Source organism: Pelophylax lessonae (genome assembly GCF_965119305.1).
Source record: "Pelophylax lessonae genome assembly, chromosome: 8".
Classification (NCBI taxonomy): domain Eukaryota; kingdom Metazoa; phylum Chordata; class Amphibia; order Anura; family Ranidae; genus Pelophylax; species Pelophylax lessonae.
Genome location: NC_138775.1, coordinates 240,612,193 through 240,684,281, shown reverse-complemented (window position 1 = coordinate 240,684,281; position 72,089 = coordinate 240,612,193). Strand labels below are relative to the sequence as shown.

At 43.7% G+C, this 72,089-nt stretch overlaps 1 protein-coding gene across 1 annotated transcript; it reads right to left on the bottom strand.

Annotated features, from left to right (window-relative positions):
• Positions 1-30,589: 30,589 nt before the first annotated feature.
• TXNDC12 (thioredoxin domain containing 12) lies at positions 30,590-56,527 on the bottom strand. The gene is made up of 7 exons (XM_082264895.1): positions 56,362-56,527; positions 55,345-55,405; positions 53,541-53,593; positions 43,890-43,963; positions 39,097-39,166; positions 32,222-32,305; positions 30,590-30,863 (listed from the first exon to the last, which is right to left on the bottom strand). The coding sequence occupies exons 1-7, from the start codon at positions 56,459-56,461 to the stop codon at positions 30,787-30,789; spliced, it is 519 nt and encodes a 172-aa protein (XP_082121021.1). The 5' UTR covers positions 56,462-56,527; the 3' UTR covers positions 30,590-30,786.
• Between the last annotated feature and the right edge of the window lie 15,562 nt (positions 56,528-72,089).

Below are 72,089 nucleotides of genomic sequence, written 5' to 3'. Positions count from 1 at the left end.
CCCAGACTTGAACCCGATTGAACATCTCTGGAGAGATCTGAAAATGGCTGTGCACTGACGCTCCCCATCCAACCTAATGAGATTGAGAGGTCCTGCAAAGAAGAATGAGAGAAACCGCCCAAAAATAGGTGTGCCAAGCTTGTAGCATTATACTCAAGAAGACTTGAGGTTGTAATCGCTGCCAAAGGTGCTTTAACAAAGTATTGAGCAAAGGCTGTGAATAGTTATGTACATGGGATATTTTTCATTTTTTATTTTTAATACATTTGCAAAGATTTCAAACTTCTATTACATTATCAATATGGGGTATTGTTTGTAGAATTTTGAGGAAAATAATGAATTTAATCAATTTTGGAATAAGGCTGTAACATAACAAAATGTGGAAAAAGTGAAGGGCTGTAAATACTTTCTGGATGCACTGTGTATATATATATATATATATATATATATATAATGTATATACACTGTATATATTATTGTTGCACCAATACTGGTCTTTTACCGGCGAGTATAAGTACCGACACTTTTGCGCTGCGATTTGAGCCTATACAAAATAAATGGGCTCGAATAGCATTGCAAAGAATTGCATTCAATTTGAAATATATATATTGTATTATATAGTTTATAACTCCCCAACTGCCCAGGTCAACTTAAATGGTTACACCACCACCCAATGTTCAGCAACAAGCAGCAATAGAATATATATGTAAAAGGGTGTATACTAAAAGTGTTAAAGCATATAGCTCCCACTATGGCGACACACTAGCAGCGCTAAAAAAGTCCACAGCTTATATGAACTGCAAATTAATTTTAATTTTAATTAAAAATTGAAAGTAAATGAACAAAAGAGAAATCCAAATCAAATCGCATCAGCATCAGTTCTTCTAGGTACACTTGCACACAATTTTTGAAGGAATTCGGCAGGTAGGTTGTTCAAAACATCTTAGATAACTAAGCACAGATCTTCTGTGGATGTAGGTTGACTCAAATCCTTCTGTATCTTCATATAATCCCAGACATACTTGATGATGTTGAGATTAGGGCTCTGTGGCGGTCAAACCATCACTTTCAGGACTTTTAGGACTGTTCTTCATCACGCTGAGGATAGTTTTATAATGACATTGGATGTGAGTTTAGGGTCGTTATTCTGTTGCAGAATAAATTTGGGGCCAGTCGCACGCCTCCCTATTAGTTTGGCATGATGGATACATTTTTGCCTGTATTTCTCAGCATTGAAAACACCTTTCATCCTGACCATTTGCAGAAATGCAGCGCCAAGTGTTCAAGGAACTTCCACCAACTTCCATCACTGTTGCCTGCAGACACTCATTATTGTACAGCTCTCTAACCTTTCGGGAAAAAAACTTCCTCCTGCTACAGCCAAATAATTATAATTTTGACTCCTCATTCCAGAGCACCAGCTGCCATATTTCTGGACCTATGTTTTTGTGCAGTTTTATTAGCCTTGTTTGCACGTCAGAGGTATGGCTTTTTGGCCACAATTCTTCCATGAAGACCACTTCTGGCCAGACTTCTCCAGAAAGTTGATGGTTGTACCTGGGTCCAGGGCCAGGACAAGGGTTGAGCAGAAGGGAAAAGTGCCCTGGTTGCAGTATTATGTGACGAGGAAGGGGTGCACTGCAGGGGTAACCAGCGTGTGGAACCTTAGGGTGAATCACTCAGCCAAACAGGTTTCACTCTCCACTCCTTCTGGGGTTATTCCTAATTCCACTTTCCCATAGGTATGGTTACAATTGCTATTTCATCATATAGGCAATCCCTCCATAGGTGGTATATATATATAGATATATAGATGTCCGATGATATAAGAAAAAAACTCTATATAGTGATGTACCGTTTACCAATCGAGTTTATTTGACATAGATAAAAAGCTTCTCCTGATGACGTCAGTGTTGATGACGAAACGCGTAGAGCGTAGGTACGTCAGTTCCGCCCGAGTGAACCTGTGAGACGCATATCCGGCCGCTGAGGCGCACGGCATCCTGGAAACACTGCTAAACGAGGGGTTTGCGGTCCCTACTCACCTACGGTCACTGTGCATCTATTTTAAATGTACTTTTTATCTATGTCAAATAAACTCTATTGGTAAACGGTACATCACTATATAGAGTTTTTTTCTTATATCATCGGACATCTGTATATACCACCTATGGAGGGATTGCCTATATGATGAAATATCGTTTGTAACCATACCTATGGGAAAGTGGAATTAGGAATAACCCCAGAAGGAGTGGAGAGTGAAACCTGTTTGGCTGAGTGATTCACCCTAAGGTTCTACACGCTGGTTACCCCTGTATGGGTGCCGCCCTCTGGTGAGTGCTGGAATTAAAGAAAGGGGAGCACTGATTTCCTCACCCAGCACCCACGTTTTGGAACCACTTCTGGGACCTATTCCTTTTCTTTAAAAAGGAAATTGTTCACCTATATATTTTATTCTATTTTTATAAGAACATCACTTATGGACTTTGCTGGAAACTAATTGTTTTATATGGATTTCTTTACCGGATCACTTATATCAATTTAATTATACACATATTTATTTTTCGATTCACTAATAATCACCTAATTTATTGATATTTAATATCTGTTTTTAGATCACTTTGCTACAACGTTTAAAAGTCACCTTATACACCTCTATTAATTGTATATATATTTTCTTCATTCACTAAGACTTTTATAGTTTTATCAATTATTTATAGGGTAGCACTATTTTCACCTGCATTTTTATTCCATTTTTTATGTAATAGCACCAGTCACTTTGAGCTGCACAATATCACTTATATTTTATATTATTGCCATTTATATTATTGTGTGTTTCTATATTTATTACTTATTTATTGGTCTAGTGCAATTGCCCATATTTATTTGGTTTTAACAGCAACACACCATACCTACTGATTGATTTATGATTTCTTGGCAGCGCCAATTTACCCTACTTCCCTATAATAGTTTTTGCAGTAACATATACTGTATATATTGATATGCTATCAGCTGCATGTTGTTGTCAACTTTTCCTGAACTTTGTTTACCAACCAAGTTTGATTTGATGTAGAAATTAGGAGCCCTTTATCTGCTTACATGTTGCTTCAAAAATCAGTAAGGACCTATTTACACCTTCACATTCTCATCTATTGCATTAACATGCGTTACATTAAGGCAGCCAATTCAAATAAATAGGTTGTTAACATTCTACAACGCCCAAAAAGACAGGCATGCAAAAAGTAAAAGAAAATCTCAAATTTTGCGTAGTCACTAGAATAGGAATAAAGAGAAATCTTCCAATATGGACAATAGTACTGGTGACCAGGAGGGATTTCCTCTTAGTTCTGGCTTTGGCTATGGGACTCAAAGTGAAGGGAAATCTGCCCTAATGGGACACAAATGGTAAAGAACCCAACAAGGGTTGAAATCCTCCCTTATTTTATCCAAAATTAGAAGAAAAATTTCTACTTTAAGTCCTATACACATGTCCCCAAAGGCTGCTGTTGGCACGCACTTCTGAGCAGTGCCAGGTGCATCCTAGAGCTTGGCATAGGACATTTCTTTTGAGGTAAACAATAAACTCGAGCTGTAATGTTTGTCCCCCAGGGTTTCTGAAGGTCTCACTTTCATCATAAGGGAATACAGATAGACACAGGCAATTCTTTCCTACATTTTGTGAAAATTTATGAAAAATTAGCTTGACTAAAAATAGCATTTTGCTGCATAAGCAGCATGTGGCAGAGACAGTCCCGGTTTCAGAGGCTGTCAACATATTTTTTTTTTTTCATCAAAGTGATTCTTGCATTCACTTCCACTCATCGTTGGATATTGACGTGAAAGGCAGTACTGCTAAAATGGGTCTGAGATAGTGACTGTCAAAACAGATTTGTCAAAGCACGTAGGAGCAGGTTGTGTGAGACAAAACAATACACGCACTTGCTGTTCCCTCTACATCATGTGGTGCTCACTGGTCTCTTTTTGTTTTTATTAATTTGTAGTTCCTCTGCTCAGGGATGGGCTTACCATTAAACAGTTGGGCATCTTCTAGGTTTAAAGAGGGCTGCACCACGCCTGAAAATGTACAACTTGTACAACTCTCTTTTTTTCTTTGTTTCTTCTCCTCTTGCCTTTTTGTGGATAAATTTAGCAAGATAAGCGAAAAGGGTACACAGGAGTCTTTAAGAGGAGTCGGAAAGTTCTGTACAGTTCAAGATAAATAAATCATTGTTTTTCTTGTTTGGGCATCTATACAACTGATCTCTACATGTTGATGTGAAATCATCTAGCACTGTTATTTTTTTATTTACTTACCTTTCTTATGTCCACTTCCTGGTTTCCATGAAGACTTGGAAACGTAGAAAGGAAGGGACGCCCAGTGTCCAAAGGAATGCAAACTTGAAGGTAGGTTAAAAGGTGTTTATTGAAAGTATTGATAAAAACATCAATGCAATGCGTTTCAGGGGAAAGGACTCCCCCCTTCTTTAGGGCTATCAAGCAAACATAAAAAGATGCACAGAAAACAATTATATATAAAATTGGGGTATAAGAGCAAAAATGAAAATAAGATATATCAGAGATGTGTATGTATTGCAATACTTTAGAAAGACCCTAAAAAATAAAAAAAATAATGGTCACGTGTATATTATAATGCTATAGAAAGACCCTAAGAATCATATGTCAAGAAATGACGATCACTAGAAGGATAGTAATAATATGAATAATATTGATTGTGACAGTAATAATATTAATAATAGCAATATTAATTTGTAGAACTCAAACAAAAAAAATAAATAAATGAAAGTAAAGTCAAAATAAAAAATTTAATAGGGAATATGCATACAAAGAGGATGAATTATATTGAATAAAGTTCTGCATGAATTTTAAGGAGGTAAAATATATAGACTCCCCTTTTGCTGCATACTATTGAATGGGGAAAGATGCATATTTACAATGTATTTGTGGGAGGACAGAACATCGATAGCAGAACGTGAGTAAAAATGATTTGATAGCTTTTTTTTATCTGATGGGAGGTATGGGGAGGTGTGTGTGGGGGCATTGGGGGGGACAACGGGTCATTTGGAAACTATGTGTAGTTGCTGCTGACAGGATGGAAACCTAGATGGAAAATGAAGGATAGGCTGGGGTGGCGCGTTGTTAATGTTGGTGAAGGGAAGAGTACATCTATGTACCAGAGCAAGGGGAGGGGGAGAGAAAAAAAAGAACTGCATGTGCGGTATGAGAGGAAGGGAGAGAGGAGCTGCCAGTTATGTGCAGCGGGAGTAGTGTGGGTAGGGATGTGTGGCAGGACCAGATAAATTAACAAGGTGGAGGGAAAGGAGGTGGCTCCTGGTATGAAAATATGAGGGACTGTTGGGGGAACACTGGAGGGGGATACTGACTAGTGGACTGACTGACAGAGTGAATGCTGTGATTGCAGGTGCAGCAAAGAAAAGGATGTTTGGCACCAAGGATTTAAAAGTGACAGGGGTGCGGCTATGAGATTGACTGATATGGAGATGGGCTGAACTCAGAATTGGTTGTGTTGGTATAGGAAGTGGTGTAGGAGAACATTGGAATGGAAAGCAGAATGGATAGACAATAAAATGAGGTGATATGGAAAAAAAAATAAAACACACAAAAAAAAAAATAAATACAAAAAATAAAAATGAAGGGCAAAAAACACAAAAATACAAAAGAAAAAATAAATAATAATAAAAAAAAATTAACCGAACGTCAGGGAGCAAAACAGAAACAGAAAATTGCAAGAAATAGGGTCTCTAACGTGATTCTATAACTTAATTTAGTCCATATGGAGTAAGGGTGCTGAGCTGGTAAATCCAGTAGGATTATCTTTGGCATAGTCTGGTGTATCTGCTGTAGTTGATGGATTCAGGAATCTGCTCAATGATTGTGGCAGATATTAGATCTGGATTTCTGTCGTGCTGGGTAGAGAAATGGCCGGAGACGCTGGGTTCCAGGGCTGCATTTTTTATGTTGAACTTGTGTTTGTTGAATCTGATGGAATGTATGAATTATCCTTCCGACGTATGGCATATTGCAGACGCAAATTAATAGGTATATGATAAACTGAGAAGAGCAACTGAGGTGGGAAGCAATGAGCCGGGACTTGGAAAGGGCAGCAGAGTGAAATGCTTTGTTCCCATTGGTTATTATAGTACAGGATTGGCATCCGAGGTGGTTATATCTAAAGCATTCTGCATCTGCTGCTAACTTGAAGTGTGGCAGAATGGGGGGTAGCCTGCTGGGGGCTAAATGATTTTTACTCTTCGGAAGATGAGTCTAGGTTAAGGGGGGGGTACTGTAAGTTGAAGGAGTGGGTCCGATTGCAAAATGTGCCAATCTCTACAAAGGGAGTGGTCCATATTGTACCTTCTGATAAAGTTGCACTATGTAAGGGAGGTTGGTAAGCCCATTGAGGTGGATGGTTTGAGGCAATCTTCATGTGAAGTAATGTGAGCTCTTCTGGATCCCTCCACATGGAGACTTCTTAATAGAAAAATCAGGCCCATGTATTGCTGCAAGACTGGCAGGTGTCCATGCCCCGCCTTGGTGGGCTATAGATGTGGCTCCTTGTAGTCCTGTGCATTTTCTCTGCCGCCTTGGGTGGAAGAACCTATATCTCCATGCTCCAAGATTTCTGGTCCCTGTTTTGACATCGCCAATCAGACATCACAACGCGTCAGTGTCCCTGCATCTCAATGTGATGATATCTTGTGCGATTGTTACTTTTGTAACATATGTCATCTTTTTGTAACCAGAGCTCATAACCTACTTTTCTTTCCCCTCTGGGGATGTTTTATCATGTGTGTTTTTTTACCTTTTCTATTGATAATAAAGGAATTTTTAGATAATATTACAGTCTCATACATTCTATCCTTAGAAGTTATTGCTGCTTAAAAACCCATGGGGGCTTTTACTTCTGTGCTTCCTTCTTCTAGTATATATTTGGGGTGTGCAGCCTCTCCAGTACCTGTGTTGTTCTCCCTTTGATAAAGAATGGGATATTTGGATTTTCAATGGCAAGGAACTCCTTTTCACTTTACGTCAAAAGATCCTTAGCATGCGTTCCTTTGGTTGAAATCAGCTGTGACTAGAGTCTGAAAAGTGGAAATAAAATGTACCTTGTATTGTACAGGGTAGGTTGTGGCTCTGAAGTCTGTGGTTATACACCTTGCGAGGATGCCATCTATGGGTGGAGGACTGTTGAGGAGTATTTGGGTGGTTTTATCCATAGTGTCCTGTTGTTTGAGCTTTTTAGATGCATGGTACCTTTTGAAGAGTAAGTTTCTTTATATAGCTGTCTAGGTTCACGAATAGCTCGAATGTGTTGGACTTGGCTGCTGGGCAAAAATTAAGACCTTTTTTCATGAGTGTTTCCTCTGTCAGGGAGAGTATGTGTGTAGATAAGTTAAAGATTTTTACTGTTTCTTGTTGTAGCTCCCTGTTTTTGTTGCCCCACCTGGCTCTTCCTCTGCGTCCTCTTTTCCGAGGTCTATGTGTTGACGCTTTGACCTTAGGGGTGTGAAGAATTATGCAACCTTCTGAGGTTTTGGACTTTGTATTGAAAGATGTATTCTGAGTTGGTTTCCATGAAGGCACGGATGATGTAGCCTTCACTGCACAGGTGCCCCCTGGGAAGGAAATGTCATCAGTGCCTTCAGGGAGATCTCGTACCTAATCTGCGAGATCTTGCGATATCATTGTACAGCGCATGCGTGAGATGAAATGCATGGTGTCATGCGCCTCATCCTGCAAATGCACCATTTTGTTGCTAAAAAAACAAAATGTTCTCTGTGAGATTTGGTAAAATCTCGGGAGTAGGCTTTTTTTTTTTTTTAAACAAATGAATATACTGTTGTACAGTGCATTCAATCGACGGGGCACATGATGCATGCATCTCACACATGTGCAGTACAATAATGTTGTGAGCCAGAGAATCACGTGATTTTTTAAAATGCCAGTGCTAGAGTCACTGGCAGCACAGAGGCAGCCTGAGAAGGAGTGAAGGGAAAGGAATAGCAGCATGGATATACAGCATACTGTATATATATTAACCCCTTCACACCGATTGAAGGCAAATATGCAGTCTCTGCTTCCGTTGGTTGTACCAAAGTTATGCCTGCAGCTGCAGGCATTACCCTGGTACCATTGTTTAGAGCCGACAATCGGCTTTCTTGTAATAACATCCGCTGCACCTCCCCCCCTCCTACCGCCTTCCTTGGCTCGCCCGGGTCTCTTGTCCCACCGGGAGACATGAGCGACAAGTTGGCACGTCCACCGGCTGGCCGAAGACCCGAACAAAGCCAGATTCGGCTTTGATCAGGTCCCTGATGTGAAAATCCGGAAGCAATGCCATGACATCACTTCCAGTACTGGAACCTTAAAGACGTCAGATTTTCTAAAAAAATTACTGTTGTCAAAACAGCCAAACTTGGCGTTTTGAATGCTTGTAAGTGCCAAGGAGGGATTGGAGTCTTTTATACCCCAGATCCCTCCATAAAAGCACCTGTCACTGCCTATTACTGTCACAAGGGATGTTTACATTCGTAGATTCCTACATTACATTTAATCTCCAGGTGTCATCTCGTAGGTATCACCTACGTTCCTTACCTGCAACTCCTATCTGGAGGATCGGTTAATATGTTTAGTCACGTGATAGATGTATTTTATATAAGCTAACACTTCTTTCTATAAGTGCCTAAACTCTTTTCTTTGTCACACACAACTAGGAGGAACTGTTATGTCCAGTTGGCAACCATTAGGGATTTCAACAGCTAAATCTTTGAGGGACGCATATGGCATTGCTTTCCCTGTCCTGCACAGGGCTTGTTGCAAATGTCAACCTATTATAGATCCCACGGTATATAGCACAGTTGCGCCCATTTCTTTGTTATCTCTGCAACTGTTTCCTCCAGAGTAGCTCATTCCACTGTTCTTTCAGCTACTTCCTAACAGCTACGGATAATGTGCCCCATTCTGGCCTTATTCCTGCTTTGCAGCATTGCCAAGCCTGGCTGTCAACGATACCCGCTTACATAACCAACTGACATGCAGGGCAAGTTTGTCATTCATGGCTCTGCCTACGAAGGAGGCTTTCTTGACACCACTCCTTTCAGCCCCAACATGATGGGTGCACAACCCCTGGCAAAAAGTATGGATCACTCTCAAAACAGGTAAATATACACATCTTCCTTTCTTTTAAGCTTAGTTAGGAATAGGCTGGATGTCCACTTTAAGGAGAATCTGGAACGATGCCTATAAAATGACAGTCTTTTTTTAGCCCCTGACTCACTTATACTAAATTTCCTAAAGTTTCAAGGTATTGGGAGTATTTGATGACCTTAAGATCACACTTAAATTGGATGCTGCTCACAGCAGGGGTCCGGTGCGTCCCTGTTCTCCAGAGACAAACCGGGCCTGAATTTTTGCCTGAACTTGGACCTAAAAAGGAGCCAAAGATGCACAGGACCCCTGTGCAATCCACTCCACAGCCGCCATGGAAATGCTTTCACTGGCTCCATTGAGAGCCGGGCACACTCCCCTGTCATGCAAATTTGATGCGGAGAAACCTGCATCCAATTCACACTAGTGTGAACCCAGCCTGATGGATGCAGTGCTGGGGCCTGAGAGGCCAATCATTAGGCCCATGATGATCAGGATGATGTCATCAACCCTGTATGAACTCTAACACCATGAGACACAGAGGTTACACTGGTCTAAGCTCTGAAGAAGAAACTAAAGGGTAGGGGAGTGTCAAAAAGGTAAGTATATTGGGTCAAGGGTGGGTTTCTAAGGCCATGTCACTCAGCCCATTAAGGGCAAGGTGACAGTGTCTCCTTAAGATTCAACATTTTTTTCACAATTTTATATAAACAATTTTTAAAAGAGGAAATTACCCTGAAGAAATAATGTTATGACTGTTCTGGTGTCTAATATAGGAAATTTGCTTATCTATTAAATTAAAGAATCATTTGTTGACTCTTCCCATGCAATGGGAGTAAGTGGAAAATGTGCTATACCTGTGCCTCTCTCAAGCATTGGTAAATATGATACTCTAGGGAGGTGGTGAGGTTTCTATTTTTTCTTTTTGAGTCATATATGTATATTACTATTAGAAGCAAAGAGCCGCTACAAACAGTATAGAGCCTGTTTATTGTGGAGAAAATGAACATGATGCTCCCTGTTGGACATGACAGTGTTTACTCCACAGTGTTGCTTTATCACCAGGGCCCTGAATGTTTTTTTTCCTCAAAAATGGGTTATGTTTAGCTTTGTGTTAAGCTTGGATACAAAGAGTGCTTAAAGGAGGTCTTCTAAAAGTGCTAACTTGTATTGTTAGAGGCCTTGCAACATGTAATAGCTCATATAGGCTGTAAAACAAATGCTGACACACCTGCCATGATGGCCAATCCCCATATTGTCAATTTGGGTCTGCCTATATTGTGATGAGTGGGTCTAAGTGTTATAAAAATTATATCTGGTCCTTTAGAATGCTCCTCCTTCCCCTGAGGCATCCCACAACCCCACTTTTGCCAAGTTACCTTTCCCATATACTTATCAAATTAGCATCAAAACTCCATCAAATCCCCTGACCTGTCACTCAAGTGTCTCTGTGGTCTTAATAGTCGAAAAAAGGAAATGTAAATAGATATACATGGATTTTGAGGGTGAGGATAGTCACATGAATTCTCCAAACATGTTGGAGCAAGGGGTAACGTAGCAGCTCCACTGCCCCAACTGGGAATGCTTGTTGTGATCCCTGCAACAACTCCTCTGCCCATGTACTACAAAATTCAGAAGCTAATGTGAAGTGATAGAGCAAATGTAGCTCCCATAAATGTGTTAAAATTATTTGACAAATCTAAACTGCAGAAAAAGTTGCCAATGACGCATTTGGTGGTAATGATTTCAGATGGGAGCCTCTGACAGTCCAGAAACTCAATGTGTTTTGAAAACACAAATCTATATATGGAGCGAAGGAAGATAAGTATGTGCAGTTCATTAAGGTTGCTATGCACTTTTCCATGTTTATGATTACTTGATGCTACAAATAAACTGGGGAAATAGGCATATTAAAGGGGTCTCCATATTTAAACTAAATACTAACAGCTGCTTAACCTATTGGTGGGTTCTGAGCTTCTACCATTCTGAAACATATAAAAAACAAAAATCAGTGGGGCACATGTAAATAATGAACAATACATTATTACTATTAATAATAATAAACATCCAAATTATCTGCCTATATAAAGGCCACATTTAGCGAATTTATTTTTTCCTGCCCAGCCTCACATCAGCACACCTGGGTTAACCCCTCCCTCCAGTCTCTCAGGACCACCTTCTAGCTAATAAAAGTGAGCCTCCTCCCCCCATTCTTTTTTGGTCGGACTCCAGGCCACCTTGCTCAATGTAGGATAGACTTCAACCCCCTACCAAACCTCCCCTCCTGGGTTCAACCTCTCCTCGGATGGAAGGTCCAGAATGCTAGGTAAACCCTCTTAAAAACTGGACGCCCCAGGTGCCGGGGCCGCGGGCAGAATGTGCTTAGACAGCACACTATTTCTGGGCTGTGGTGTTGCTGGAGGCTTTGTGTGTGTGTGTCCTACCTTCCTTTCATCTGTCTCTAGGGGGCACGCCGGTGTTCTATCAGAAAACCCTACCTCATCAGAAATCCATACCCTCGTCATTTCCGGTTCAGATCAGCTGTGGATTTGTCATGCATCAACTGTAGCTGTGTCAGTTGTAAAAAACAAAAAAAGAAAACAACTCTCTAATTCGTACCTTTGTTACCTTAGCCATGGGATCACCACAGCCGCAAAGAGCACAAAGATTGTCGGAAAGGTAGGAGGGGGCTACATGGGCCACAGGGAAAAGAGTGATGTACACCAGACTAACAGGGTATCCTGTCATTTAAGGAGCAGAAACCCTAAAAAAAAAAAAAAAAAAAAAAAAAAAAAAAAAAGACATCCGCAGAAGGAAAAGTCCCACCACCGTTCGATTTCTCTGCATGCATCCGAGTCACGCTGAGGGCATAGACCCCAAGTAGCTGTCAGTCCAGACAGTCAGAACAGAGAGACCGACAAAAGGCTGCCCTATAGAGGGCCTTCGTTGTGCCTGTTCAGCGCCATCCGCTCCTGCAAAACTCCTGTCCGTAGAATGCATTAGAGATGTGGCCACAGATAAGAAGACAGAGGCACTCAGGATAAAAGATTATATCCACGAGGCAGTGGCGGAGAGTATGCATGTGGTCTCTACCACAAATTCTTCCAAGGCCAAACTCAGGGTCAAATGCATGTCTTAGCAAAAGCAGGATGCACCGCCGGTGCTTTAAATTTCCTCAGAGGCTTCATCAGAGTCGGAGGAACCAGCCAAATATCCATTTGACTTCCAGCTGATAGACACTTACATTACGGCAGTTAAGGAGGACATAGATTGGGAGCAAGACTCCCAGCCACCAAAGAAAAATTAGAGATATTTCCCAAACCTGAAAAAACAGGAGGCCACATTTCTGGTCATGACAGAAATCTGCAAATTGTTCGAGGAGGAATGGGAAAGGTCAGAAAAGAAGGCAAACATACAAAATCGCTTTTCAAAACTATACCCATTCAAGACCTCGGACGCTGCCTTTTGGGAGACGGCTCCCGGAGTAGACGCAGCGTTGCAACACCTAGCAAGGCACATGTCTCTGCCATTGGAAGATTCTACTACCTTTAGAGACCCAATGGACAGGCCTGCAGATGCAGATCTTAAAAAGATCTATTTAACTGCAGGTGCGGCCTGACGCCCGGTCATAGCTTTAACCTCGATTTCCAGGGCTCTAAAGCTGTGGGTCACAAACTTGGAGACAGCCTGGAAACGGCCATAATGATAATGGCACTAGAGGAACTCAACCTGTCGGCTGCCTGTCTGGTAGAATTTTTCATAGACCTGGTCAAGTTGCTGGCAAGGCTCATGACTCATTCGGTAACAGCCAAAAGGGCCTTAATGACTGCGGCATTGGGTGGCAGATACCGCCTCAAAGCAGGCACTCTGTAACATCCAGTATAATGGCAGAATGCTATTTGGGGCGACCTTGGAAGAGGCCATCAAGAGAATCACTGGAGAAAAGTCGGGCCTGCTTCCACAGAGGACCAGAAGAAGACAGCAAGCCGGTCGTTCAGGACAATCAGATTTCAGAAGAGGTCGAGAGGCCAGGTCATATAGGCCAGGATGAGAATATGCTAGATCTCAATGGAGGGGGACTCAAAGCTCTTTTCTACAGGATGTAAAATCCAGAGCTGCTAAGACTGCAAAGAAAGTGGAGAAGTCCTTTTAAAGGGTTGTCTGCCCAGCCTCTCCTGGTAGGCGCCAGATTGGCCACCTTTTGGCGGGTATGGGTGGAGAAGGTATCAGACCAATGGGTCCAGAACACTATAAAACAAGGTTACAGAGTCATTTTTCGAGAAAAGCCACCAAAGATCTTTGTCCAAACAGAATGGCCAAAGGACCAGAGAAAACAGAGGTTCTTGTGAGAATATGTGACTAAGTTACTTCAAAAGGATGCAATCTCTCCAGTTCCTCTAGGACAGCAATAAAGAGGAGTTTACATTCCAATTTTTTTGGTGCCCAAAGCATCAGGAGACCTCTGACTAGTCCTAGACCTAAGGTCTTTGAACCACTTCATCAAACCCAGTAAATTCAAGATGGAATCAATATTTACAATTATATTGATTCTGCAACCAGGGGATTGGCTGATATCGGTTGATTTGGCAGATGCTTATCTGAACATCCCCATCAACAGACATCACCAAAAATATCTCAGGTTCATTGTGGGAGAACATAATTTTCAGTTCAGGTGTCTGCCCTTCGGCATTAACATGGCACCTGAGTCTTTTCCAAGATTCTACTAGCTATCATCGCAGTAATACGTGTGATGAAGGTAAAAATCATTACTAAAGCCCCGTACACACGTGCAGATTGTCGGCCGAACGATCGGCCGTCTTTTGTCCCCGGGCTGTCGTGTCCGCTGAAAAGTGCAAAAGACTGCACACGAATTTTGTCCGCCAACAACAGCCGACTGCAGAAGTGATGTCATGTGATGGTTAACTTTCCCTGTGTTTTTTCTTTTCTGAGCATGCCCAGTCTTGCAAATCTGCTGTCTGTCGGCCGAAATCTGTACTGACTGGCGAACAATCGGCCGTTCTGGTGTCGGCATACAAAAATTTTAATGCTTGCACGACAGATTCTGTTCGGCCGAAAGTGCGCTGTCGGAAGCATCATACTAACAAGCCGAAAATCGGCCGATCGGTCGTCGGCCGAATCTTTTCGGCCGACAATCTGCACGTGTGTACGGGCCTTTAGACGACATCTTGGCTGTGGCCGGCTCAAGCGAAGAGCTGGCAACACAACGCGACGTGGTGGTGTTAAAGACGCTATCCAAATTTGGCTAGATTATCAACAGACAGAAAAGCCATCTGATCCCATCCCAGGAAATGGAATACCTAGGTCTTATATTCGACACAAGGAAGGGGCAGATTTCGCTACCATACCGCAAAGTAGCTGAATTAGTCCCTTGCGTCAACAGCGTGAGGGAATCCTCGTCCCTTTTGGCAAGAGACTGTAAGACGCTCCTGGGGATGTTCACGGCAGCGACCCCGGCTGTTCCCTGGGCAAGATTTCATGTGAGAGCATTCCAGATGTCCCTTTCTAGACCAATGGGATGGCCTATCATTGAACCAGAGGATCTTCTTGCCAGGACAGATCCGCCAGGGCTTGGCGTGGTGGACAGCGCCTGGGACCTTGTCGCAGGGTATGCCTCTCAGTCTGGGAAAATGGATCCTGATAACTTTGGATGTCAGTCTCCGGGGGTTGGGGTGCCCACTGCCTCGTAGGCAGGTTTAGGGCAGATGGAAAACGATGGAGACCCGGTATTCCAATCTTCTGGAATTACAGGTAGCATACCTAGCCTTACTGGCATTCAAGGATCTAATTCAGAGAGCCCGAGTCAAGATTATGTTGGACAACCAGGCGGCGATCACCTACTTAGCCAAGCAAGGAAGAACAAAAGCTTGCCTTTGCTATAGCTGTCAACCCAGATATTCTTCTGGGCCGAGGCACATGAAGACCACTCGATATGGTAAACCTGTTCTCAATGTACTTGCATCGCTCTCGTCAGATGCGCAAGACTGATAATTTATTCATGCTTCCATCAGGGCCTAAGAGAGGGGAAGCAGCGTCAGCAAGCGTCATAGCTACCTGGATCACCAGAGTGCTAAGCCTTACATATGAGAAACAGGGTCTAACGCCTCCACAAGCTATACAAGCTCATTCAACAAGAGGGGTGGCAGCCTCTTGGGCAGCATCGGCTAAGGTGTCGGTTGAAGATATATGCAAACAGGCTAGTTGGAGCTCCTGCAAAACCTTTGCAAAACATTACAAGCTGGATGTAATCTCTGCTAGTACTTTGGAAGTGCAGTGGTGTGAGCACCCTTCCAAGCAAAATAAAAAATACTCACTAAGCAGCATTACGGGTCATTTTGAATTTTTGTTATCCCGCCCTATATTAGCTAAATGAAATCCCAGGTGTGCTGATGTGAGGTTGGCCAGGAAAATGGAAAATTGTTTACAATACCTATCAATTTTCTTTCTGGCCTGTTCTTACATCAGCACAACTTTCTTCCCTCCCTAAAAGCCTGTCATTGCTAAACACAGAACAGGGGGTTGAGTTTTATTAGCTAAGAGAAGGTGGTCCTGAGAGACTGGAGGGAGGGGTTAACCCAGGTGTGCTGACGTGAGGACAAGCCAGGAAAGGAAAACTACAGTAGGTATTGTAACAATTTTCCGTTATTTGGAGGGAAATGTCAGATAGCTATTGGGAAGATTCCCTTTACTACCAATATTAGGAATAGGAAGTGATTGAAAATGTTTCTAATAGGGACAGAAACCAAATCAGAATGGAGAAGGGTTAGAACCTCCATCTGCTTTTTGCTAAATGTTTATATTTTTTTTCATATAGAATAAAGAAACACTAAAAACAAGTATGAGCACTTAGTACACTGCTCAGTTCACACAGTTTGCTGTAATCTGTGTAATCTAAGGAATCAAACCTGGAGACCATCTCACATGGTCACGGTGTCTATTTTCTATGATTCCTGCATCACCAAATGCATTCAAACTTCCAAGGCAGGTTTGAATTTGATTGGCAGCTGTGAGAAACTTCTTACCTCTTATTTTTTTACATTAGGCTTTCTGCATGTGAAAGTCAGAAAGGAGTTTGCATAATTTAACCCACTTTCTCTGAGCAAAGACTGCACACACCTAATCGAACCCGTTTTGCAGGTCATTGTCGGCTTTGTAAGAGGGCACAGAAGTTATGTCATTTATTCTAATACACATTGCAAAAATATACCCTTTTCCAGGCACAGCATCCTTCCTTAGGCTGGGTTCACACTTATGCAAATTGGATGCAGGTTTCCCCACATCCAATTTGCATGGCAGGAGATTGTGACCGGCTCTCAAAAAAGTCAGTGCACATATGTTCAGGGCGGCCACGGAGCCCATTGCACAGGGGTCCTGTGTGTCTTTGGCTCGGTTTCAATTTCTGGCCTGATTCGTCCCTGAAACAGAGAATAGGGATGCACCAGACCACTGCTGTGAGCCGCATCGTTATTGGGTGTGAAACCAGCCTTAATAGAGCATTGAGCTGTAAGAGCTACACATCTTCCATATGCCATACGTTTCTTTAGGTTAAATCATTTAACTACGCTAAATGACTGCCTGCATAGTAGATCTTAAGGGTCAGACTCTTTTTGTTACATGCAGAGGTCATACCAAATTTCATAGTATACAGACTTTCTTGCTGTTTTATGCTTCATGAACAGGAAGAGGCAATTGTAAGGGGGGGGGGGGGGGGGTCTTGTGCTTGTGACCCTGAATGAAAGGGTCTAGCTCCAGTCATAGCATCTACAAGTTTATACCAACCCTCTTTGTAAGGTGCTCAAACTATGATACAATTTGCCCTACTTCAGTATCCCCATGTTCTCTATGTTAAACCTGATTAGTACTGCTGTTGACAGCATTTTTTTTCACACCTGAGCATAAATAGCCACCAAAGAGAGTGGCCGCACCATACAAGAGTCTGGTTGACCTGCACTGGTAACAGATCAGAAGCTATCACTGAGAAGTCACACATTAGATGACCAAAAGAGAGTTATCTGTCCCATCTGTTATCAACAGGGGCAGCTTTTGTAAAGATTATCCATGTCAATAATGGGGGGGTTGTGAGAAATGTTTGTATGGTGTCAGCCATACTGCCATGGTAGGGAAAGCACAGGTCAGCTCTTTCAATAACTAAGAGTTTATATTTACTAACCTATCATTCATGATTTAGAGCTATGTAACTGTCCTGTTCAGCCATTCATTGGCTGTCATTCTTGAAAATAATGAAAAACAAAAAATATAGAACTCTAGCACAACCCTTTAAATATGTATAATATACAAAGAAAACTACTAAAAAAAACAAATGTGTTATGTTCTACTGCTAGAATCGAATACATGCTTCACAAAATTACACCTCAATTTATACATAAAACAGCTTAAATTGATTAAGCAATGCACCATTATAATTCAAAAAACCAACACATGGTACATAAATGTTTAAGAGTCCACATGTCCCACAGTGAATCCCAATGTTAGTATATTACCACAATAATATAGGATTTCATTAATCTTCCAAAAATATGTTTTTCATGAAATACACTTTACTAAGTGAGAATAAACACCGCCACCACAAGCAGCTCACCTTACTAATATGACCTACTCAATATTCGGTCAAAATGCACCTGTGCCTTTTAAAGGGAATACTTTGCTGTATTATGCATTTGGAATTGACATTGAATCTCCCATAGATATCCAAAATTTTCAGAGGATGAGGCTCAAAAGTAACTTAAAGAATAATTTCACGGAAAACACTGATTGTTTAAACATTTGTTTTGGGCATCATCCTCTGGAATTTTGGATGTCTATAGGAGATCGGATGTCTTTATGAGAGAATTCCAACTGCATAATACAGCAAAGTATGCCCCTAAAGATACAGGTGCACAACAACTGAATATTGAGTAGGCCATAATAGTAAGGTGAGCGGTTCGTGGTGGAGGTGTGTATTCCCATGTGATGAAGTGTATTTCACAAAAGACATCTTTTTATAAAGTTTATATACTATATATTATTGTGGTACTATAGGAACACTGGGATATACTGTGGAACACATGGACTTTTTAACATTCATGTACCACATATGTTGATTTTGTTTCTTTTTTAATTATAGTAATGCAGCACTGAATCAATTTAAGTTTTTCTTGAAAATAATGTTTTTTATGCCAAATAGCAATTGTTAGAGCTTAGTGAATTAGGCCTCGTGTATGTCAGGGTGTAATAGGTGTTACACCGATGACGCCCAGTGAGAGAGGCGAAACGCGTCTAACGTCATATCCGCCGGGTGGAACGCATGCCATTCCAGGCTAAACCACCAGACTGAATAGAGGAACAGCCTGTACTTTTTATGTAAGTGGATACTGATTTTTGGAAATAAACATTTAAACGTTTTTAAACTATTGAGAGTCTGTTTCATGGAGCATGATGGAGGAGAGTTCTTAGAGGCATACATCTTGGGCCGTATACTTCAGTGGATGATTTACTTATCAGTGCGGGGGATCCATCAATTATAATCTGCATTATCTATCATTGCTCCGGTGAGTGGGGGCACATAGGGGGAGCACGGTTTGATCACTGGTTGCACATGAATTGTTTCATCACTGAAGCCAAGCAGCAGCACCTGAAGGAGTGTTATTTGGAGCTTTTATGGAGTGATATATGAACTTTCATTAGCACATATTTTGTCACTTTATTGCACATAGCACTTTGGCACAATTGATTTATATTTCATACACATTTTTTGTTTATTTATAGCTAATTTTTGCACAGTTGATGTTGGTTTAATATTGGAGCAGCGCTGACATTTATTTCCATATACAATAGGTGTTACTGCTCCTTTAGTTTGGTGTCACTTCCTCAGGTGTAGAACAGTATGTCTGTTTAGGAAGGTCCAGCCCCAGGGATATTTGGTGGAAAAGAGGGGCTTTGCAAGGAGTGCCTGCCAGAGAGCATAGGCATGGAGTAGTCGGGACTCCAGAATGGGAGTTTCGCAGAGGGCATAGCGTGGACTTGGGCCAGTTGGTAATGGGAGACTGAGTTGGAGCATTTAGGATTACACAGAACCTTTCCCAAAATGTTTAGAGCTACTCCCACCATGTGTAAGGGATTGTTTATGTTATCAGACATTTTTTTAATTCAACTTGAACGTTGCAAGCCATGTTGGAGTTGGCATTGACTGATGCCCCAGCAACTCAGATGCGTTCAGCTCAATACACCCTTCTAGATTCAAAAAGTTGGGGGACGCAAGGCTGGTAAGTAAAAACGCATTCCAAGTGGTGCCTTTAGCTATACGTGTATACTTAGTCATAACAATAGATCCATGTTTAAAAAAAATATCCTCTTTTTTTTTCTTCTTGTTTTTAGCTGTGGATTTGGAAAAGTAAACTGCACATCTCCCTGTAATGAACACAAGAAGAAAATTTTGATGTATTCTGCTTTACATTCACGCGTGGAAATAGCAGCTGATCACACAGGTGTCTTCTGCATTGTGACCCCCCCATAAGGTGACGCTATAGCACACTGACTCCAACTGACAAACAAGATTATAAATAGATCTTCCAGGAAAAGCTTCTTACCTGTGACCTTTTGTACACAAGCTGTGCAGGATTTAGTGCAGGTTTCGAGGCAACTGAATTACTTCCTTATTTTAATAAAAATTCATTACTAGGTTAGGTGGTAAATCAAAATAATTCTTGGGAATGAATAAGATAATGAAATTTATGAATTAAATTTTCTGATTTTGTGAAGGAAATATATAATTTTTTATAAATTTTCTTTATTTTCAGTGGTAAAAAAAGCTGTAATAAATTTAAATTCCTTTTCATTGGATAAATATGAACATTTTACACAAATATTTCTTGTTTGCCCTAATTACCACTTACAGGCATAGGTTTTGTTAATTTTTTTTTTTTTACTGCTGTGCAATGTAATTTACAGAAATGGAAGGAAGATCAGATTTTACAAACTGCAGAGTAAGTTATGCAATTATGAGTAATTTTAGACTGCAGAGTAAATTATGCACAGGCTGCCAACAAGCATGGTGGGAGTGTGGAACATGAAAAAAAAATAGAAAAAAAAAAAAAAAAAAAAAAGCTTTGTACTTTTTGCAAATGGAGTGTTATTTGTATTGGAGTGCATACTGTATTGCTTTGCTGTAACGCGATTGGCTAGCATAGGTCTTTCGACGACCATGACGCAAGTATGTGATTGGCCAAAACTGATCCAGGAAGAGTTGCTATTGTTTCCACAGCAACACAGGAGATGCTAGGTCTTGGTTGGACGGGGATACGTTCTAAAGAGCCGTACACAAAGGCCAAATATTCATCTTAAAATGCTGTCCTGTGTTAAGCGATTTCCCTTTACTACCTGCTCCGTTGGGCACTGGGAATGGACTCAGGCGTGTTTCGTATCGTACCCGCCAGGAAGCAGTCACTGCACACCTTCAATTACAGAAAGTGAGGCATTGCCCGTCCTGCAGCTGCACTTACACACGCTGCCTATGATTGGCCCATCATTATTGGACACCAGTCCCAGCGACAGAAAAGGCATCTCTACAATAATGATCAATAATGATCACAAAGATGCCGTCTCTTCCCCAATGCATTTATAAGTAGGTATGAGTACAAATAAATAAAAAATTCCCATTTAGTGTTTTTTTTTTTTTACAAAAGGAGGATATGCTTAAAGGTAGTACTCTGAAGTTGTGGTTACTTCCATTTTTTCACTCAACCAATCCATTACTAAGGACAAGAGGTTTAGCTATTGTTGAGTTTTAGTGAAAGAGGTGATGCTTTGTGATTTTGGCTAGCACCCAGAAATTGTGGAAGCAGGACAGATGGTTGTAGGCTTGATTCACTTGTAAGATTCAGTAGGTTGTGTAAACTGCAAATGTTGTCTTAAGCCTATGAAGATGATGTTGCCCTAAAGGGAAACTAAACTGAAAAAATAAGTAAAAATATTCTGTTATAGGGAACATTTAGAATTGATGAGTGTTCCTTCTGAAAAGTAGCACTTCTGGTATGCAAGTGTGCCTAGGCACTCCAAGACTCCACCCAAATATCTGCAGTGTAAGATGTAAGGAACTGCTGCATCTGACTGCTAGTCTCAGGAGAGTTGAGAACAGATTTATTGATGCCATTACTATGCTCTTCTCCTTGCTGGAGGCTCTAAGATGAGGCATCAAAACTACACTAAGAGAGGGGACATGGTCTGACTATGTAGGAGCGAGGACGTACCGTTCTCAAGCTACGTCCGGTCCACAGCTAAATAACCATCTACAGGGGTGATTTTGGCACAGGCTATGCCACAGCGTCGACAGGCATCCTCACAGCCATTCTCACTGGAATCCTTTTTCCCACAAAGTTGTCGGCAGCAGAGTGGGAGATCCAAGATGGCACCGGAGCGTGCGGCCCCGCAGCAACATGAGGTTTAGCCTGCACTGTCTCCCATTCCTTATCCTAGGGTGGTAAGTGACTATCCCCCCTGCTCTACCCACTCCATCGCATCACAAGATCAAGGATCTGAAATTACTGAATTATTTGGAGGCAGCGATATCAGACACCACTTATGGTCTCTCCCCACTAAAGAGGACTTGGAACGTTTTACTAGCAGGAGAGAGCGGCCATTAAAAAAAGACATTGAGCAACTTAAAACAGACACTACAGAGATGAGTTACAGGATTGAGACTCTGGAGCAAAAATATCAGATGATGCTTTGCTTAAAGATCAGTTTTTTACGCTCCGGATCAGAGAATCTAGGCTCTCCTCAGCCAGCTGGATGATTTTGAAAATTGCAGCAGGCGGGCGAATATTCGTATTTGAGGCTTACCTGAGGCCACAGCTCCTAAGGATATAATTCTCACACTGCGGGGGGGGTGTTTCGTGAAATTCTGGATCAGCCAGCCTCAGCCCCTATCGAAATAGACAGGGCCCACAGGATGCTTAGATCTCGGTCTGATGACCCTGCTAACCCTAGATTACCTGCAAACTTCAAAATATACACACACAAAGAGCGCATCATGCAAAAAAAAAAAAAAAAAACACGGAATCGGCCGTTCTTTGATTTTGATGGAGCTCATCTTTTCATTTACCAGGACCTCTCCAGATGCACCCTTATGCAGCATAGGGCCCACTGTCCCCTGCTGGCTGTGAATAATAAAAATGAATATTACATTTTGGTATATTATGATATCCCATATACCATCAGTGGTGGGTTGATATAGCGCTTATATGTGGTTAACCCTTGTGTGACTGATACTTTTGAACATCCCTCCTGGTGTGTTTTTTCCCCCACACAGCTGCTACTTGACCCCCAGGTGTTATGCCAGTTATCATGGAGAGGGCACTGGTCCTGTCCTACTAGCACTGGATTTGTGTTTAGTGCTCCCTAATTAGGCCGAGGCCATGTCGGAGCAAGGAATGTAAAGCTGGCGAGGGCGGGTAGTGGGTGTTTACAATAGTGTATTCATAAGGAACAGGGGCGTTGAAAGAGCCAGAGATTCCAGGGGTCCCGAGCAGCGCTCGGAGATTCACAGGAGCCACAACAATAGATTGTTTCCAAATTATGTATGGGGCCAGAATTTGGACATGCCTGACCTACTTGAATTGTGCTGCTATTATCTGAACCCAGTTTTAGCAGCCCTGTTCAAGATTTTTCATTATTTTCCAGCGGTTCAGATTAATGTGGGCGGTTGTATATTATTTGTTGTTATGCGTTTATGTCCCTGTTCTCTTTATGCTAGATCTACTACACTGGATTACATACCCGACCTAGGGTTCTGCTATATTAGCGGGGTCTCCGCCCTTTGTGGGCCTGGGGTGGGTCCTGGCGGTTTTCCATCTGGATGGAGGCTTTATAGCCCCCCTCCTCCAGTGGTGAGACCGGTGGGGTCGCCTCAGGGCCATTTCATAGAGAGCCCTGGAGTGTTAAACTTGGACTTCAACATAGGCAGATATTCCAGCTGTACAAAACACGGGACCTATGGAAACTCCTGTGTCGAACCAGGGAAGATCCAATCAGTTACAATGCTTCACCTTTTCCCTTCACCCTATTTTTTTCCCTTCTATGCCCCATGTGTTTGTAGCTCTTTGTGCCGATGCATTTACCTCTGTTACAGTTTTCACAAACTCTCATAAGAAGGGCATTGTTGGCTAACTTGTTTTCTGTTTTACAAATAAAGATTACATTAAAAAAAAAAAAAAAAAAAACAAAACACCACACCAAGATGGCCACCTCGAAACAGTGACACAATGCAGACAAAGACATAGTAGGAGTACTCAGAATCTGGTGCAACTGTGCATGGTAGCCAATCAGCTTCTAACTTCAACTTGTTCAAGCTTTACCAAATAAAACCTGGAAACTGATAGGTTTCTATGCAGAGATGCACCAGATTTTGCAAGCTCCAGTTTAAAGACATCCATAAGCCACTTCTGTTATACACAGTTTGAAAAAAAAGAGACATGTACATTTCTTTAACAAAATTGTATATATTTTTTTGTTACAAAACTCAAAGCAAGTTTTTCATTGGAAACAAAAAGGCAAGGCAATAACAGGGACAAACATGCAGGATCACGCATAAACAGGAACACATTTTAATGCCCAGTTAACCCGTTTTCATATTTGTCAAAGGCCATTATAATTCCACACATGTGGTTTAACTTCTCTTTTGTATTTGAAGAAGTCGAGGCAATTATGAAGTAAGGATTCATTATTTACAATATATCTCAGTGTATAACCTAAACAGAATAGACAGGCTCACCTGTGCAAATTTCCCCATGAGTGAGAAGATATCTCCAATTTAATTAAAACCAAAGCATGCAGTTGTATGGAGGAGACCCCTTTTCCTACAGGATCCTAACAAAAGGCAGAAGTACAGCTCTGCTGTTACATGAAGAGCTCAGTGGGCAGAAGTCCAAAGCTACATTTAAAATTGGTAAACTAGGTTTTACGGTACTTTAGACCCGTATGAAAATGTATGTTCAAGCTATCTTGACTGCATTGTACTGTGAAAAGCTTTCAATTCTCTAATAAAAACAGGATCTAGAACCTCATCACATGAACCATGGGGTTAGCATTGATCAAATTTTTTCTATTTTTGGGACTTTGAGGACTGATGTTCAGGAAAAGCTGACCAATCAGCAGCTCTGCATGAGCAGTGATCCGCCACACCAACAACAACCCTATGATTATTAAACTGAGTCCAGAATAATGAATTCTTACATGGGATGCAAATGGTGGTGTATGTGAATGTAGTGATTAATGGAGCAGTACCATCACTGATAAAGCTCAAACACATGACATGCAATAAAAATACCAAAATTATATATGAAAAGATTAAAGATCACTTACAACATACATACCACAGGTTTAGTGCAGCAGTAAGATACATGACTATTACAGATGATGGAAAATAAATAAATGAAAGCAACCTGAGCATTTAGGAATACAGAAAGATTTAATCCAGCTGGAATTAATGTATATCTGTCAGTTGCAAACAATGGTTTAGCCATTTTGTATGCCTCCTAAAGCACAAAGGCAGCAATGCATTGCCAATGTTCACAATGTAGCCACGTAGATGATAGACATGCATTAAACATCCAGGACTACAATACCCTCCATGCAATGAATTACCAGGGTTATTCAATAAGGCCATACAAAAGCAGTTTGATGATGTGCAAAGTGCAGTTACCCACTGTAGAATTGAGATATCAGCTTCCATTACTTTACAGCAGTCCAAACAATGAAAGTCTATTTTCTGATGTCGTGCTTCGGGGAGTAAAGCTTTCTATTTTATTGACAAGATTCTTCATTTTTTGTAATCCTTGGCATTTTTTTTTTTTTTTAATAGTACAAGAAAAATATAGAGCATTTTATAAAGGTAAAAAATACTTATTGGAATATGAAGGCATTCAAAGTTTACACTTGAACCAAGTATATTGATCGTAACGGCACAGCGCTATTTGCTCACCTTAAATGGCAGCAATTGGTTGATTTAGAATTAAATACTGTAGTAATAAATTTGTGTCTGTACATAAAAATAGGTCAATATGCAATTGAGAATTATTGCTCAAGTAACTTTTGGACCAGTTCGTTCCCACCACTGCTATATCCAGAAAGAGAATGGAGCAGCCACGGTTTGAAATTTTAAAAAGTAATATGAGGAAGAGTCAAAAATGGATTAACAAGTAGTAAAAATTTTTTTTTTAGTATGCTGCACCTAATATGTCCTTTCATTTTTAAGCTGCCAACACCTGCATTAGTTCCCAGCAATGCAAAAAGCATATTGGTGCCACCTATAGGGGATAGGAAGAAATTGTTTCAGACAACTCTGAAAGTGTGTAAAAAGAAATTCGTAGTTAGACATATATGTTAGTTGCCACTGGAGACCTCCCCTGAAAACCCTACTTCCCTGACTGTCATGAGGATGTTTGGGCATCAATAATATGACCCAGTGACCTGAAAAAAAAAAAAAAAGTGTTTTCTAGGTCTGTAATTGAAATTTATTGAAGCCATGCAACCTGCATTGTAAGAAGCGGCAACCAACATACTTCTATTACGCAAGACGCACAAGGAGTTTGCAGTGTATGGCACCACCAGTGAGCACCCAAAAACTGAACCATGTTTGAGCTTCAACATGAAAAAAGAAAAAAAAATGGATTTTTGGCTTGCCCTTCATCACTTGTGTGTTGCAGAAAATATTTCTAATTGGTGGTTGTTGGCACATACCACTGCTCTTTAAATTACTTTTAAAAATGCACACCCACCTAAATTATCAGTACTGTGCTTGTAAGAACTTACTGTAAAAGGCTTTTCTCTGATGTTCGACAGACGCAGCTCTCCTTAATCATAGATAGACTCATAGGTTTATGCTCCTAGGGATAGTCACTAGGCAGAAGAAAAAAAAAAAAAAAACTTGCCCACGCCTATGGGGGCTGTCCAGAAGTTGTGCTGCAAGCAGTGTCAGAAAAAAAAAAAACATAACTCAAAAGTAGGAGGGGCAGGTGTTGCATCTGTCAAACTTCAGAGAGAAGGATTTTACGGTAAGTTCTTACAAAAATCCAGTTTTCTCTATCGTTCATTGACAGACGCAGCTCTCAGCAGTTAAAACATGAGGGGCAGGAACAAGACAGGAACAAAAACCTGAATCCCCCAATGGCCAAACATAGCCAACCAGGTAAAACAGAGCTCAACCAGAACAACTGGAGCTACCCCGGAAAAAAAAAGGAACCCTCAAAATGAGAAAAAAAAAAAAAAGAAGGGAGCAAAAAAGGAGGAACCTGACCCTTCAGTGAATAGGACTGTACCACCGTCTGTCTGATCCATTTTGGAAATAGTCGGAGCAGGACGCAGCCAGTCCCTTACAAGGTCCTTCCATGAGGACCAAAACAGCGTCTGATTTTCATAAAGACTCAGTGGTTTCTAAATAAACCCCAAACCACATTCAAAGAGTGTAAGGCATATTCTCCTTAGGTTTAGGATAAAAAGGGAAGGCAGTACAAGGTTTTCATTTAAATGAAAATCAGAAACCACCTTAGGAAGGAACGACTGATAAGGTCGAAGTACCACCAGATAGGTGAGCGGCAAGAGAACGCCGCCAATTCAGATACTCTACGGGCAGAAGTGATCGCCACCAACCAAGAAGGCAACCTTCTGAGACAAAGAAAGCAGCGAAATCTCCCAAATTTTCTCAAAAAAGGAGGCTTTAAAGAACAGACAGCACCAGATTGAGATCCCGAGGCGGTAGCGGGGGATCGCCGCGGAGGCACCAAATGACGCACACCCTGGATGCTTGGCTAATGGGCATTGAAAATATATAGCCAAAGCCAAAACTTGGCCTTTGATAGTGCCCAAAGCCAACCACTGTTCCAACTCCTTTCTGCAGAAAGGCCAAAACCCTGGCAATAGAAAACAGGCGAGGGTGTACCTTCAGCAATTCACACCATGAAATGTACGATTTCCACGTGCAATGATAGATTTTTCTGGAAGTCGACTTCCTGGCCTTCAAGAGAGTTAAAATTACAGAGTCAGTCAGGTGTTGAGCGATAGGGGGTCTCTCTTTCAAACGGCCATGCCGTTAAAGCCAGCTACTATAAAGCAGTATGCAAGATCGGACCTTGAGACAACAGATCTTCCCTGAGAGGAAGTCTCCAAGGGGTATCGGCGACCAGCCTTATCGGGTCTGCATACCAAGACCAGCGAGGCCAGTCTGGAGCCACCAGAATGACCGGAATGTTTTCCGCCTCTATCCTGCACAGAAGGCGCGGCAGAAGTTTCAAACCGGAGAAGGGCATAAATCAGCCGATACTGATCCAAAAGGAGCCACCAGTGCGTCTGTTGCGTTGGCCAGAGGATCTCGAGACCTGGCTACGAATCTCTGCACCTTCTTGTTGAGGCGAGAGGCGAACAGATCGACCTCGGGGGTCCCCCACTGAACACACAGTAAGTGCCTCTGGGTGTAGGGACCACTTCCCTTGGTCCAACACCTGACGACTCAGGTAATCCGCCTGCCAGTTCTCCACACCTGGAATGTGTACTGCCCAAGTCAGAATCTCAGCCACCTCCTTGGCCGCCAGAACACTCCTGGTGATTGATGTAGGCCACAGCCGTGGCGTTGTCTGATTGAAACCAAAACAGACAGACAATCGCGTAGACGAGTCATCCAATGATTTAGACAAAATCAGATCACTCCAAGTTCCAAAACATTGATCGGAAGTTTTGATTCTTCCACCGTCCAGGTACCCTGGGCACAGAGCTTCCCCAGCACCCCACCCCAGCCCGACAGGCTGGCGTCCGTGGTTACCACCGTTCAAAACAACGGTAGGAAGGACTTGCCCTGGCACAGTGCTGAAAACTGAATCCACCACAATAGAGCAGATTTTGTGTTGTGGCTCTACCGAATCACAGAATCCAAGGACTCTGGATCCTTGTTCCACTTTACCAGAATCTCCCGCTGCAAGGGTCTTTTATGGAACTGAGCAAATGGAACCGCCTCGAAGATTGACACCATCAGGCTCAAAGCTTGCATGCAAACTCTGAGGGAAGACAGCTTGTTGTCCAATAACTACTGAATCGCCCACTGCAACTTGTGCAGCTTGTCCGGGGGGGGAAGAAAAACTCTCTCCAAGGCTGAATCCAGAATCAAGCCTAGGTACTCTAGTCTCAGGACAGGCGTTAATGCAGACTTTTTGAAATTGATGTTCCAACCGATTTCCTGTAGAGTTCTGACAGTGACCTCCAGGTTCCCCAACAGGACCGAATGAAAGTCCACTCAACAGGAGATCGTCCAGGTACCCCAGTACTGCAATCCCCCCTCCGGCGCAGCAGTGCAAGCACCGGAGCCAGAACCTTGGTAAACACCTCGGGAGCGGAGGCGAGACCAAAGAGTATTGCCACAAATTGATAATGCTGCTCCGCTACCACAAAACGGAGGAACCGCTGGTGTCCAGCGTAGATAGGGATGTGTGTGTGTGTGTGTATATATATATATATATATATATATATATATATATATATATATATATATATATATATATATATATATATATATATATATATATACACATACATATACACACACATCCTTGAGATCTATGGAAGCCAAGAAATCTCCCTGATGCAGAGTGGCCACTACCGTGCGGATGGACTCCGTCCGAAACCTCTGCACCCTCACAAAATGGTTCAGGGCCTTGAGATCTAGGATGGGGTGCACCTTGCCTTCTTTTCTGGGAACAGTAAACAGATTGGAATAAAATCCTTGAAAACTTTCCGGGGCTGGAACTGGCACAATCACCCCTTGCGATATCAAGTAATGTACCGCCCCACGCAGGTCCCTTAACCTGGCCGGGGACAAGTAAAGATTGGACAGGAAGAACCTGTCCCGAGGACAAGACCGGAATACGATTTTGTATCCGGAACAGATCAATTTTTGAACCCATTTGTCCTGAATCAAGGAAGTCCAGGGTTCCAGAAAGAATCAAAGACGTCCCCCCCAACTCCAGATTCGGGTGAGGGCGCCCCCTTCATGCAGACGAGGACTTGTCTACGGGTCCAGATTTGTCGCCTTTGCACTTACCCAGACCATGGTGTCTTGGGCCCTCCAGAAGATCTACACGGTTTACCTTTTTCTTGAGACCTGGAGGTACGAAAAAGACGTTGATGAACAGTAAAGGAAGGTCCCTCGCTTGGGGTGCGGCACCTTGCCTTTAGAAGATTGGAGCATATTAGTGCTCTTACCGCCCCCCCCCCCCCATGATACCCTTGATCAACTTGTCCAGAGAGACTCCAAATAGCTTCTCCCCTGTAAAAAGGGAGATCAGCGACAGCTTTCTTAGAAGCCTAGTCAGCCGACCAGCATTTCAGCCATATCATGCGCCTAACAGCAACCCCCACTGCTGACAACCTGGCCACCAATAGGGCCAAGTACAGGGACGTATCACACATGAGCACCAGGGCCTGGACCAACTGGTCCAACAGCTCCAAAACCGCAGGGGGAAGCTGTGTAATTTCCAAGTTACTCTTCAGTAACTTCACCAATTCAGCAGCAGTCTGAGCTACGAGAACATTGGTCTGCGTCTGCGGCGACCATATCCGTGTCAGAATCCAAAGATCCTGCAGATGGAGGTGAGGGCGGGGGACGTTTGCGGCTAGCAGCCCCAGAACAAACAGACTCCACTTTCGACATCAGGCTTCGCAGAAAAACTGCAAACCAGAGGGTCCCGCAGCCATTTCCAGGGGGTCTGCAGGAGAGATTTTATCCTGGGATTCCATTTGCAAAGAAAAGCATTTTTTTGGCAATGTCCCTTTAAGACCGCAAAAAATGTGGTCCCCTTGATATTGCTGCGGACTCCCAAACCCTGATCAATATAGCAGAGCAGCAGCCAACAGGGGACCCCCAGAATGTTACCAGAGCCCAGAGAAAAACGTGCAGTCTCGATCAGTGTCAAAACGAAAGCAAAGCAACACAAAGTTCAGGAAGAGGAAGAAGCACCGACTCATTCACAGAAAAAAAACGTCCTGCATGCCAGTCCCTCCCCCGGACCACAGGAAAATGGCCGCTATACAGTTTTCAATGGGGAATCCTAGAAAATGGCTGCCCATACAACCTAATGGGAACACAGAGGTCACGAACCATGACAAAATGGTAGCCCCCATGGCACGCCAAAAGGGGTCACAGAACAAAAGGAAACTAAGGGTCTGGATTCATGGACCCACCCAGGACGATCTATCCCCTTCAAATAAGCGCCAAACGCCAAGTGAGAAAGCCCCCATAGGTTTGGAAAAGTTTTTTTACCCTAGGAGGAGGAGCATAGCCCTATGAGTCTATGATTAAGGAGAGCTGCATGTGTCGATAAACGATAGAGAAAGTACATTTTGTTCTGCAAATACTGAGTAAAGTAACATTGGTGAGCGGTAAAGGGGCTGTCCGCAACAGGTGGCCCAATCCCTTCTCAGTGATTGGACAGAAGGGGGCACCAGTACTGCAGGTCCAACAATGTGAATAAAGGTTGCAGCCCCTGTGACATACAAAAAGTTTGGGGTAATCAGGGGTACAGTTCTATGTATGAAATGCAGAGGTTATAACTCATCTTCAACATGTTTTTTGGTAAATTTTCCTGTGAGTTTTTCCTGAGCTTCCTTCATTGCTTCAACCACTGTGGGGAGAACAAAAAAAGGTTTGTCATTTGCGCCTACAAAATAGCTCCAGTTACATTCATCTACATATTTTTATGCACAGTTCTTTCTTGAGTGGTAAGTACTATTTGTTTTAAGAAAAGGTCTACTAAGCTTCACATTGGTTCAGTGGATACCTTTTTGGATTCCTCTGGCACCATAACCTGTTTTGTTGTACTCTCTAATACCCAATCATTGGAAACCATTGTTTTCATGGACTGTACTGGTGATGTCCAACAAGCCTGAAACAGATGTATGCCATTTGGAATAAATGGCACTAACTTTAGGCCAAGAAAGAGGATCTAATGTATTTCACGCTGGCTCAGTGGAGGGCTTTTTGTTACATTCCATCCATCTCACCATACCCTGATTATTCTTCATGACATTTTTATAGCAAAAAGTTTTTATTGGGTTTTACAATGTTAAAAGGAGAAGTATAGCCAAAGCTTGTTTGGCTGTACTTCTATGTATCACAGGAGTGCAATTAGTTTTGCACTCCTGTGACCCGCTCTCTGCTGACGTCACAGAAGTCAGTCCCAGCATCGCGACAATAGAAATCTGGATCCGCCAGGTGCCTGGACTACACCCAGCTCAGCCTCTCAGCAAGCCGCTGGGAGCCTGAGCCAGCCGCTCCCCGCCACTCCACAGTCCAGCTCTCCAGTGAGTGAGGAGGGGGCAGAGCGGAGAGCTGCTGACTGACAGTCAGCAGCTCTCTGCTCAGGGAGCTGTCAGAACTGAGCGATCAACGGTGTTTGATAGCTCAGTTCTCACAATGTAGAAGCACCAGGGGACCGATGCTGCATCCACCTAAGTAAGAATGTATTGGGAAAAAAAAACAAAGCAATACTTCTCTTTTAAGCAAAATACACTTCAAAGTCTGGTTGCAAATAACTGACCTAAAAACCAGTCTATGTCTTGTGTACCAAGCAAAGTGACAGTCATCTTAGCATGCGAGCTGATAACGCCTAGGAACCTGAAAATAGGTAATGAAAAAGCAGTGCGCCAAAATATAGACATCAATGTCTAGGGGTAAAAAAGTAGTAAAGACTGCAACAAGGGTGTATTAGGGTATGGGGGGGGGGGGGGGGGGCTTTCTAGTATTTTTCATAGAATACAAAGCTCAAGTATTCCAAAAACTTACCTGTTTAACAATAGTCAGAACCAGCGGCTATCACAAGTGATTTTCGATTTACTGATTTCAAATTTAGTAAATTTTAAAACTGAATTGCAATGATTTTGGCCATAAAACACTACACTGTCCCAGTATAGCAGAACTTCTGATAGAAGCTGTACAAGCTAGGCCAAAAACAAATGCATCACAGGAAGATCATTTTCATACCTTGCTCCGCAGTGCTGTAGAAGTACTTATAACTTGGGTTCCCATTTGAGTTTATTATCTCTGGATGAACGTGCCCACTGGGATCTAAAATTCAAAACAAAAATTGTAACAAATTCATAATTCTGCAAACCACAAAAGCCTTATACAGATTTGCTGCTTTGCAGACCACAGGACTTTCCAAATATGTGTAAGTTGCCTATTGACAAATTATTCAGTGATGTTATCCGATATTCTAACAGCTCTCATAATGTTTGCTTCGTAGTCCCACCTGTCAAAAAGGAATCCAGGAGCTCCGACAGGGAAACAAAGCAAAGTTGAAATCGGGGCTGCTCTGTGCAAAACCATTGCACAGAGCAGGTAAATAGAACATGTTCGTTAAAAAAAAAAAAAAATGTACAATCTGATAGGAGGACATAATGAATGTCTCTTTTCCTGTCGCCTCATGGCAGCACACACTGGGTTGTGACTCTGCCCACACAACCTGATAGGACTGGTTAGCTAGAAGTTCTAAAGAGGGGCCCAATGCAGTAGTCACCTTTTTTTCCCCCCTCACCTGTCAGGACTGGATGATGGATAGCTTTGTACCCCTTACAGCAAATCGCCCCAGTCAGGTTCAGCATCTCCTGGATGGAAGTTGTAACAGATCCCCAATACTTGGACCAAGTATTTCTGTCTTAGGTCACCAGAATCTTACGTGATGCAGTGACCTGGCCCCTAAATTCCCCCCAAACATTAGCCTAAGCTCGATGAAGGGTAAAACAAAAAAGACACTTTATTCAACAACTCACTTCCAATATATACAGTCTCATGTGTTTGATTTCATTATCATATGCAAATGCCATTGCATACAGAACATAGTCAACATACCTTGGTCATCTGGAAAGAGACAATAGGTGAATGAGACTGCAACATTATCATAATTAACTCAACAACAAGCCCCCAAAACAAAGCCGAATACGTATTCCTAGAGGTGTAAAGACAAAACCACCTCTAAACAGATGACAGCAGAAGATGTAGTTTTCAAAACACCTTACTATAAAATGTCAATACACATCCCCAACATAGACAATAGCTAAGTTTGACGTCATTAGCATCCCTTTAGTCTCTCATTGTGTGGAGAAGTCCTCTGCTGCACCAGGCAGCTTTAGGCCTGTAACATCGATCCCAGTCTCAGAGTCTGTATCTTGGGGCGACATGGATTTGAGTCCAAAGAAACACTACTCCAATGGTCCTCCAGCATATACCCCTACACAGAGGTGCACTCCCCTACAAGCCAGGGTCCATAGTCCATGGGCAGGAGTCTGGCCTCCACACAGCAAATGGGCGTTCGTCACAGAAGTCCCTGTCTGTACAGTCTCTAAATTAGCTATTTATCTTTATATAGAAGCTCACTATCTTTTACTCACAGGAGGCCGCTGGCCAAGTAGACCATCCTCAGACTGCAAGGTAAGGGGTGCTGTGTTGGTAGGTATTGAAGATGTGAAAAAGAGCCTTGTCATACCATCTTATCTAAATAGCCCTATCAGGTCTTCGAGATTGTCTCACTCCAGAAGGAGGGAACGTTGACGTTCTCCATCCAGGTATAGACGTTCTAGAAGAAGCCAGACAAGATCCTCTTTCCACCATCATTCACATAGGAAGTCGCTCTCAGCCCACCGATCACATGACTCTCGCCGCCGCCCACCAGCCAACGCTTGCTGGGTATGTGGGGCTCTAGCTCTTCCTGACAAGCTGGTATGTCGCACATGCTTTGAAGAGGCAACCAGGGAGAAGGAAGCAGATGAAAGACAAAAACAGAGGAAATTCCCAGCTCAACTCACCAACCAGTTCGCTTACCAACCGAATTCACCTGTCCAACAGTATGCGTTAAAAACAGGGGTTTAGTTAGCACACATTTGCAAACACATGCGTAAGCTGCAAGGCTTCTTTACAGCAACGTGCATTACTTGCAGTCCTAACCCTACTAATTTATAAGAGTTTCCACAATGGAAGCACATGCATTTAAAATGGACAGATGAGGGGCAGGTGGGCCTGGAGGTAGCCCAGTCCTCCCCAAAGGGGGAGGGGAACCATGGACACCAAGTACATAGCACAATGGCAGCAAAGGTGTCCAGTGTGTCCCCCCACCACCAATATTACTCCAGTAACAAAAATGGTCCCTGCCCCATCTATAACTGGCCTTCACAGCAAGGAGCACATGGAGGGGGCAAAACGCACGAAAAACAATAAAAAAGGAAATTCCCTGTTCAACTCAACCAGTCGGCTTACCAACCAAATGAACCTGTCCAACCGTATGCCTTAAAAACAGGGGTTTAGTTAACACACATTTCAAAATTAGCAATGTGTGCCAACTAAACCCCTGTTTTTAAACGCATACTGGTGGACAGGTTAATTTGGTTGGTAAGCAGACTGGTTGAGTTGAGCAGGGAACTTCCTGTGTTTTTGTCTTTTATGCTTTTGCCTGTCCATGTGCGCCTTGCTGTGAAGGCCAGTTACAGATGGCGGTTAGGGACCATTTCTTTGTTACAGAAGGAAGCGGATGCTAAGGAAGTGTCCGATCTCATTAGGGAATCGATTAAAGAATCAATATTACAAGTATCTGCCACAGAAGCGAATAAACCAGCTCAGAGCACTTCAGCGACTGTTCCACGTATACCTCCAAACTCTGATGATCCATCAGACGAGGGGAAATCGCAGATAGCCACTGGCTTTGATTTCGAGTTAATGGACCCATTCGCAAAATCAGTAGAGGAGACGATCAGTTGGGAAGAATCAAAGGAAGCACCCTGCAAGCACTTCCCAAGTCTGAAGAAGAAGCCAGAAACCTTCCCTTTCATTGACGAACTGGATAAAAAGAAAAGTGGCTAAAACCAGAAAAGAAGTCTAGCCTTAACAGGCTAGCAAAATTATATCCGATAAAAGAGCCAAATGTAAACCCTCATCTCGAGACCAGTAGTGGGCGCATCCCTAATGCATCTGGCCTGTCAATCGAAGACGCAGTTACCTTCAGGGACGTTCTTGATCGCAAGATTGACCTTGAGCTTAAAAAAAAGCCTACTCAGCGGCAGGCAGTGCCTGTAGACCAGGAAATGCCCTGGCAGCAGTGGGAAAAGCAATTGCCAGCTGGACATCCCAACGTCGAAAAACTACTTTTGAAAAGGGGCAGCGCAAGAGAAAATAATGACCGCTCTGCAAGAGCTCACCCTAGCGGGAGACTTCGTGGCAGACACATCGGTGGCTATAATAAGATCCTTGTCAGAGCCATGCTGGCCTCAGTTATGCCAAGAAGAGCATAAGGCTAAAGCCTTGGGTCGCAGATGTGGCTTCCATCACAAACTGGTGCAGGAAACCTTATGATGGAACTAATTTGCTTGGCTCTAAGCTTGACTCAGCCATCTCCAAGGTCACAGGCGGTAAGTCGGTCTCATTCCCTCCAATAGGAGACTAAAGCAACAAAAGACTCAAACCTTCAGACGCAATCTTCCAGAGAGATATAGAGAGGAAAGGTCATATAGACCAGAAAATAATTTAAATATAATTGATTGTAGAAATCCCCAATCTTTTCTGGAGGTTATAAAAATCAAAATCTTCCATCGCAGGGGTATCAACAGAAATCCTTTTGCAAGTGTGCCCGCCCAGCCTATGGTAGTTGGAGCCGGACTAAAGTCATTTACGCAGGTTTGGGTGGACCACATAAAGGATCCGTGGACATTATCCACTATCCAGATGGGTCACAAGTAGACATACAAATAGCGAGCCCCCAGGGACCATTTTTAATCTACCAGACTCCTGACGTCCCTACAAAAGAGAAAATTACTGCCCAAATATGTCCTGGAATTACTACTCAAAACATGCGATAGCATTGTTCAGAGAGGAAGAGGGTTTTACTCCCCACTTTTTCTGGTGAGAAAGGCGGCTTGAGATTTATGGCAGGTTTTGGATCCGAAAACACTCAAGAAAAGTCTAGTAGAACCCTTCAAAATGGAGAGAGTCTCCAATCGATTTTATTGGCAATAAACGCAGGAGATGGGATGCTGTCAGTCGATTTGTCGGACGACTATCTGCACATCCCACCTTTCAAAAATACCTTTGCTTCGCGGTAAACCATCATTACTTTCAATTCCAAAGTTTACTGTTCAGAATATCAACCACACCCAGAACTTTTAAGAAGATTCTGTTACCAGTAGTAGCGCATTTGAGAGAAAAAGGGTTGAGAGTACACCACTATCTCGACGACATCCTACTACTGACTCGTTCAGAATGGAGAACCTCTTGGTTATCCCTCACAGCGCCAGAAGAGGCCAAGCCTACAATAGCATCATGGCTAATAAAAGCCATCAAGAAAGCCTACATAGTACAACACCTTCCAATACAAGACGGTCTAAAAGCTGACTCTACTAGGGCGGTGTCAAACTCATGGGCAGGGTATTGCAGGGTTTCTCCTAAAACGATATGCAAGGCAGGAAGCTGGTCATCCAGAACCACATTCATGGCACACTACACTACAATTGACTATATTTCCCAGTATGTGCTGTCATGATGCAAAAGGAAAAACTGAAAATTGTATACTCACCTTTTCGTAAATTTTCCTTCCCTGGCGCATCTTCATGGCAGCAGACAGTCGCCCATCCATTTTTTTGGTGATACAGAAAATACTGCGGTGTAACCCTCTTTAGAACTTATAGCTAACCAGTCCTATCAGGTTGTGGTGGCGGAGTCGCAACCCAGTGTGAGCTTCCAAAAAGATGCGCCAGGAAGGGAAAATTACGGAAAGAGGAATATACAATTTTCATTTTTTTTTAACATACATTTTTGAAATGCAGCAAGATAAGCAAAAGAGTTTCCCAGATCACTGGAAAAAACAATGGTGCATGAAAGCAATGCATGGATGAAACAATGAATTGATCAGCAGGTAAAATGTGTTCCCTGTATGTATAAGAGGTACAAAAAACTCATTATTGAAAACATCTTAAAAAACACAGCTAAAGCCTGCATTCCAAAACTATGGAAAAGTGCTGTCCCTCCCAATAGAACACACTGCCTTGCTCGAATCAATGAGATTCAAATGATGGAGAATCTGACCCTGGTGCTGAACGAGCAAGAGGAAAAACTATTGGAAAATTTGGGCTCCTTATTCCTTTTATAAAGGATAAAATTTCACTAGCTTCCTTACCATACCCTGAGTTTAGGAATCCAGCTCCATGGAGGTGACTTGGATCTTCTGGGCATCAGGCCAGGTGATTTTTTACCCCAACCACCTTTCTTTCTTTTGCACCCCCCCCCCTTTTTTTTTTCCCTTCTCCCTATTCCCTCTGTCACCTCTCCCTTACCACTTTAAATTTTTTCTACTGCAGTTTATGTTGCTTTTAACCTTAAAACGATGGTTACCCCAACACTTCATATTCCTAATATGTGCCTGCTGTACCATGTACTTGTATGAGAAGGTATCCTGTTCTCCTTGTATTGCTTCATTTGTGCAAAATCCCTGCCATTCCCCATTTTCCTATTAAGAACTAACCGTCTTTTTTGCAAATCAAGAAAAATTTCTATACAAGGCTCTGAGCACTCTTTTATCGCTGAATCAACACCGATACATCATGCCTCTGACCACACAGATGTACAGGGAGAAGATTCTGCAGACATCGCAAAGCAAAGTGTAAGACCCAAATGCACAATAATACCAACACAGAAACCTAAGAGAAAAGTATGAAACCACTAGAGATGAGTTCTCCAGCCATCTGCCAGATCTGTGGGACAGAACTACATACCGCATGTCAGTTTTGTTGCGCTTTATTGATCAACCGGCTAAATTAAGATACTCTAGGGGAAACATTTATGCTGTTTTTATTTATTTATTGTTTTACTAGCAATGGCAGTGATCTGCGATTTGTAGCGGGACTGCAACATTGCGGCGGACAGATCAGGAGCAGGAGAACACACCATGGTCAGTTCTCTAGCTATGCCTGCTCTCCTCCAATGATCAGATTGTGCTGACACCCCTCCCCCCCCCCCGCACAGCTATTCACTGGAAAGCTCAGCATGCTGCTCCTTCTCCTCCCCCCAGCTCTTATTCAGCTGAGAACAGAGGGAATGTGAGTACAGTACTTATAAAAAAGGGTAAAATGTTTTTTTACATCTATACACAAAAGGTTTTGCCTTTAAATTTCGATTTTAAACTAAATGGTCAGTTTTACCAGGTGATTGTTTACAATCACTTTAAAAAAAACGTAGAAAAAAAATAAAAAATACCTGACAAAGAAAACTACACAGGAAGCTCTGCTGAATACTTATATCATACATTGTCTACATCGGGGCCCAGGCCTCCAGTTTAACTGAACTTGACGTTAGGTTTTTGTGTACATTTACTGTACCCAATGCCGATATGTCTGTTAAAAGGATTTGTTTTACTGCTTCTTCTAATAAAGAAATAAAAAAATTTTAAAAAATATATGCGTTCCCAATAAGCATTTCCAAAGTTTCTTTGTAATTTCAACTGGAGTGCAAGTTTAGTACAATGCAGGCAATTATTTGTGCCTTTAGAGCAGGGGGGGGGGGGGGGGTCTCCAAACTATGGTCCTCCAGTTGTTCAGGAACTACAGTTCCCATCATGCCTAGTCTTGTGTGTGAACTTCAGAGTTATACAATGCCCTATGGGACGTATAGTTCTGCAACAGCTGTAGGGCCGTATTTTGGAGATCCATGCTCTAGAGTAGGGATCCTCAAACTACGGCCCTCCAGCTGTTGTGGAACTACACATCCCATGAGGCATTGTAAAACTGACATTCATAGGCTTGATGGGAATTGTAGTTCCTAAATAACTGGAGGGCCATAGTTTGAAGACCCCTGCTCTAGAGGCTGTAATCCACGTAACTTACCCAGGAAGATAATTCTTGGGATGTATCCACCATCAGGGCTATATGCATCATCTTTTGGTTCTTCCTCATCCTAGGTTTAGAAAAAACACAGATGATACTTTAAAGAGTTGGTTACCATGATCTACAGTTATCAAAACCCTGTAATACAAAAAAAAAAAAAAAAATTAAAACAAAAATAAACTGATGAGATTTAAAGGCCAACTAAAATTCAGTTTAAAATAGTTAAATACACGCCCTTATTTTCACAAGTTTGAGTCATTTTCAGTTGAGTTCAAATGAGATATAAACATTACAGTCACTTGACCAACAATAGAAGGTCTTAGGCTGGTATTAAAGTTTTGTGAATTGAGCCTAAAGTGTGCAAAGCCTCACAGATATTTTCTCCCCCTCTTTAAAAAAAAAAAAGCCACTGCCCAATTTAGGAAAAAAAAAAAAAAAGGAAAAAAGAAAAAGAAGAGGTCTGCCCTGTCAACCATAGAGTGGGACTATTGCTCTCTTTGTGGACAAGCAATCTCCCTCTATATGCCCCTACCGAGTCGGAGTATGAGATTTGGGGTTTGCAGAGCTTATAGTTCTGACTCAGGGGGTGTGCTGTAAGACATCTCAACTATCGTTAGCATTATATAATGCTTCTTGTACACTAGCAGCTCCTAAACTTGAGTTTAGGAGCATTTGGCGTTTCTTTTTTTTTGCCAAAGCTCCTAAACTCAACTCCATAAAAGCCTAAGTGTCCTTGTACACCCAGGCTTTTAGCAGAGTTTTAGGAGCTGCCACATTTAGGTCAGGTTAAAGTGGAACTGCACTGCTTTTGGGCACCACAAACAAACGCCCTTTCATTTATTTTTAGTGTTTAAAACAAACTCCCCATCCATCCAGGTCTCCATGCTTTATTTTGCTGAGAAATTATTTTGAAAAAAGCCCCCTGGCATTTCTGGCTGTGGCCATCTTGAGTAAGGGCAGAGGATTCATGTATCGTTTACTTTCTGGAATCCGTCTCAGGCATTGGCTGAACTGAGAACCCTCCCTCCCCTCCTGAAGACTCCTCCCTCCCCTCCTGGGATGTATGACATTTGCCGAGGCATGGAAACAAAATGTAAACCAAGTAAATTTGATATCCTTTCCTATCCATTTACTAATGCTAGCTGCATAAGGATTAGAAATAGTCCATGTTGATTGAGTGAAGTTCCACTTTAAACCTCCCTCTCCTAAACAAGAAAGAATCATGTTCAAGATAGGAACGTTTTGACTGCAGGAAAAAAGCAAAACTAAAATTTAGAATTTAGCGGTTTCCCACGGCTGCGGTGAGGGTAGGCTAGTGTACATGTAGCCTAAGAAGGTCACCTTTCTGCACCCATCCTGTGACTGGATTGTAAGGCTCCATGTACACACTGCCTACATCGACCACCAGCCGCAGAAAAAACGCAAAATGCAGCAAAAATTGCAGCAAGATTTTACCACATTTACAGGTGGTGGTCAAAATGTTCCTATCCTGAACATGATTCTTCCACATTCAGAAGAGGGAGGCTGAACCTCCCCTAACCGCAGGAGCAAAAAAACGCCAAGAGCTCCTAAACTCAAGTACAGTATAGCAGCTGTAGTGTGCATGAAACCTAAATGAGAAGCAGCAGTCTGATAAGCTCATCGCTCTACTCTTTTATCCTGTCAACATGCTCTTTGTAAACATATGCACTGCAGTGCAGTCTAATTAGCCCCTATTTCTGGGCAGCCGCTCTCCTAGTCTACATTCTACTGCACTTGGAATTTCAGGAGTCAAATGCAAGTCCTTATACTAACTGCATCTGATTTTTTTTTTTTTTTTATATACATATGCTCGGAGTTCTTCGTTAAATAGCGTATACAAAAACAAAAAGAAGGTGGTTAATTATTTCTTACAGCAGTAATTCAAGAACATAAAAAAAAAAAAAAAGTTTAAGCAGAAGCCAATTTACTTTTCAGTATGTTCGGTTTCTGCTGAGCAAAATAGAATCATTAAAATGAAGCCCACACATGTACCAGGAAAATACATAGACTCCAGTATAAAACCAAATGAAGACAGCAGTACTAGTCACTAAGACAATCTGTCAAGCACATTAATCAGCAATCCTAACAAAAGTGCTGTTACATTAACTAGATGTATGGCCGAACATAACACACTAGACATTTAAGGCCAGAATGTTAGTTTTAGGAATAATACAAATGGTGAGGTAGTTTGGATGCATACATTTCAGGGACTAAGCAATAAAAACCTAAAAAAAAAAAAAAAAAAAAAAGGAAGACAAATATAAAATTAAAATCATGTATCCTCCATCTCCTTTCAGCCTGCTTAACCTGTATATCCGAAAATGTCAAAAAATAAATAAGAAAAAAGAAACAGAAGTGTGGATGATGATTAATGAAGAAAGAAGGAATGAATGGAGGGAGAGGAAGAACATTGTCTGGGAGTTGTGAAGCCACCAACTCTAGTTACATAATCCCATCCTTGGCATCAGGAAGTTTGTATAGGTCTTAACTCTTCAAATGGTTGAAGGTGTGAATTGTCAAACCGCCAGAGTAGAGATAGTAAAATGGCTTTATATATGGAAGACAGATGGTATCTGAGGCAAACTCCTATTTAGGGTTGGTTGTTTCAGTTTGACACACAGATGGCCTAATTCATGCCCCTAGCAAACTAGGCCACAATGTGCACCTTAGGCTCCAGTCACATCTGCGTGTTATCCAAAAACGCATGCAGAAGAACATGTTACTGCGTGTTTTCCTGGAACACAAGAAATCTGTGCATCACACTTGCGGTGCTAGTATTTAGTAATGGTACCCCCAAATGCGGGTAGGGGATGCACGGTAAAAAGTGTAATCTGGAACCAGCTGGTTGAATTGAATAAGAAACACAAAAAAAAAACAAAAAACGACACACATGGATGCAGAATCTCCCCTGCTGTGCTACTGTATTCTGATAGCAGGGACTCGCTGCCACTCCTGCCCTCCTCGTCAGATTACACAGATCAGTCCTGCAGCTGCTGGCTGCATGCACAGATTGAAATCTGGTTTTCCAGCAGGAAGAGATCAGCTTCTGTTAAACAGAGAGGGACACTGACACGGACACCTAAAACTCAGCTGGTTCCTTCTAAACGGTTGTTATTTCAATACATGTATACCCTACTTAAGAAACATCATAGAACAAGTGTAGTTGAAGGTAAAAAATGTACGGATAGCTATACCATGACTGGAATAAATGAGAACTCTACAATCTGCCAAACATTTGAAATTCTGTGCAACTGCTTTTTTGATTAAAACTCCTCTGCCACACAGCCCATCTAGGAGTGTTATACCAAAGTTAAACAATACAGATGTGTCATCTTCCTGCCCACAAACTGTCATAAGTCATCAGCTGCTCTCTCCATTTAATATTGTTCTCTTTTTTTTTTTTTACACAACCAGAGGCAGTACAAAAAAAGTGTTTTCCCTGTGGCAGTAGGCTGCAGACGAGGCCTCCGATGTCTCTCTGACACAGCTCCTGCTAAAGCTGGCCACACACTTGAAGAATAACTCATCAGTACATTTGATAAAGAACCTTGATGAATGTTTAAAAAGTACTTCATTTGCTTCTTACAGTCGTTTTTTAGAAATGTAATTTTCCAAACAAAATCCACATTCATTGTTAGAAATTTGTTGGGAGAAAAATCTTCCATCCCGCACTATCTAACCACACACACCAATTTCATCCCACTAATAAAAAAACAGAAACTCTTCTAGTGTATGGCCCCTTTCACACTGTGCTCTCCCTCTGTTTCTCGATCGATCTCCGCTGAGCAGGCGGATGGCAGCTCTGTGTGCAGAGACAGAGCTGTCAGATCCCTGCTGGTCCCTATGGGGGAATCGGATTGAGAACGGACCGCCTGTCCGTTCTCATCCGATCCTCCAGACAGATAGAAAATAGGGTTTAACATCCATCCGGATTTGACGGACAGGATCGGATCGGATGTCAGCGGACATGTATCCGCTGACATCCGCTGCCCCATAGAGATGCATAGAGAATCCGTTCAGATTCGCCTAAAAAAAACTGACAGGTGGATCAGAACGGTCCGCATGTGTGAAAGGGGCCCAAGTCACAGCTAGAGTCATCTTTAGCAGGTAGCATTTGGTTTGCCAACTGCAAAGCTGGAACTAGCTGCTAGCCACATACAGATAGTAGAGTTCTTACCTGCAGCCTACTGCCCAAGGAGGGGAATCGCAATAAAAGCCTAGTACACACAGCTAGTGTTTTTTTTTTTTTTTTTTTTCGTTCAACCCAGCCGGCTGAACAGAGGAAAAAAAAAAAAAAAACTGACAGTTCAGGTTGGAGCTGATGTACTAACAATGCAATGTTAGTACAGTGACCTCCCCTGCTGTTCTACTGACGCCCCCCCCCCCCCCAGAACACTCCGGTCAGTGTTCTCAGCCATTGGCTGAATGTGCAGATCGGGAGTCGGTCAGTAGACCTTTTTCAGTCATGCCCCTTCGACAGAAGCAGGTGCAGTAGCCGGCTACAGTACACGCAGACCAAATGTTGGCTGGTTTCATTTAACCAACCCATGCTGTCTGGTTTCTATTGAACCAACCGATGCTGTCGGACATTCACCCAGTGTGTACAGGGCTTTAGGGGGCTTAATAAAAAGAAGACAGATACAGCAAATAGTTGTGTATTCCTGCATGAATGTATCCAATTAATTTAAGTGAAAGTACAATTGAGCTTTAATTTAAGGAATCTGCCAGAAGTCAGCTATAATAATCTCAACAAGCAGCAGATGGTCTCTCACCTCAACATTTACCATCACAAAGTTGTGACTGAGTTCAGATATCTCCTTGGAATCTGCAAACTTTGGCTTCAGAGCTGCATGAGAGAAAAAATTAAATAACTGAGGATTTAGAGGCATTCAACCAGTAGGGATAACAGATTTACAAAGAACAATAGTTTAGGCGAGTTCCGCCACTATCAGTTTTTTTTTAGGTCCCAAATGGCATAGCGAGCTCTCATGTTGCACTACAGATTTAGATTAGTAGATTTAGTACATCAGACTTATAAATTAACATACTGAAAGCTTTTTTAAAGTGTTACTAAACCCACAACAGTAAAATCCATCTGTATATCCAGTAAACCATGCTTGTTATAATCACTGTGGAACCTAAGGGGATAAAGGAGTTGTAAAGTCAGGAAGGTTTTTTATCCTAATAAAAATTCTATGCATTAAAATAAAAAGCCTTCTGTGTGTAGCACCCCCCCCCCCTCCTGTCCCTGATACTTACCTGTGCCCCCTTTCTGTCCAGCAATGTCAACTAATCTCTCTGCCGTTCTGGGACTCTCCCTACTGATTGGCTGAGATACAGCTGCGGCGCCATTGACTCCCGCAGCTGTCAAAAAAAGTCAGTGAGCCAATCAGGAGAGAGAGGGCTGGGGCCGAATGGCAGCTCAGTGTCTGAGTATACACACGGAGCTGCAGCTTGGCTCGGGTGCCCCCATAGAAAGCTGCTTGCTGTGGGGGTACTTGATAAGAGGGTGAGGCCAGGGAGCAGGAACAAGGGACCCGAGGAAAGGAGATCAGGGTTGCTCTGTGCAAAACCAACTGCACAGAGGAGGTAAGTAGAACATGTTTGTTTTTTTTTTTTTGTTTAACCACTTGCCGACCACCCCACGCAGATTTACAGCGGCAGGGTGGCTCGGCTGTGCATAACAACGTAGATCTACGTGATTATGTGCACGCGGTTTCAGCGTCTAATCATGATTAGACACATCGGGAGGCAGACCCCCAGTGTTAACCCCTTCCCTGCCAGTGTCATTTATACAGTAACAGTGCATATTATTTAGCACTGATCACTGTATTAATGTCACTGGTCCCCAAAAAGTGTCACTTTGTCAGATTTGTCTGCCGCAATCCCAATAAAAAAACAAAAAAAAAAAAAACAAATTGTATTTGGGTACGGCGTCGCACAACCGCACAATTGTCAATTAAAGCAATGCAGTGCCGAATCGCAAAAAATGTCCTGGTCATTTAGGGGGTAAAACCTTCCAGGGCTGAAGTGGTTAAACAAAAAAAAAAAAAAAAAACAAGACTTTACAATTACTCTTATACCTTTGCATTGTGTATAAAAGGCTGTTTGATCCCGTCTTCTCTGATCCTCCTTTTATTGTCCCCAATCCATCTGCTGATGGAATATATTGCCTAGTAGGCACTCTTCACATGATCAGTTTGGTGTGTATTGCTAGAGAGGTTTTTTTTTTTTTTTCTAACAGGGCCAATCAACACTGTCTCGACAGAAAGTCAGGGGTCATGCAGCAGAGCAGAATGAAAACTCCTCTTTCAACCAGACACTGAAGGCATAAGACTGCTATATACTGCTGATGAGAAAATCTATTTAGCAGTTTATAGTTTCTATAATAATTTCCATGTTCTGTGTACTGTGGGAGAGCAGATATAGTGAATGCAGGATCCTGGGTTCATTAATACTTTAACAAATATAGCTAATGAGAGATTAGAGATGAAACACTTAGGTTACAGACTGACAACACCAAAGGTGGCCATACACTGCACAATCTGAGTGTACAATCTACTTTAGATCTACCATCAACTATATAGTGCAAGGGCCTTTCTGATTTGATTCAAATCGATTAGATTGTTGTGCAGAGATTGAACAAACAGATTGTATTGGGTGGGACCTGTGATGCGGGACGTCGCTACTGAGTGAAGCAGTGGTCATCTCGTTGGCGGTCAAACATTTCCGGCAGATAAGCTCTTTTTACTCTTATTACCTGTAAGCAGTTATTTGGCATAAGAAAATAGGAGGTTCATTAGGTGTTGCACTATGGTTTTCTTTTTTGCTTTTTTCTGGTTTATATGGGTGATAAGTCTGCCTTGTACCATCTGTTTGGACTGGAGTCGCACCCAATTGCCTTGATCCTGGAATAGCTGAGGATTTCTGGAGGAGCAGTTTGGTGGATCCTTTGAGCCTTCTTATTTTAGTGGGAGGTAAGCGGCAGTATGATTGGGGTCTCTCTCTCTTTGGTGGTGATGGCACTTCAAGGAGACCAATCAGCTGGACCCTACCTATACCTGGACTTTTTATACATAGCGCTGCTTTTCAATTTTAGATTGTATATAGTGTATGGCCTTCTTAAGCCTTGTAAGTGTCAGCTGAGACATTATGCCAAAACTTACTGAAAAATGTATTTCAGGCCCCTTCACATTGTTAAGTTGCAGTGGAGTGTGTTATCTAGGATAACAGAAAAAAAAAAAAAAAAAAAAAAAAAAAAAAAAAAAAAAAAAAAAAAAAAAAACTTTTTTTTTTTTTAAGGACAAAACAGGGCTTTCTTTTGGCAATATGGTCCTAGAAAAATATGGGATTTTTGACTTACCGTAAAAACCATTTCTCAGATGTTCATTGATGGAAACAGCTCCTGATTTTTTTATTTTTTATTTATAAGGATACTGCACAAACAAGCAGGTACATGTTTTGTAAGTGAACCAACAATTTTTTCCAGAAAACATTCTTAATTGTTGTATATCATTGTAAATACAGATAATGAAAGTCATTATCTAATCCCTTCGAGAAGGCAGGGCGACTCAATCAAGAGACTCATTTCCCAACATACCCAGAGAAAAAAATAAAAAATAAATCAGTGAAAGGCAAAAAGGAATGGTAAATATAGGTGGCAATGGAAACTGGAGTCCGTGAGCATCCAGAAGAACTTCACATTTTTAAGTAAACAGAAAGAGAGAAAAGATGTAGCTAGAAGAGAATATTGTAGAAAGAGGGGGAGAGAGGGTGGAAGCATTTAGCATTGAAGGGTTCAGTTAAAAGGTATCAATCCTCTATGTGGGACCAGAGTATTTCAGATATTCGTCTGAGAGTCGAAAAAGATACCAATGTATCCATCTGGTCTCATGTTCCTCGTTCGCACCGCGAAGGGCTGTAGTAAGATCCTCCATATGCTCAACCTCTTTCACCCTGGCAAGCCATTGTGTAACCGTCGGTCTGTTTCTTCCACATAGCCGGGTTGCACTCCCGTGCAGCGCTCAGCATGTGTTTAAGTAGAAATTTATGGTATCTTTTCGACAATGGCATAAGATTAAGCAGTACTGCCATTGGGTCGTTTTGCAAGGAGAAGTCTGTTAACTTCTGAATGAGTTGGAACACAGTCTTCCAAAAAGGTGGCTAGCTCCGGGCAGTCACAAAATATATGCAAGTGGGTGCCCCCAGGTGAATAGCGTCTCCAGCATCTATAAAACTTTGTTGTGGGAACAGCTTGGCCAGGACCGATGGCGTTCTGTACCATCTGGTCATTATCTTGTAAGTGGACTCCTGGTATTTGCTACTCAAGGAAGACTTAAGCGCAAAATAAAGTATGCAATCTTTTTGGGGGGTCAGGAAAAGTTACTCCAAGCTCATTCTCCCATTTCGCAAGGTGGGGGGGGGGGGGGGGGATCATGCTGCGCGTTGAGCTCCAATAGGCGTTTGTATGAATTGGAGAGAGATCCTCGGATCGGACCTTCACCCAAACATATTTCCTCAAAGGCATGTAATTTCCCAAGGAAGAGCGTGTGTTTCGGTAGGGAACGCAGGAAGTGAGAAAGTTAGAGGGAATCGCCATTGATTGCGGAAAGAGGAATGTGGGCCAGGAGCCAGAATGTGATTCGTACGCCAGCCATCTGCATTTAAAAGTGGTGAGGCACGTATTAGTCCTCTTGGGGACAGAGAGCTGAAGTTGGAGTCTGTAAGGCCAGGCGAAATTCCCTGATGCCCAATTATTGGTGTCATAGGGGAGGGAAAGCTCTCCAAAGAGGTAAGTTTGAAGAATCTGTCTATTTCAACCAGAGTAGGACCTATTAGTGGATGGCCTGTTATAGGAGTGAAGTATTGTCTGCCCGTCCATGGCAGCCCCGCAAGCAGTGCTCTAGAGACATCCTGTTCCACTTTGACCCATAGTTTGAGATTCTGGTGTCTGCACCAATCTATGACTCTAGTCATATGCACTGTTGTGTAATATAGGGCAGGGTTCGGGAAGCCTATTCCGCCTCGTAATTTGAGACGAACCAACATGTTTCTGCTAAGACGGGGATGTTTGCTGTGCCAGACAAACTGATTAAAACGCAGAGCGTATAGAGTGGCTCCTGATCTTCTTAACCATTGGGTTATACTGCCCCCTACAGGCGTAGGACACTAGGCAGAAAAAAGTCCCAGGGGTTATACTCCCCCTCTCAGCTATAGGCACTCAGTTTTGTTACAAGCAGTTTCAGGAGAATTATAACTCCATAGAGGGGTGGGTGTTGTGTGTCAAACATCAGAGAAAAGGATTTTACAGGAAGGCAAAAATCCCATTTTCTCTTTCTTTCATTGACGAACACAGCTCCTGATCTCCCTAACCCTTGGGACGTCCCAAAGCAGTGTTAAACATGAGGGGTGGGAACATTAAAAAATTCCCAAAGGCTAATTGTAGCCAACCAGGTAAACAGGAGCTCACCTGAAAAAAAAAACAACAATACACCCTCAAAGAGGACCAGGTCCTCTACACAGCAGCCTGCAAAAACTTTGCAGCCAAAAGAAGCATCCACAGATGTAGATAGAATGCGCCTTGACAGGGAAAGGAGGAACCGGACCCTGGATGGGAAAGACCTGAACCGTCTGTCTGATCCATCTGGAAACAGACAACCCTTTCCGAGGCCCATCCGTGAGCACAAATAGGGAGTCTGACTTCCTAAAAGACTTTGTAGCTGCCAGGTACACCCTAATTGCCCGAGACACATCCAAGGCATGCAAAGCAATTTCCTTCAGATGTGTTGGCCTGGGACACAGGAAAGGCAACACAATGTCTTCATTCAAATGAAAATCAGAAACAACCTGAGGAAGGAAGGGGTGAAGAACCACCTAATAACTGTGAACCTCCCGTAAAGTGAACGACAGGATAATGCCGCCAATTCTGACACCCTGTGCACAGAAGTGAAAGCCACCAAAAAGGCCACCTTCTGAGACAGCGTAAGCAGGAAAATCTCCTGAGATTCTCAAAAAAGGGGAAGAAGAGGCTTCTGGAGGACTGAGAGCACCAAATCATGGTCCCAAGGCAGCAACAGAGACCGCACTGGAGGTGTCAAGTGCTTAACTCCCTGAAGAAAAGTACGCACCAGGGAGTATGTGGACAAGGGCAGTTGAAATAAGACCGTTAAGGCCGACACCTGACCCTTGACAGTACTCAAGGCCAGTTTCTTCTCACCCCCCCCCCCCCCCCCACCGTTGAAGGAAGGTCAAGATCTGAGCCACCGAACAAAAGCAAGGATAAACCCCAAGAGACTCACACCACGCAATGTACGTCTTCCACGTACTACGGTACATCTTCCTTGAAGTAGGTTTCTTGGCTTTCAACAGTGTTGGAAACACCAACTCACGACTGTAAAGCAGGGCGGAAGATTGGTCCTTGGGACGGCAGATCCTCAGAGAAAGCTTCCAAAGAACGTTGGTAACCAGCCACACCAGATCAGCGTACCAAGTCCGGCAAGGTCAGTCCAGGGCCACTATAATGACCAGAATCCCTTCTGCCTCGATCATGCGTAGAAGTCTTTGCAGAAGCTTGAGAGGGAAGGCGTAAACTCAGACGATACTGACCCCACAGGGCCACCAGCACATCTGTGGCGTCTGCCAGAGGATCCTATGACCGAGCCACAATCAGTAGTCTGGACTCTTCCAGTATCCAGATCCCCTGAGCAGGATTTTTGCAGAGGACACCTCCCCAATTGGACAGGCTGGCATCCATGGTGATCACTGTCCAATACAAGGGGAGGAAGGATTTGCCCAGCTGAAGCACAAAGCCACCATAACAGGGACTCATTCGTTTTGTTTCGTTTCCCAGCTCAGCCAGGTCAGATTGTCCAGAGACTGTGGATTCTGTAAAAGCTTAAGTCACTCGGCCAGAGTCTGCGACACCAGGGCAAATGTAGAAATCGGCCTCAGTGCCGAAACAGCCAGGGTGTACGAATTGCAGGCCACGGCCTCTGCCTTCCTGGCAGCCGGGTCTTTAACCTCCCTGGCGGTATGATTCTTTCCGATTTTAGGTGCTGAAAGCGGTACCATTATTTTGCATGTAATTCTTAAGAATGAGCAGCCCAAACCAACTATTCACATAGGATTTTTTTTACTGTGCGTTCTTCTTTATAACATCTCAGGTTTAATAAAGTTTGAAACAAAATCATAAATTATAATATAATAAATAACTATAAATAAGTTAAAGTATGTATGTATATATATTATCTATATATCCACCTATCAGTAAAACTGCAGGGAAGGGCACTGGGGTGGCCACACTCGGGAATACCACTAGGGACGTTAAAGGCCTGGGACTCTTTAACTGGAATCAGTCTTCTTCTTAAGAAGGGACTCCTCACAGGGGTATCACCTAGCAACTTGCTTAGGGACCCCAAGGGGACGCTTTGGTCGTCCCTACTTTTCAGTGACAATTTTGTCGAAATAGGAGGGGAAAGGGAACTCCTTTGCTGCTCTGGAGGGCTTGTGGGTGCCAAAAAGGGAAACTGCGCCTCCGTCACAGCCGCAGCTACGTCCTCCAACTTTAAGTCTCGAACACAGATATAATCAGTGTGTCCACCATCGCCTGTTCGCGCGCTGTTGCAGAAACAGAGGAATCATCATTGCTATCTGAGGATTCAGGGCACGTGGTCGCAGACCCAGCAGGGTGACCCACCTCCGCAGTGGCCAAAACAGATCAGGATCTGAGGAGACAGATGAGGCAGGGAGCGCTTTTATGCCAGCCCGTCACTCAGAAGCCACCTTCACCTGGGACACAAGGGACTCCAGGACCGCCTTCAGTGCATCAATGAATGGTTGGGACCCAGAGGACCCCACAGCCCCAGAGAGGGGATCAGGTGGGGAGATGAGCTCCAAAGGACCCCCACAAAAAAAAAAAAAAGTGTAAAAAACACTGCTAAGGGACAACCCCATTCACTCTGGCAGCACCACCCGGTTGCCAGTCACAGAGCACCAATTGATCTTCAGCAGAGAGGGAGAGGACCCCACCTACACAACACCCCGCAGAAACCAGGCATCACAGCCACCAGGAGAATCTGCACTGCACCAGCGACGATCAGGGAATAAAAGGATCCAGGAGTCAGCACCAGGGGGTGAGGAGGGGCTCCCAGTCCCACTGCCAAAATCACCACCCAGAGGGCTCCACTGTCTTGGCCGCTGCTATATTTAATGGCAAACCCCCCCGCAAAATGGCCACCGTGCATTCAAGGACAGGCCTAAGCAGGACAAGGGGCCCTGGTAGGAGCCCCCACCAGGTACGACTTCCTTCCGCACAGCACCCCCCCCACCAACATAATGGCCTGCCCCCACCCCAGGAGGTGGACCTGATCACCCACACAGCCCCAGTATAAGTTGAGGGGGGTAGGATGGGAGGACAGATGAAGGGGGGTGCCTGACGGGAAGGAGGGGAACCCAGGCGTCCGAACGTCCCAAGTCCACCCCAAAACCCTCCAGGGGGGAGGCAGCTACTCCCTATACCAGGAACCAGGCGTGCACCACTCCAGACAGAACCCCTTGTTAGCTAAATGGGCTGGGCTGTCGGCCAGGAAGAATGCTGCGGCTCGGGCAGAGACCCGGTTGTATGCTACCTCGCGAGAAGTTTAACTCACAGGCCAGCCCCCGTCCAGTGGAGTTATGACACAGCCAACCTAGCGCTGAGCTAATAGGTGGGTCGCGCTCGCTGACCAGACTGGGAAGACCGTAAAGCCCCATACACACGTAACGATTGTCGGCCGAACGATCGGCAGTCTTTTGTCCAGGGCTGTCGTGTCTGTTGAAAACTGCAAAAGACTGCACACGAATTTTGTCGGCCAACAACAGCCGACTGCAGAAGTGATGTCATGTGATGGTTAACTTTCCTTGTCTTTTTTCTTTTCTGAGCATGCCCAGTCTTGCTAATCTGCTGTCTGTCGGCCGAAATCTGTACTGACTGGCGAACAAATCAGCCGTTCTGGTGTTGGCCAACAAAAATTTTAATGCCTGCACGACAGATTCTGTTCGGCCGAAAATGCGCTGTTGGCAGCATCATACTAACAAGCCTACAATCGGCCGATCGGTCGTCGGCCGAATATTTACGGCCGACAATCGGTACGTGTGTACGGGGCTTAAGGATCTAGCTTATCCAGTGCGTCGCCCAGTCTGGCAGTTGATTGAAAAAAAAAAACAAACAAAAACACACACACACACACAAAAATTCTATCTAAAAAGGAAAAAAATTGCTAGGACCAGAGATCCCAGCAAGGAACTAGGTCCTTACTCCTGACTAGGCACAGAAAAAACTTGAGTATGTATAGCAGAGAGAGGGAGTATACCGCCTGGGACTGCCCATGGGTGTAGCCAGACTTTTTTTCTGCCTAGTGTCCTACTCCTTTAGGGGACAGTATAACCCAATGGAAAAAAAGATCAGGAGCTGTGTCCATCAATGAAAGAAATAAATATTTTTTTTTTTTTTTGTATGTAATCTATAGAAAATACAAGAAAAAATAAAAATAAAAAAAACTATAAAATCTTATTCTGTCAGTTTTTATAATCTCACTAAAATCATCATTATGTTTCTAGTACAAGGCATTGCAAAGGAAATAGAAGGCATTTTTTAAATTTTGCTTTTTTTTTTTTTGGATTATAGCTATATATTTTTTTTTAAAATAATAGCTAAGGGAAGAAGGCAATAATTAGGGCTGATTTTGGTAGCCTAAGGGCTCTTTCACACTATCCGCTCCGTTGGTGGACTCAGTTTATCTCAGCGGGGGATGGATCCGCCGATCCCCCCGCTGAGAAGGAGAATGACAGCTGTTCTCCGCACACAGCTGTCAGAGCCCCATATATCTCTATGGGGGAATCGGATGGGAACGGACCTTCGGTCCGTTCTCATCCGATCCGCTGGATGGGATAGAAAATAGGGTTTCCATCCGTCCAGATTTGACGGATCGGATGTCAGCGAACATGTCTCCGCTGACATCCCATGCCTCATAGGGATGCATGGGGGGGGGGGGGGGGGGGACCGTTCAGATCCGCCAAAAAAAAAAAAACTGACAAGCGGATCTTACCGGTCCGCCTGTGTGAAAGGGGCCTTTGTAAAAAAAAAAAAAAAAATCTCTCACTTGTAGGGTTGCTTTACCAGACGTCTTTGATATGAATATGAACTAAACAAGTTAAATACAATGTAACAATAATGTTACATTCTTTTTCTGAATGACTAAGCTTTGCTTTGGACAGCAGGAGCTGCTGTATTACTCAGCAAGGGTTGCTGGAAACAGCGGCAGCCGAGGGACAGGGTGTATTAAATATGTTTATTGGGCTTGCTATGTATACATAAGGTATGTAAACAGTAAAAAAAATAGGAGGATAATAAAACTATGCACAAGAGGAATTCTAAACTTTTTTACCTTTGCAGGCTCCACACCATGTCTTATGTATCAGAAGCATTATCGGCAGGCCACTGCAAAGAGAGAAAAAATATATATAATAATATAAATAAAATGTTTTTTTGTTTACCAAGCTAAAAGTGAACTTTACCCCTGACACTGCTATGCAGAGATATTTTACTTGGCTGCTTGTCAGGACCTATTCATATCCAAGTCCTAGTAACAAAGCTTGCTTGGGCAGGTGTAACATGAACCCAAAAATGCAAAATGACAAACATGTTATACTTACCTGCTCTGTGCAACAGTATTGCACAAAGGAGCCCCAAACCTCCTCTTCTCGGTGCACCCCCGATATGAAGCTGCTTTCTATGGTGGAGTACCTGCAGGCTCGCTCCCAAGCTGAGCTGTGTACAGCCGTCTGCAGCACTTTCCTGATTTTGACACTTAATAGCCTTTACAGGTTGTCAGTTTAGCGCTAACCATAAATAATTGCCATATAATTAATTATTGCTTTGACTTCAACATTCACGGACACAAGCTCATTTTATACTGCGCTTTTTATATGGGGTGTGTACAGGGGTGCTTTAAAAAATTTTTTATATTTTAAACTAACATACATACTCCCCCCCCCCCCCCCCCTCCTCTCTAATGCAGCTACTGAAGCACAGATTGTAAATTCATACATACATTTTTTTGTAAAAAAAACAGAAAAAAAAAAAAAAAACAACACTTTAAATGAATTTCAGCGCACAATAGAAGACCCAATTTTTTTGTACAATATAAAAGATGTCACGCAAAGTAATATAACTGCCTTACCTCCAGTATTTGGTAGCGCAATGGTTTAGAAAATATTATAATGAAGGATACACACTTTATATTAAAATATAGCAGCCAATCTCTGTAGTGTCACCACCTCCAATACAAATCCATATTGTTTTATTATACGCGAAGTAAATCGATACCAAACATGTCACGCTTTAAAATTGCGCACACTCGTTGAATGGCGACAAACTACGGTACAAACTACGGTACATTCAATTATCAAAGGCTTTAAAAGCCTTTACAACAGGTTTCCAGTTTAGAGTTACACAGGTCTGGCACTAGAATTACTGCTCTTGCTCGGATTTTCGTGGATATACCTCACATGCGTGATCAGATCGTTGTTTATATATGCGTGTGGGACCTTTATGTACATTTACACATGAAGCGGGGGTGCTTTCATTTTTTATTTACATTTATTTTAAGTCATTTTTTATTTTTATTTCTTTTTAACTTTATTGTGATCACAAAGGATATAGCATGTAATAGCTTAGGCCAAGACAGGTCCTCTTTATGGAGGCATCTGGGGTCCATTGGCCCTCATATCTCTCCTCTGGCCTCCAAAGCCTCTGATCACAAGCCAGTAACAGCTGGTTTACATCAGACAGGAAGTGACAAAATCCTTGCTGCTTCCAATGTCACAGAGAGGGAGGAACAAAGTCAGTCCCTCCCTCTATGTGGAGTGCACTAAATACCACTGGTCTTAGTGGTCCCAGGCTCCCTGATGGAACAGGAAAGCCCGGGAAAGGCGGTGGTGGGAGAGAAGCCCCTTCTGCCGTCTGTAGAAGTGATCCAGTTGCTGTAAAGCTGCTCAAATCACTTCTACAAAAAAAAAAAAAAGAGCCAGCAGCTGAAAATACGGATATCGGGATCATGCCTGCAGCCATCATCCCAGGATATCCGCTGCAATCCGTTATACAACGTCCTGTGGCAAGGAAGTGGTTAAGGACTTGGTAAAGAAAGCGTGTGAGACTTCTACAGCACAGCGAGCCAATGAGGACATTACCTGCTGGCAGCCTCCTGCTTCCCATCTTCTAGACTTCTCCAGTGAATGTGATCTCCAAACCCTGGGGGAAAAATCATACTTCCATAAGTAGATGAGGGGGGATAAAAAACAAAGGTCCTTCAACTTTAACCCACAGCCCCAGAGTCCCTTCAGCTGGGAATCCCCTCACCTCCCGTCCCCAGAGTCCCCTCAGTTGGGAGCCCCGCCATCCCCAGAGTCCCCTCAGCTGCCCCCCCTGTCCCCAGGGTCCCCTAAAGTAGCCCCCTCCTGTCCCCAGAGTCCCTTCAGCTGGGAATCCCCTCACCTCCCATCCCCAGAGTCCCCTTAGTTGGGAGCCCCCCCTCCCCAGAGTCCCCCAAGGTCGCCACCCTCCCGTTCCCAGCTTCCCCTAGACTGGCCCCATCCTTCCCCTCAGCTGCCCCCCCCCCTTGTCCCCAGAGTCCTCTCAGCTGGGCCCCCCTCCTCATCCATTACCAGAGTCCCCTCAGCTGGGCCCCCCTGTCCCCAGAGTCCCTCAGCTGGGCACCTTCCTCTAGCTGCCCCCCCCCAGAGTCCTCTCAGCTGGGCCCCCCCTGTCCCCAGAGTCCTGTCGGCTGCACCCTCATCTGGGCACCCCCCTTTAGCTGTTCCCCCAGGCCGGCCCCATATGTCCCCAGAGTCCCCTGGGCTGGGCCCCCCACATCTCCGGGGTCCCCTCAGCTGGGCACCCCCTTTAGCTGGTTCTCCATCCCCTAAATCTCCCTCAGGTTGGCCCCCTCCTGTTCCCAGTGTCCCCTAGGCTGACCCCCCCCCCCCCCCCCCGCTGAATCCCCTCAGCTGGGCCCCCCCTCTAGCTGATTCCCGAATCCTCTCACCAGAGTCCCCTCAGCTGCCCCATTCCCAGAGTCCCCCCGTTCCCTGCTGTCCCTATAACTAAGTCCCTCAGGCCTGTTAGAATCCATCAAATGCCCCCCCTCCCCCCAGGCTGTACCCATCCCCCTCCTCTGTACTATAATGGATCCATAAAGTATGAATTACCCCGGCCCAGTCCGGGCTCAGCGCACAGCACCGCTCCGACACACAGAAACACAACACCGGACAGGAGCAGCACCGACCCCCGGCCTTCTGACAGCTGCATGTTACCGGGAGAGCCGACCGACAGTACGAGGAAACCGGAGTCCGGGGGAAGTGATGTGAGGAGGAAGGAGGCGGGTCAGAGGGCGGGGCTTTCCACTGACAGGGAGGAGTCACAAGTGGAAATAATAGATGAAATGGAGATCACACACCGTGTATACCCGGGAGAGGAGAGATTGTGTACCGTGTACCGTGTACCGTGTACCGTGTACCGTGTACCGTGTACCGTGTACCGTGTACAACCGGTGTGAGTTCCGACCAGAGCCGAGTACCCGGGGAAACCAATATCGGCACAACACCGGGAGAGGGAGACATCGCACACCGTGTACACCCGGGAGAGAGATCACACACCGTGTACACCCGGGGGAGAGAGATCGTACACCCGGGAGAGGGAGACATCATACACCGGGGGAGGGAGAGAATCCTGATCATAGATGACCTCTCCTCTCCCAGATCTATGACCGCTCCTGGAGAATGAGTCCTACACTCCGATCAGCCATTACATTGTGATCACTGACAGGCAATGTGAATACCATTGATTATCTCATTACAATGGTATGTGAAGTGGGTGGAATATAATAGGCAGTAAGTGAGAATGTTGTCTGTGAAATGAATGTGCTGATGGCACTATGGAACATGAATGATTCCACTAAAATAGCAGACATCTTTCATAAATACTATACTAAGCTGTATAATATCCCACAACAAACTAAACCACCTGGCATCCAAACAGACAGACATAGATCCATCATAGAATATTTGCGGCTTAGCCAATTGCCCACCAGTGGCGGCTGGTGCTCAAAATTTTTTGGGGGGCGCAAACAGAAAAATGTAACTGCCATTGCTTTGCAGCAAAAAACGCTGTAAAAAATTGCGTGACTTTGAGGTCACAAAAGTGTGAAAGGGGCCTTCAGTAATTAAGGTATAGTGTGCCCCCTTCAATGCAGTGACCAGCGTGCCCACTTCAATGCAGTGACCAGCATACATGCCCCCAATGCAGTGACCAGCGTGCGTGCCCCCTTCAATGCAGTGACCAGCATACATGCCCCCTTCAATGCAGTGACCAGCATACATGCCCCCAATGCAGTGACCAGCGTGCGTGCCCCCTTCAATGCAGTGACCAGCATACATGCCCCCAATGCAGTGACCAGCATACATGCCCCCAATGCAGTGACCAGCATACATGCCCCCAATGCATTGACCAGCATACATGCCCCCAATGCAGTGACCAGCATACATGCCCCCAATGCATTGACCAGCATACATGCCCCCAATGTAGTCACCAGCATACATGCCCCCAATGCAGTGCCCAGCATACATGCCCCCAATGCAGTGCCCAGCATACATGCCCCCAATGCAGAGATCACCGTGCGTGCCCCCTTCAATGCAGTGACCAGCATACATGCCCCCAATGCAGAGATCACCGTGCGTGCCCCCTTCAATGCAGTGACCAGCATACATGCCCCCAATGCAGAGATCAGCGTGCGTGCCCCCTTACTTACCTGGAGCAGCAACCGTGGCTTCTCGCCAGTCTCTCGGCGTTGGCTTCTCCTCGGTCCCGGCGGCGCGTCTCCTCCAGTCCTACCGCTCCCGCCTCCTCCTCGGCCAATGGCATGGGGTTTTCCTTGCGGCCAATCAGGAAGCGCGTATCGGACGCGCTTCCTGATTGGCCAGGAGGAGGATCGGTGGGACAATAGCGAATTTTCATTTGCTATTGTCACACAATGGGTGGGCTCGGGACGCACTGCTCTGCACCCTGGGTCCACCCTTTGCATCACCCTATTAGAGCCTCTGGCTCTAATCAGGTGATGTAAAAAAAAAAAACCCCATTGAACTTCATGCATGCAGATTAGGGGGCCGGACGCATGGATGGGGGGCTGCGCCCTCAGTACACCGGCCGCCACTGTTGCCCACCTTACAACAAACAGACATACGTAATCTTGAAGCTGACATATCTGAAGCTGAAATCAAACAGGCCATTAAAGACTCGAAACCGGGCAAGAGCCCAGGACCCGATGGATTTTCCTCCCAATATTACAAGATGTTTGAAATTACACTAAATTCCCCACTCACTCGCGCGTTAAACCATATCAATAAAAACCCAGATACCCCCAAAGACTTCCTGATGGCCCATATAACTGTCATCCCTAAACCTGATAAGGACCATACTGTTTGTTCTAATTACAGACGGATCTCTCTACTAAATCTAGATTTAAAATTGCTAGCCAAGGTGATAGCCAATAGACTCAGGCCACTTCTCCACAAAATTATAGGACGAGAACAAGTTGGATTTATGCCTTAAGAGAGGCAAGGGGACAATATTATCAAAACCCTGAACTTCATTCATATGGCTAGTCAAAATTCTGTTGAGGGCCTCCTGCTATCCACAGATGCTGAGAAGGCCTTAGACAGGGTGGCCTGGGACTATTTGTTTGCTACGTGTAGACATGTAGGTCTGGGCGATAAACTGATGGCCTGGATTTCCTCATTATATTCAGATCCTGGAGCACAAATTAAAATGAATGGTCTTTTGTCTGACGTTGTCAATATACGAAATGGTACCAGACAGGGGTGCCTATTGTCCCCTCTGCTTTTTGTCATTTCACTGGAACCTTTGCTCAGAACAATTAACTTGGATAATGACATAAAGTGCTTCCCTGCTTATGGAAAACAATTTAAAGTGGCGGCATATGCTGACGACCTATTATTTTACATCTCCCAACCTCATATCACAATTCCCATCCTTAACAAACAATTCCAGGTGTTCAGATACATATCAAATTTTAACCGCTTGCCGACCGCCGCAAGTAGATTTACTGCGGCGGTCAGCCCCTGCCAGGCAGAGTGACGTTAATTAACGTCACTAGCCTGGGAGGGTCTGGGGAGCGAGCGCGCGCCGCCGGAGGCGCGCTCCCGCGCGGTTACGGACCCCCCCGCGCGTGTGACCGGCGGACCCGATGTCCGCCGGCCACTCGGCGATCGTCGGGGGAGAGGGAGAAAGTCAGGCAGCTTGTGTAAACAAGCCACCTGTCATTCTCCTCAGTGTAAAGACACTGATCACATGGATCTACTATGTAGATCCGTTGATCAGTGTCCTTACAGCTGAAGCCACAGCCAATCACAGTAGAAAGCACGCCCCTAGGGACACACACAGCCCCTCCCTCCCAAATAAAGTTAACCCCTTCACTACCAGTGTATTTTTGCAGTAACAGTGCATATATATAGCACTGATTACTGTAGAAATGTCACTGGTAACCCCAAAAGTGTCAAAAATGTCAGTCAAGGGTCCGATCTGTCCGCCCCAATGTCACAGTACCGCAAAAAAAATCGCAGATCGCCGCCATTACGCGTTAAAAAAAAAAACAACAAAAATGACAAAAATCTTTCCCTTTGTTAGTAAACGCGATAACTTTTGTGCAAACCAATCAAAATACGCTTTTTGCGATTTTTTTTTACCAAACATATGTAGCATAAAACAAATTGGCCGAAAATGTTAAAAAATTTTGATTTTTACATTTTTTTGGGGGGGAATTTCATATAAAAAAATGTGAAAAATATTGTTATTTTTGCAAAATTGACGCTCTTTTTTTGTTTATAGCGCATGATCAAAAAATCGCACAGGTGATCAAATACCACCAAAAGAAAGCTCTGTTTGTGGGAAAAAAAGGACGTCGAATTCGTTAAGGTACAGCGTCGCACGACAGTGCAATTGTCCGTTAAAGTCACACAGTGCCGAATCGCAAAATACCCCCTGGTCTTTTAGCAGGAAAATCCTCCGGGGCTTAAGTGGTTAAAGTAAACCACAGCAAGTCTGAGGCTTTAAACCTAACCCTCTCCAAAGAGTTGGAGAAATTAGCAATTTCCAACTGCCCTTATAAATGGGAAAAAAATCCCTAAAATACTTAAATCTGACTGCTAACCTGAAGGACTTATTTGACACAAATTTCACCCAAGCTCTTAAAAAAATCAGATCAGATCTGACGCAATGGAACTCCAAGCAATTTTCCTGGTTTGGAAGGGCGGCCATACTAAAGATGACAATACTCCCCAGACTTTTGTACCTTTTTTTGGCTCTCCCTATAGAAATTCCAAGATGCTTCTTTACCGCAATATCATTGCAAAGAGACTTCCTGTGGGCTAACAGGAGACCTAGAATCAAATTGTCTTATTTACAATTGCCCAAAAATAAGAGGGGGATGGGCCTACCAGACTATATGAAATACTATGTTGTGACCCATATTACCAGAATCTTGGACTGGCACTGTCACTCCGAATCAAAAGACTGGGCCAATTTGGAAAGACGATTGCACAATGACCACACTCATTTCCTGCTCTGGACTAATCCGTATAGCCTCCCTACTGTAATTAATAAACACCCAATCATTAACACTACAATAAAACTCTTTCACTCTGTGGCTAGTCTCCATGGTCAATCTTCCAGTTCTAGCCCGTTAACCTCTCTGTCTAACAACCCGCCTGGCTTAAACAACTGGCTATTTCAAATAAAAGATAATGGCAAACACAAACCACTCCTGGTCACACACTGTGTAGATGTTCCAAAAATGAAATCCTTATCAGCCATTTCTGCAGACTTTCCTAATAAACGACTATCAGCTTGGTCTTATTTTCAATTACATGATTTCATAACAAGACATTTAGGCCCCTTTCACACAGGCGGACCGTTCAGATCCGCTTGTTCGTTTTTTTGGCGGATCTGAACGGTCCCCCCATGCATCTCTATGGGGGATCAGATGTCAGCGGAGACATGTCCGCAGACATCCGATCCGTCAAATCTAGACGGATGGAAACCCTATTTTCCATCCGTCAAATCTGGACGGATGGAAACCCTATTTTCCATCCGTCCAGCGGATCGGATCGGATTGGATGAGAACGGACCGACTGTCCGTTCCCATCCGATTTCCCCCATAGAGATGCATGGGGAACTGACAGCTGTGTCTCTGCACACAGCGCGGAGACACAGCTGTCATCCTCCTGCTCAGCGGGGGATCGGCGGATCGATCCCCCGCTGAGAAAAACGGAATCCGTCCGACGGACGCATAGTGTGAAAGGGGCCAAACACAAAACCTCTCTCCTCAGACCTCCCACCGAATTTGAGAGACTGTGCCTTAAACGGGAACCCATCAGAGGAGGAACTTCCTTGGCTTATAACATTCTTGCACAACCAATGACAGAAGCTGTAGATAAATATAAACTGATTTGGAAATCTGCTCTAGAAAAGCAAATTTCAGAACACGAATGGGAAAAGGCATGAGTTTTTTCTCCCAAATGCTCTATAAGCATTAAACTTCAGGAAACTTCTTACAAAGTTAGGTACATAGTTGTATATCACCCCTGTGAAACAAAAAATCTGGTCAAAACTGAATTCAGATGTATGCTGGAGGTGCAACAAAAGCAAGGGTACGTTCTTGCATGTTTGGTGGGAATGTGAGGACATCCAAAAATTCTGGTCCACAAATACTGACCAGGTTAAACTGGATGCTGCAAGTTGCCTCCTACACCTAAATGACTTTCCAAACAAGAAATACAAAAAATCACCAATTAGACACATGCTGAACGCTGCTAAGGCTTTGATAGCAATTAATTGGCACACCACACACATCCCTTCTATTTAGGGATGCACCGATCCGATATTAGGATCGGATATTGGCGCCAATATCGCCATAATAGCTGGATTGGGGGATCAGTAAAATTAACAGATCCATGGGCCGATCCGGTTTTGCTCTTTACATAGCTGTGAGGGAGCAGAGAACAGCTGTCAAAGAGGAAAAAAAAAAAAAAGAGCCTCCTGCAAATGCCTGTCTCCCAGTTAAAATGAATACAATGTATCTTTTCGTGCCCTCTGCCGGAGAAGGGAAGTTTAACCTCTTAAATGCACAATTGTTATAAGGTATCTGCCGATACCGATCCGGAAGTATTATTTTGTTATAAGTTCACAAAACAGTACTTCTGGATCGGACTCGGGATCGGCGATTTCACAAAGGAAAAGATGGGCATCGGGATCGGGACCAAAAAAGTCGGATCGGTGCATCCCTACTTCTATTCAAAACTGGCTTATGAAAGTCAAATCTATTTATGACATGGAAGAGACACTAGCCATTAACCACCTCCCACCCAGACACTGTACATATACGGCCGGGTAGGAGTCTCGTCCTTCTGATCGGACGTTCCCGAACGTCCTGCAGAAGGAGCAAGATCGCGCCACCGCGGGCACGCACAGCGACGCGATCTCGATGTGCCTGTGTCCCTCAGACACATAAACCCGAATTCACTATTGGTTAACTCCAAACCCAAATTCACTATAGCACCTAGTTGAAGGTTTAACTCCAGCAACTTCACCTAATTAAGATGCTAATGAGTTTAGGCTGGAGTTAGATTTGTAGAAGTGAGCAGCTCTTCTCCAAACTTATAGTGAATTAGGCCCCCCGTGACCAAAATATCGGTATTGGCCCTGAAAAAGCCATATCGGTCTATCCCTAATACAAACTACTGAGTACCATTTTGAGTTTCTGCAATGAAATTTCAGCAAAATGGACTAGCCTGCTACATAATTTTTTTGTTTGATTTTGGGGGTGTCTTTGAATCCAACCCCTCTGTAGGTTGATCATTTTCATTTCCATCAAACGATGTGGCATCCTTTTGTTCCTAACACATTGACCAGTCCATATCAGTATAGATATAGAAACACTTTTGCACGATTGCTACATTTTGCACTTCTGGTAGATGCCAAACTGCATCTCGTTGCTGTGTACCTGTACTATTCAATGACAATAAAGTTGTATCTATCTTGTATCTATCTATCTATATCCAGCATGATATTTTTCCCCATTGAGATCTGATGTGTTTTCAAAGTGTTGTGTGGCATTGTTTCGATAAGCTTCTGCAATGTCACAAGATTTTTTTTCCATCCAGTGTTACATTAATTTTTCACCAAGGTTTTGTATTGATGATGGGAGAGTTGGATCACTGCACAAAACCTTCCCCAGCAAATCCCAAAGATTCTCAATGGGGTTAAGTTCTGGACTCTGTGGTGGCCAATCCATGTGTGACAATGATGTCTCATGCTCCCTGAACCACTCTTTCACAATTTGAGCCCGATGAATCCTGGCATTGTTATCTTGGAATATTCCCGTGCCATCAGTGAAGAAAAAATCCATTGATGGAATAACCTGGTCATTCAGTATATTCAGGTAGTCAGCTGACCTCATTCTTTGGGCACATGCTGTAACTATCCAATAGGATAGTTACTGCATGCTTAGTTAATTAGGCAAGCCTGAAAGGTATATCAGATCAGATACAAGGTACCAACATCCCAAGTAGACATAGGCGTGCGCACAGGGTGTGCCAGTGTGCCTGGGCACACCCTATTCACCCCATGTACATTAACATTATCACTTTTTGTGCTGGTAGGAAGATGGGAAAAATCTCTCTCTTACTGGCTCTGCCATAAGAGAAGTCTTTAGGCACTTGCCTTTCAATGTGTTGGCAGGTAGATAAATGTGCTGGGGTCATATATATGTAGACACACACAAACACGTGTGTTTGAGCTTTGAGGTGCACACCCTAATTTAATAGGCTGTGCACGCCTATGCAAGTAGATGTCACAATACTGGGAAACAAGGGAAGGGGGAGCTGGTTCCCCACAAACACAGTCCCTAGGAATAGGGGAATGGGTGATGGGGAAAGAAAGGGGACTTTCAAAGTACCATGTAAGGTGAAATACATCACATAGAAAAATATATATTCAAAACTTTTATTCAAAACAGAAAAACATAATCATTAAAAAGGACCAAAGTCCAACAATAATACAAAATTCAAAAGACATCAATTAGTTGGTCAATAGGAAAGAGAAGGGGAAAGAATGGAGGGGAAGAAAGGGGAAAATCACAGAAATCATAAAAAGGGTTTGTATGTTAATACCTCGTTGAGGCCCGGGGGAATCACAGCATTTAGCCTCTCTATCCAGAGAGTCTCTCGTTGCAAAAGTCTTTTATCCCAATCACCCCCACATGAGTCATTGGGAACCACCTCCAATACGAAGAATTTTGCCACTTCAGATTTAAACCTGTGATGGAGGCCGATGTGACGGCCGACAGAAGTAAGTTTACCACTGTTTGAATAATACAGATGGTCACCAATGCAGAGGCTAAATGTCGTGATTCCGCCGGGCCTCAACGAGGTATTAACATACAAACCCTTTTTATGATTTCTGTGATTTTCCCCTTTCTCCCCCCCCCCCCTTTATCCCCTCCATTCTTTCCCCTCTCTTCCCTTCTCTCCCCCCCTTTTTTCCCTTCCTTCCCTCCCTGTTTCCCTTTCCCCCCCTTTTCCTTCCCCCCCCCCTTTTTCTTTCCCCTTCCCTCGTTTTTTTCCCCTCCCCCTCTCTTTTCTTTTTTCCTATTTCTTCATCATTTCCATAGCTGGAACCTCATTTACTGTGTAATTTACACTTTTTTGTTGCCATATATACTATTATATAGGCTTTGTTAGCATTATTTACATTGGATGTCATTACTGTCTACTGTGATATACTTAGGCAGATTTGCTCTTGTATATATATACTGTATATATATTCAGTGTTATTTTTTTTCTTTTTATTGTTATGGGCATTTGTTATTTCTAACAAATTGTTAGAGTTATGTACTCAGTATATTGTATTCCTCTGTACAGGGTCTGGCATCCCCTGGGGGATTCTTCTTGGCCGCCCGGCAGCTAGGGACATGGAACCCACTGGGCGGGTTTGGAGCCTTCTGGCACCTCCCCGCTAATACGATACCAGCGGCTTTTCTAGCCGCGATCGATCTGGTTCAGTGGACCGGAGCGGGTGACGTCACACGCCATCCCGGCGTGTTTTGACAGATCACCTGCATGGAGACCTATAAATAGCAGACACCAGCCTTTTGGTGGTGTCTGCTATTTTCCACTCAAGGGGGTTACTTTAATCAAGGTGCTTTCTAGGTGAGCTTTTTAACCTTCCACGCATTTAGCCCAGTCCATAATTTAATCCAGTTATCCACCCATATAAATATTTTTGACTTTTCCTTTTTTTTTGTTCATTCAGGGCTTTTACACCCTGATCTGTGGTTGGTGAATGTTGGATACCTGCACGTAGTGTGCGTGCCTGTGTACCCTCTAGCCCGATACAGCCTTGTACTTGACCTTCTCTCCCCCCTGGTGGTCATCAATGTTGGTAGGTTGTTTTCTAATTACCCGTTCCTAGCCCATTTTCACGCTCTGGTTTGTATGACCCCTTTTCTGTCACCTTTGACCTTTCCTTTTCCCTCCTTGTCCCTCATTTGTTCCTCCCTAGTTTTTTCCTTCCCTCTCGTTTTTTCTTCCTTCCTTCTCCCTGGTTTCCCCCCCCCCTCCTTCTCCTTCCCTTTCCCCCCCCTCCCCCCTCTACTTCCCTTTGTCCTCCCTCCCTCCTCTCCCCCCTTCCCCCCCTTTACTTTGTCCTTTCAACTTTCCCTTTCCTCTTCCTTTCCTCCCTCTCCTCTCCTTCCTCCCTTCCTCCCTCCCCCTTCATCCCTTCCTTCCCTTCCTTCCCCCCCCCCCTTTTGTTCCCCTTTCCTTCTCTTTTTTCCTTGCTTCCCTCTCCTTTCTCCCCTTGTTTGCCCCCTTCTCTATTCGATATTTTCAGTTCTTATTTCTCCTTTCTTATTCTTTTCTTTACTTATTCTTTTTTTCTGGCTTAAGAGGGATACATTACCATCTGACACCAAATATAGACCCAATTTATCCAATTAATCAATTTATCCAATTCAATTAAGTAGTTGCGATGATTTTTACAGTTTTACTTGCAGGTTCCAAAGTTTCAAAACTGCCATTCTCTGCAGGGGTTTATTGCTCATTTTGTCTAAGGAGCAGAGAAACCGTTTTACTAAGCTCATATTCCACTTCTCCAGCAGATGGTGCTCCCCCACACTGCAACAATGGACTGTCCCTCTGTGTCATCATGCCCAATGCAGGGCTTCAAACCGTGCTTTGTACTTGATAATGTCACACAACCCTAGACCGCTTGAGCGTAGGGGTGAAGCAGCTGCGGGACAAGTCTAGCTGTGGGAAGGGGCAGAAGACCTGATAAATACATTTTCTTTTTTCGTTCACCTAGACCAGGGGTAGGCAACCTTGGCACCCCCTCTGTTGTAGAACTGCAAGTCCCATGAGGCACTGCAAAACTGTGACAGCCACATGCATGCCTCCCCAAGGCAGAGGCATGATGGGATTTGTAGTTTCAGCACAGCTGGAGAGCCAAGGTTGTCTACCTCTTCCCCAGACCAACACGAGTAATTACCCTTGCAGTGCAAACACAGCCCCTCTGCAAGAGATCATTTTTTAGTTTCATATTGTAGGGATTTTTTTTACCATCAGGCAATAATGGGTTAAACTACATAAGTGAGATTATACTCATGTGGTAGGTGCTTTTTTAGAGCCGGTTCACACTGCCGCGACCACTAAAGTCGCCTCATAAGGGGCGACTTCTAGCGCGACTTTTAGCGCGACTTCAGTGCGACTTAGCGTTACTTCGGCGCGACTTCAGCGCGACTTACGCGAGACGACTTTGTAGGACTTTGTATTTGGCCAATCAGAATATGATGTGTTGTGACCTAATTTCCCTTTCCTTTTTTTTTTTTTTTTGCTGGCATTTATCGGGCATTTTCTGGGCGTCTTTGGAGGCAGGCATGTCTTTAGTGTCTGGGGGGTCTAAAAAGTGTACTTGTGAAGTTTCAGCTCTGTAGCATGTCCAGAACCCCCAAAAAATTAGCAATTTTCTTATAATTTTTATTAGAACATTAATACGGCTTCTCTCCACCTGGCTTTTTTTCTTGCAGGCATTTATCGGGCATTTTTTTGAGGCAGGCATGACTTTTTTTGGATTTAGTGTCTGGGGGGTCTAAAAAGTGTACCTGTGAAGTTTCATCTCTGTAGCATGTCCAGAACCCCCAAAAAATGAGCATTTTTCTTATAATTATTAATACAGCAGTGTGGCGGCTTTTTTACACCTTGCCTTTTTTATTGCAGGCATTTATCGGGCATTTTTGGAGGCAGGCATGCCTTTTTTTGGATTTAGTGTTTGGGGGGGGTCTAAAAAGTGTACCTGTGAAGTTTCATCTCTTAAGCATGTCCAGAACCCCAAAAAAATTAGCATTTTTCTTATAATTTTTATTAGAACATGAATACGGCTTCTCTGCACCCGGCGTTTTTTCTTGCAGGCATTTATCAGGCATTTTTGGAGGCAGGCATGACTTTTTTTGGATTTAGTGTCTGGGGGGGTCTAAAAAGTGTACCTGTGAAGTTTCATCTCTGTAGCATGTCCAGAACCCCCAAAAAATTTGCATTTTTATTATAATTATTAATACAGCAGTGTGGCGGCTTTTTTACACCTTGCCTTTTTTATTGCAGGCATTTATCGGGCATTTTTGGAGGCAGGCATGACTTTTTTTGGATTTAGTGTCTGGGGGGTCTAAAAAGTGTACCTGTGAAGTTTCATCTCTTTCTTTCTTCTCTGCACCCGGCGTTTTTTCTTGCAGGCATTTATCGGGCATTTTTGGAGGCAGGCATGACTTTTTTTGGATTTAGTGTCTGGGGGGGTCTAAAAAGTGTACCTGTGAAGTTTCAGCTCTGTAGCATGTCCAGAACCAGAAAAAAAAAAGCATTTTTCTTATAATTATTAATACAGCAGTGTGGGTTCAGTGTGGGTTCTGGACATGCTTCAGAGATGAAACTTCACAGGGACACTTTTTGGACCCCTAACTCATCTGAGCCCCATCTCTGTCCAGTGTACACAGAGGAGGTAAGTATAACATGTTTGTTATTTAACCACTTTCCGTCCACCCGCCGCAGATTTACTGCGGCAGGGTGGCTCTCCTGCGCAAGACGACGTAGACCTTCGTCGGTCGCGCGCGGGCAGCGAGGCGGTGCTCTCCCACCCCCACTCGCCAGCGGGGAAGCTGAGGCACGGGTCAGGCGGCTCCGATTGCCGCCTGACACCCCCGATCGCTCCCGCTGAGAGAGAAGGACGGTCGGCTGTTGTAAACACAGCCGACCGTTCTTCTCCCTGAAATGATCATAGAGCTCCTGTGATTCTTCCATATAGGATCACATGTCTCTATGGTCATTTCAAATGCCACGCCCCCTCACACTTAGAATCACTCCCCTAGGCTCACATTTAACCCATTGATCACCCATAGGGTTAACCCCTTCCCTGCCAGTGTCATTAGTACAGTAACAGAGAATATTTTTAGCACTGATTACTGTAGTAATATCACTGGTATCCAGAAAAGTGTCAAAAATGTCAGGGGTCTGATCTATCCGCTGCAATGTTGCAGTCTCGCAAAAAAAAAAAAAAAAAAAAATCGCAGATCGCTGCCATTACTAGTAAAAAAAAAAAAAAATTACATACATCTTTCCCATAGTTAGTAGATGCGATAACGACTGTAAATACAACATTTAAATTTTTTTTTTTTGAGAATGTCAGATATACCAGAATGGGAAAAATATATATATTTTTTAAATTGTCGCTGTTTTTTTGTTTATAGCGCAAAAAATAAAAATCGCACAGGTGATCAAATACCACGTAAAGAAAGCTCTATTTGTGGGAAAAAAAGGACATCAATTTTATTTGGGTGCAGCGTCGCACGACCGCGCAATTGTCAGTTAAAGTAACGCAGTGCCGAATCGCAAAATAGGGCCTGGTCATTAAGGGGGGAAAATCCTTCCGGTCTTAAAGTGGGTAAAAAAAAAAAAACAAGGCTTTACAATCACTTTACTTTCAAAGCCTTAGATCAATGCTAACTATATCACATGGGACTCTGCAGAGAAAACTGAAAGCCACAAACTGCTAGAGACCCCTAAACCCTGGAAATGAGGACCACTGATGTAGATAAAATGTTGGAAACTACAATGCACCCTAAAAATATGTCAAAATAAAAAAAATCTCAGGTGAGGGTAGAGTTGCATAGTCTGGATACCCATGTAGACAAATTTCAGATCAACCAGAGAACGCCTTGAATGGTGATGGTGCTCAGTCAGTGACCCCCCCTGAGATGAGTTTGCATTGGGGCAGAGGTGTAACTAGAACCTTTAGGGCCCCGGTCCAAGAAACCATGAAGGGCCCCCCGGACCCCTGGCTGGGACCCTTCCCTTCAAGCCTGGGGCTCTCCCACTGATCCTGGGGCCCTTTACTCTCGTTGCGGGACCCTTTGTCAATCTTTTTTATTTTTTGGTATTTGAATTGTATTATTTTTTATCATTTCATTTTATTTATTTTTTTACAATGTCACTGACTATGACTCTGTCCATTCAAAAAAGGAAGGAGCTGGTAAATTACATATTTACCGACCCCTTCCTGGTTCTCTATTGTGTCATCCTATCCTACCCTATCCAGGTGTACGGGGTAACCGCACAGGCCCCCCTGGAGCATGGGGCCCGGTTGCAATTGCAACCCCTGTAGTTACGCCCCTGCATTGGGGCAGCCACTTAGGACAAATCCCAGAAGATAAAGGAAATCACTGTATAAACCCCAAATACTACTGTGATTGTCAGCTTCCCCAGCGACCTATCGGTTATGAGATATATGTAATTACACTCAGGGCTGGCCCAAGACATTGTGCTGCCTGGGTCCAAAAATCAAATGCTGCCCCCCCCCCCCAACAAAAAAGTCACACCCACCAAAAGGCCCACACAATTTTATTTTATAACATGATAATTAAAACTAAAATGTAATTTATCATGAAGTCAGATTTATATGCAACAACACCTTGTCTACATGCACAATTGTATCACATACCATTATATTCAATTCCAAACCACAAAATCCAGTACTATTTAGTTTGTCTGAATGTCTGACGTCATTGCGCACACCCTCCACCTCCTCATACTCATCAGTTTGCACTACGGGTGGCAGTATGAGATGGGGAAATGCCGCCCGTAATGCGTCGCAAACTGATGGCACACAAAACTGCTGGAAAAAAAAATCTTGGGCATCAATTTGCTGCCCCTCTCAAAGTGCTGCTTGGGTCCAGTGGACCCAGTGGGACCCATGGTAGAGCCGGCCCTGATTACACTGTGCCAGGTTAGACCAATGTAATTATAAAATACAGATCGTTCCTGGAGTTCAGCTTCAATGGGAAAAATTCTGTGTGTGCACAGATTGTCTTCAGCGCATTTACTGTTAAGATGCTTTGCAAGTATAATTACATTTTATTAGAGTCATTTGTATCCACAAAACAAGCCATTCTTGATTAGTAAATGCCTAGGCTTGTCTAGGAGGGATCCTCCCTGCACAGAATATCACACGGCACTGGATTATTCCAACAGGTTTTTGGTGACTAAAGCCCGTACACACGTACCGAATGTTGGCCGAACGATCGGCCGTCTTTTGTCCGGTGCTGTCCTGTTGGCTGAAAAGTGCTAAAGACTGCACACGAATTTTGTCGGCCAACAACAGCCGACTGCAGAAGTGATGTCATGTGATGGTTAACTTTCCGTGTGTTTTTTCTTCTCTGAGTCTTGCTCATCTACTGTTTGTCGGCCGAATTCTGTACTGACTGGCGAACAATCGGCCGTTCTGGTGGCGGCCAACAAAAATTTTATAGCCTGCACGCCACGATCGTTCGGCGGCCGAATATTTACGGCCGACAATCGCGCTGTGTGTACGGGGCTTTAAGCCTCGTACACACGCACCGATTGTTGGCCGTAAATTTTCGGCCAACGTCCGATCGGCGGATTATCGGCTTGTTAGTATGATGCTTCCGACAACCGACTGCGACTTTTCGGCCAAACAAAATCTGGTGTGCAGGCTATAAAATTTTTGTTGGCCGTCAACAGAACGGCCGATTGTTCGCCAGTCAGTACAGAATTCGGCCGACAAAAATCAGATGAGCAAGACTGGGCATGCTCAGAGAAGAAAAAACACACGGAAAGTTAACCATCACATGACATCACTTCTGCAGTTGGTTGTTGTTGGCCGAAAAAATTTGTGTGCAGTCTTTAGCACTTTTCAACCAACACAACAACACTGGACAAAAGTCGGCCGATCGGTCGGCCAACAATCTGTGCGTGTGTACGAGGCTTTACAAGACCATTCATCTGGTCTCAGCCCCGGTTCACATTAGTGCGATCACGGAGATCGCATGTAACTGGGAGCGCACTGCTCCTAAATTACATGCGATCTCATGTGCGGTGCAAATTTCAGCCATACACTTTGTATGGCTGAATTTGCACCGCATCCGCACTAAACACGCACCTGACCCTTTTTTTTATCCGCAGCAGAATCGGATCGCATGGTAGTTCACACTAGTGCGATCTGATTCTGTGCGAACTTGCAGATCGCACTGCGGGGGGTGTCGTTAACTTTTAATTGACACCCCCTGCGTATCGCATATGGCAGTGTGATGCGGGCAGGGGTGCAGATGCAATGCGGGATCACGCTGATCACGGGACTCAGTCCCGGTTCACATTTGTGCGATGCGGAACGCTGTGAATATGCAGCGTGGTCCTGCATCAAATCCCCACCCCTGGCAGTTCATAATTGAATGTTATAAAAAAAATTACCTTTCCTTTTCAATCTGCAGCTGTTGTAATTTTCTGAAACTGCAATACAATATGGCTAC

Excerpts from the sequence above, each read along its gene's own strand:
- TXNDC12 (XM_082264895.1), bottom strand. The coding sequence starts at position 56,461 with ATGCAGCTGTCAGAAGGCCGGGGGTCGGTGCTGCTCCTGTCCGGTGTT. Across the intron at positions 32,306-39,096 it reads CCCAAGAATTATCTTCCTGG|ATCCCAGTGGGCACGTTCAT; the intron begins GTAAGTTACGTG and ends TTTGAATTTTAG. Across the intron at positions 30,864-32,221 it reads CTACAGCACTGCGGAGCAAG|TGGTTGAAGCAATGAAGGAA; the intron begins GTATGAAAATGA and ends TTCTCCCCACAG.